Below are 72,089 nucleotides of genomic sequence, written 5' to 3'. Positions count from 1 at the left end.
TATTTTTCGCATGAGCATAAGCATGAGCTTATGCTTATGCTTATGCTTATGCATAAGCATAAGCTCATGCTTATGCTCATGCATGAGCATGAGCTTATGCTTAAGTTTCCGCATAAGCTTATGCTTATGCATGAGCTTATGCGGAAATAGAGAATGAGAGAAGCTCATGTGGATCTCATTCTCTATTTCCGCATAAGCTCATTCTCTATTTCCCACTCTATTTCCCTCTTCTCTCATTTCCCCCTCATCTCTTTCCCCCTTCTCTCATTTGCATAAACTTTCCCTCTTCTTTATTTCTCCATTTCCCACTCTATTTCCCTCTTCTCTCATTTCCCCCTCATCTCTTTCCCCGTTCTCAAATTCGCATAAGCTTTCCCCCTTCTTTATTTCTCTATTTCTGCACAAGCTTTCTCTTATGCATGAGCTTATGCAGAAATAAAGAATGAGAGAAGCTTCTCTCATTCTCTATTTCTGCATAAGCTCATTCTCTATTTCCACATAAGCTTATGCTTATGCATGAGCTTATGCGGAAATAGAGAATGAGAGAAGCATAACCATGAGCTCATGCATAAGCATGAGCTTATGCGGAAATAGAGGATGAGAGAAGCTTATGCGGAAACTCATTCTCTATTTCCGCATAAGCTCCTTCTCTATTTCCACATGAGCATGAGCTTATGCTTAAGTTTCCGCATAAGCTCATGCTTATGCATGAGCTTATGCGGAAATAGAGAATGAGAGAAGCTTACGCGGAAACTCGTTCTATTTCTGCATAAGCTCCTTCTCTATTTCTGCATGAGCATACGCATGAGCTTATGCGGGAACTCATTCTCTATTTTCCACTACAAGGCATAGGCCATTTTCCGACGGAAATACCGACGCTTTTTACATTAAATTTTTTTTTTTCACGGGCGCAAAGGTCGCTATAAAAGTCGTTAAAATCGTCGGAAAAGGAGCGTCGCTATAAACCGTCGCTATATACCGACGCTGATAATCGTCTCTATATAGCGACGATCTAAACGTCGCTATATAGCGACGATAAAAACGTCGCTATATAGCGACTCTGTTAATCGTCGCTATATAGCGACACTGGTAAACGTCGCTATATAGCGATGATTAACAGAAGTTAAAAGAAAGGGTTAGTGGGGCTAAACAGGGCTTCCTTTTGGCCCTGTTTAGCCCCACTAACCCTTTTTTTTTTTTTGTAATTACAAAAGAAAGTTTTTTATAACAAAATTTCCCTTGCTTGCAGGGTGATACAAAATTGTTCTTGTGAACGATGAGGAAGAAATGCATATACATATACAACTGTGTTTAAAACAAAATTACCCTGTGAAAGGGCGATACAAAATGGCTCTAACGAGCGGATATACAAAATGCTACAACCACTACTAATCCGAATCCGAATCCGAATCGTCTTGTTGGGCTGTTCCCTGGTCCTCGCCACCTGCATCTTCTCCCTCGTCCCCGACACCTGCGTCTTCTCCCTCGTCATTGGCACCTGCGTCCGATCCTTGCCCCTGTTGATCGCTCGTCTCTGATGATGGGACGCTTGAGCTTTGACCCTGAGAGTGAACCATATAAATCGAAAATTAGATTGGAACTTAAATTAAAAAGTGAGATTACAAGTAGGAGTAAACTTATACCGTGCGAGTAGCCACCTCAGCCCAATCGACTGTCGCTCCCATTGCCTCTTGCTCAATGAACCACGGCTTGATTCCTATCCGAAATGCGCGCCGCGTCTCTGCATCCGTAGGAAGACGACCCATCGCAGCTTGCTGTGGATCCAATTTACGAGAGTTAGAGTTAGCTAAAGTGCATGTAATATGTAAGTAAAACAAATAGAACAATACATTAAATGGAAAGAAGTAAACTTACCACGGTTGCCTCGAACGCATACCGTCCGCCTGCACCAAAGTGCGAAGTACCTACGACATCCAGCCGTCTCTTCGCAGCCCTCCTCTGACCCTCGAACATTTCAGGATGGTCCCTATGTTGCTTCTTGAAGTACTTCCAATCAGCTTTGTCTGCCCAGCTGGGTTTAGCCAACCCCTTTGTAATGGAAGTACGCATGGTTGATCTGTGATGCTTTAGGACCAAACCCATGCGCTCGAGCATATAACTGTTATTAAACTCCACATTTGGCGGATTAGGATATCTTTGTTTTAACTCATTGATCACCGCCTGCTTCTTTTGGCCATCTTGATACCGCCAATCGATATTTATGCCGCTCTTGAAGTGATGACTCATCAACCGCCTCATGGCGGCCATCACTGCTTTTCCCTTTTTGTCTTCTATTATCTCTCCGGCAGATGTGATTTGATAGGAGAGATCCCCTGATGAGTAAGGGGGACTGATGGTAGCAGAGTCTGAAGGAGTGGAAGCTGCGCGACCGCTTCCGGATCGAGGAGTAGCTGTGGGAGTAGGAGAGGGAAAGGGACCTGACTGATACTGTGTCTCCGGACCAAGTGGAGACCTAAAGGAGCGTGAGTGTGCTGACTCGTCTACATCTCCTGAGTCAGCACAACATGAGCCGCCCATCCTACTCTTCCTTCCCTTGCGGGAGGCATGCGCAGGTGATGATCCCGCGGTCGAAGGGGCACGAGGGGATGGCTGGGCTGTACGTCCACCCGTCAGTGTAGGGGAAGGAATTGCGGAGGTCCTCTGAGAGAGCAGAGAGAAGAATCTCGCTGCCTCCTCATCGCTCATCTACGCTACAAACTCGTCGGGAGTCCCAACAAAGCCATGCGCGGCTAGCAAAGGAGTCCCCTGAGGGGTAGTCGCAGTGCTACGTGGAAGAGGGGTCGGACCAGGGGTAGTCACAGTGCTAGGACCGAGAGGAGTCGGACCAGGGGTAGTCCTCGGGGTAGTCGCCTGAGAGGAATCAAAGTTCTCTGGAGCATATAGATCGTGAGCTCTCCTCTTGCGAGGCTGTCCGTACTCGTCCGATGAGCGACGTGATCCCATGTCTAACATAGACACAAACACGAAAACAGAAAACAAATAAACAAACATGAGCATTCTCATAGGCATAGGCATAGGCAAGAAGAAAGAAGAGGGAAAGGAAAGAAGAGGGAAAGGAAAGAGGGAAAGAAGAGGGAAAGATAAGAGGGAAAGAAGATGTAAAGGAAAGAAAAGAATGAGAATGAGGAAATAGAGAATGAGAGAAAGGGAAAGAGATGAGGGAAAATAGAGAATGAGAGAAGGGGGAAATGAGAGAAGTGCATATGGTCATGCGGAAAAAGAGAAGGAGCTTGTGCGGAAAAAGAGAATGAGAGAAGCATATGCTTCTCTCATTCTCTATTTCCGCATAAGCTCTTGCGGAAAAAGAGCTTATGCGAATGAGAGAAGGGGGAAATAGAGAAGGGGGAATGAGAGAAGCATAAGCATAAGAGAATAAGAGGGATGCGGAAATAGAGAATAAGGGGGAAAGGAAAGAGAGAAGGGAAAAGAGAGAGGGGGAAAGAGAGAAGGGGGAAAGAGAGAATAAGAGAAGAGGGAAAAAAGAGAAGGGGGAAAATGAGAAAAAGAGAAGGGGGAAGAGAGGGTTCCTACGCCCATCACTGCAGCTAGCGCTTAAGGCGCTAGCTGCAGGCCAATGCAAATAACAAAAAGCTTAAATGGAAAGAAGAGGAAGCACTTACCTGTAAAAGTATGTCCCGCTCGGTGTAGTGGACTGGGCCCACAAAAGAGAGACTATGTCCCACTCGGTGTAGTGGACTGGCCCTACAAAAGAGAGAAAACAACCCATTTTTTCAAATAAGATGTTAGTGGAAAGAGGAGATCACAAAAGCAACTTCTTGAAAGGAGACAAGGAAAGAGAAGATTGAGGAGACAAGGAAAGGAGGAGATTGAGGAGAAGAGAAGGAAGAGAAGGAAGAGAAATACAGGAAGAAGAGGTGAGTTTCTTTCTTTCTTTCTTGAAATTTCGTTTTTTGTTTGAATCCTTTCTAATCAAGCATGAAAACTAGTTTAAAACTTTAGCAATACAAGTAGAAACACTCACAAAACCAAAGCTAACAAACAAACAACCTACATTGTTGAAAGAAACTCACCTTTTGAAGAACTTTCTTTCTGGAAACCAAAGAGGGAAAAAGGAGAGAGAGGGTGCACAAGAGGTAGGAGAAGGGTGAGGAGTGGGAAATAGGGTAGGAGGTTGCTTGGAATAGATGGGAGGTCAGTGAAAATAGGTGGGAGGAGATTTTGGAGAGCTTACTTGAGAGATTAGGAAAGCTTTGAGCAAAACGCCGCGGGTTTCGGCGTTTCGGGTTTTAACCCATAGCGTCGCTATATAGCGATGCTTATTCGTCGCTATATAGCAACGTTTTTAATTTAAAACGTCGCTATATAGCGACGCTTTAAATTAAAATCGTCGCTATATAGCGACGGAACAAAGCGTCGTTATATAGTGACGCTTACTGTTTATTTTTTAATGAGGCCTCCTGTGAAGCTCAAACATGCTATGCCTATAATTGTCAATATCTCCTCTTACTACATAGCCTTACTATATAGGATTTTTTGTTTCAATCCTTACTATATAGCGATGTCATTCTTTTTATATAGCCTCAAGAGAAGCTCAAATTAAACATGCTATGCTCATAATTGTGTACATCTCCTCTTCATGCTTATGTTTTGGTTTTATAAGTGTAGATGGAAGGGACGAGTGGAAGCTCATCTGATGATGCGCCAACGCCCGGGAGCACGAAGTGGCTTACGGAGAGGTTATATTGTCATTGCACTCATTGCAAGCGAGAAGTACGACATCAACGTCGTATTATCATGCGCCACTTGCGGATGTATGGGGAGGAGCCGGAACCAGTACCCCCCGTTGGTGTTGCACATGTTGATGGATCATCGGTAAGTCAAAGCTATTTAAGTTCGCAATCTTATTGTATACCCGGAATTAGAAGATCTTCTATTTACACGAATGAGCTTATGACAGGATGACGAGGGTGACGAGGGTACACATATACCTTCTCACTTTAAACAAGACTATAGTCTCCCAGATGACGACGAGGGTATGGTCGACATGATGGATTCCATTTTTAGGGGCACTACATCCCACGTACACGTGATGTCAGAGTCTGAGGTGAAAATGCGAGAGTTGCAATCAACACAATTGTACGAGGGTGCCAGGATGTCTAAACTACATGCTTGTCTCTCAATCTTGAATCTACAAGTACAGTATGGGTGGTCGGATACAAGTGTCTCGGCCTTAATGAGGTTAGCCCTTGCATTAATTTGATTGACTCATTATTTGGATATTGTTTGTTTTGAGAATCATCATTTGGATAGTGTCTTTGTCATAGGTTGCTCCAAAAGATGTTGCCTGCACCAAATACCATGCCCGCATCAAGAGATGAAGCGAAAAAGATGCTAACAATGGTGGGTATGGATTATGATACCATCCATGCTTGCTGTAATGATTGTATTCTCTTTCGTCGTGAGCATGGAGATTTGGCTAGTTGTCCAAAGTGTGGGGAACAACGATATAGAGATGACTTGCAGGGTGAGAGGATACCGGTAAAGGTCTTAAGACACTTTCCCATCATTGCAAGAATACAACACATGTTTCGATGCAAATCCATAGCGGAGTTGATGACATGGCATGCATCTCATCAGTCCACTGATCACACATTGAGGATTCCCGCAGATTGTGCGGCTTGGAAGCACATAGATAATCAGTGGCCGGACTTTGCGAGAGAGCCACGCAACTTACATCTTGGGCTAGCCATGGATGGCGTGAATCCTTTCGGGTTACGCTCGACATCTTGGTCGACATGGCCCATAGTCGTGGTGAATTACAATATCCCACCATGGCTAACAATAAAAAAGGGACACCTCATGCTTGCACTACTTGTGCCAGGAAAGTACAGGGCAAGAAACATGGACGTGTACATGGCACCTTTGATAGAGGAGTTACAGATATTATGGAGAGGAGTGCAGGTCTTTGATATTTCCAGAGCTCCTAGGCATACCAATGATATTTCCGTCAGGGGTATCTTGATGTGGACCATGCATGACTACCCAGGATATGGAGAGTGTGCAGGTACGTGGTTATGTCTTTACATGTACAATGAGGGATTATGCTTTTTTTACTCTCTTTTGCACGCATGTCTTGTACTAACATATTCATGCACGCGTGCAGGGCTTGTTACAAGTGGGTACCATGCTTGTCCTGTTTGTGGACCCGCTCTAAAATCGCTTGCACGCTACTCCAAACACATGAGGAAAAATGTTTATGAAGGTCATGCTCGATACCTTCCGCTCGACCATCTCGCACGTGGAGGTCAGCTTGATCCACCACCATCATATTTGAAAGCAAGTGATTGGATTCAAGCTTGGAGGGAGAATGGAGAGGAACCTCCTCCTGGTATGAAGAGGCTATCGATCTTTCACGAGCTTCCTTATTGGGGTCAGTTACAAATCAATCATCTCTTGGATCCCATGCATATCTTTAAGAATGTCGGGGCTACCATTTGGGCACACTTGGTTGGTTCCAAGGACTCGAGAGGAGTGCGAGAAGACTTGCGTGCTATGAATAGGATGTCTCGTTTGTGGCCCCAAGTGCATGCTTCAGGAAAAGTTGTCCTCCCGAAAGCAACGTGGATCCTCTCTACGAGGGAGGAGGCAGCGATCAAGGCAGACATTGCCTCTTTTCAAACACCGACAGGGTACATGCGTTGTTTGAAAGGAGCATTTTCAAAGGACAATAAGCTTAGTGGCCTCAAGTCCCATGATTGGCACAAGGTCTTACAGGTATTCTAAGTAGAATTAGTGTACCGATAATAGTGATGCATTAGCGTAATTATTATTATGTTATATTGTTGACATGATTTCATTGTTGCTTTGATAGTTCATCCTTCTAATTACAATAAAATGGTGCTTACAAGAAGATGTTAGAAATGCTATATTCAAGATCTGTGGTATTGTGAGGTATGCTTACTATCAATTCGCATTATGTATTTTCTTCATGGACATGTGAAATAGGTGGATATCTCAAATATCTTACATATGCATGGACATGTGAAATAGGTGGATATCTCAAATAAAGATCTCTATATCGAGCATCAAGAAGGCTAGGGTGGAATCCATCGAAGCCGTATGCTTGCTTGAGAAGCACTTTCCCTCAAGCATTATGACAACTCAAGTCCACTTGCTTGTGCACATAGTTGATGAGGTGGCTATAGCAGGTACCGTTCATAATCGATGGATGTTTTTTCTCGAGCGGTTTATGAAAACTTTAAAGGGGTTTGTAAGACAAAGAGCAAGACCAGAAGCAAGCATGGCAGAGGGATGGCTTGTGCAAGAGTCATTAGTATATATCACAGAGTTTCTTGCATCCACGGATCCTGATATGCCGCAAGCTTGGCACAACAAGGATGATGATCGCATCATTGGCGAGGTCCCCCAAGGAAAAGGGATTGAAAGAAAGATGAGCGAAGAGCAAATGGAGAAATTCAATAAGTTTTGTATCCTCAATAGCCCTGAGATGCAGAAGTGGATTGAGAGATATGAAGTGGCCAAAGCAGAAAGAATAAATGCAAGGACGAGATTCAGAGTAATGTACAGGCGATCACAACCATATCCACGAGATCTGGCTCTTCTCCCTACTCACATGTCACTTGATTGGCTACAACTAGCTATACGTAAAGCCGAACGTGATGGAGAGACAATAAACGAGCGCGAGCGAGAGTTATCATCTGGATGTATGGTGCATGTAAGTTTCTTATCTCTTGATGTAATTAAGTAATTATTTGTGGCAATATATGCTATAAAATAGGTGCATCTTCATTGTTTTAATGATGCTCTTTTACAGTACAAAAAGTACAGTGCATTATGGTCATATGGACGACATTTTCGCATAGAACGCATCGATTCAAAGAGAGTCACGTATGATTGTGGAGTCATGGATAACTTCACACAAGATAGCCGAGCAAGTGCTTCGGATACCAATCTTCTCTCCTCACAGTTGGATTATTGTGGAACCATACGCGACGTCTATGAAATTGATTTCAAACGATTTACTATTTTCATTCTTGATGTAAAATGGTTTAGAACTACTTACAACGGTCCCCATGCAACTGTGAGAAAAGATGGTACGGTCTCTTTGCAATAGACTCCACCAAACATTGGACCGATGAAAGTGATACTTTTGTTCTTCCCGAGCACTGTGAGCAGGTGCATACTAATGATTTAATTAGTCGAAGCTTTCGTTTTTTAAGTCCATTGATATATATATAATTGACGACATTTGGCATGTGATTTTTCATCTTCAATATAGGTGGTTTTTCATCCGGATCGTTCTGATATAAGATGGTGGTACGTGATCCAAGTTGCACCACGAAGTAAGCAGATTTTTGAAGATCGAGATGTGGATATGGAGATGCCACTACCAAATCCGGATCCAATTGATGAATCTAGCGAAGAAGATGTAGATCACCATATGAGGCAAGAGGAAGATGCGCATAATGACATCGCACGGGAGGAGGATGGAGATCACGATATTGACGAGGAAGACAACAATCGTCAAGATCAATCACCACACTTAAGCTTAATTGAAGAAGATGATCAAATACTTTTAGGTGAACGTACGATGCTAGAGTACGATGATGATATAGGAGATCAACTCGGTATAGAGTTGGAGATAGACTTGCTTGGCGCCTTAGACTTGGCTCAAGATGAAACAGTTGATGTAAATGCTCTTATTTAATTTGATTTTTCTCATCTCAAACTTGGACATGAATATATGAGCTTCAAAGGCTTGATGTACATGCTCTCATTTTTTAATTCTCTATGAGCTCAAACATGTATGAAAATTTAAAAAATTTTGTCATTGGAAGAAAATAAATCTTAAGGCTAAAAAAAAAAAAAAACCTCTCTGTAAAACGTTGCTATAATTTAGTGTCTCAGTGTCGCTATATAGCGACCTTTAAAAGTCGCTATATAGCGACTTTTACTAACGTCGCTATATAGCGACTTTTAAAAGTCGCTATATAGCGACTTTTACTAACGTCGCTATATAGCGACGCTTATTAAAAGCCGCTATATAGCGACGATTTACGACACCCGATTTTTATACCGACGATTAACGCTAAGCGGGCGCTAATCGTCGGTACGTAAACGTCGCAATAGGATGCGTGTGTAGTAGTGCTATTATTGTAAACTTGTTCAAATTTTCCAAAAAGACAAATTAAAATACCCCTTTTGAATGCACGTGGTATACTAAAATTTTATGAGGTGAACCCCCCAAGGGTGAGATAGAAGACTAATCTCAAGAAACTGAAAACCTTGCAAGGAGCTAGAAGCTAGGTGATCATCAAGCTAGCAAAGTAGTATTTTTTGTTAAAATAGCAAAAAGAAGCGGCACAAGAGGACATCCGTGCCTCACGGAATGTTGCAAACATTACTCTACCTTGGGCAGTGGACTACAAGGCCTTTTTCTTGATGTCCATATATTCTGTCTCAATAATCTTTGGCATTTTAGCTCTTAGATCCTTTGTTGGTGTGGCATTTGCATCCATTGAAGCCAACCACTTTCTAGCCCATGTCTTATCAAGGAGTTGACCTAGGCTAAGTGCTTTCTTCTTATCCACATTAATTGACTTGCCAGCTAACTCATCATCAGATTTCAATAAAAACAATGGTGTTGAGAGAGCAGCCTCACTTTGAATCATTCGGGTGACCACTTCATCCAAGTTGCTATGCTTGATCTTCTTTCCAAAGAAGCAATCACCGCTTAGGATCTTCTTGCATACTTCTTCTGTTATTGCATCTGGAACAAACCTTAATGCTCTCCACCAAACAGTAGACATCGGTTTCATTATTTCTTTCCTATGAGTTGCAGTGTGCTCTAGTGCCTCAAAGGATATCTTTTTTGTTTCATATGCTTGGCAAACATCCACCATGCTCTGGAACACTGAGTCCTCATGGAAGACAATGCAAGTAACATCCATGTATCTTGTAATAGCGGTGTTTAGATCCTTTGCCTCAACCTTATTACTTGGTATGCCTTGCGTATTGCTTACAACACCTTTTAAGCATCTATAGAACCGAGCCCTCTTTGCCAAGTACTCATATGTAGGTCTCCTGCCCTTCACTCTTTGTGGCTTTCCACAGCCCACCCATAACTCCCTTGACTTTATCAGGATCTCAGAAAGAAAAGAGCTTTTTTTAAAGCCTAAATGGAGTAGAATTCAACCTTTTTGATTCTAGAATGTACGTGATGAGAGTGCTCTCAACGGAAGCAAGAACGGAAGAAGGAGAGAGAGAGACAAAGAGCCACACAAGTTTTGGTGGGTGCAGAACCACCCTAATCTTCTTTTTCATTCATTTATATATGTGTTTGAGTATTGTATATAACTGGGGTGAAGGCACAGTGACCTTTAAATCCCACAACCTCCCACTTAAAGGACAATGTGCCTTTAAGGGAGAACAACCAGTGAGCATACTATCCAATGCCCATCAATACACGACAATACTCAAACCGCTGACTAGGTAGACTCTTCGTCAGCATATCTGCAGGGTTATCATCTGTATGAACCTTGACAAGCTCTATGCGCTTGTCCTCAAGTACCTCCCTGATGAAATGGTACCTGACCTCAATGTGTTTGGTCTTTGCATGAAAGACCAGATTCCGTGCTAGCTGAATAGCACTCATGGAATCACTATGCAATGTCGGTACACCTGTATGAATCCCCAAATCTCCCACTAGCCGATCAAGCCATATAGCCTCCTTGCAACCCTCTGTGGCTGCAACATACTCAACCTCTGTGGTAGACAAAGCCACGCACTTCTGTGCACGAGACATCCACGACACTGCACCACCTGCAAAGGTGAACACATAACCAGAAGTGGATCTCCTACTATCCACATGCCCTGTATCCACATGCCCTGCATAGTCTGAATCTGTGTACCCAAGTACACGCATGTCTCCTTTACCAAAGAAGATGCACATCTCTTTGGTACCCTTCATGTACCTCATGATGCACTTAACTGCCTCCCAATGCCTCTTTCCTAGATTAGCCATATACCGGCTAACAACGCCCACTGCAAATGCAATTTCTAGTCTAGTAGCTATCATAGCATACATAAGACTCCCAACTGCTGATGCATAAGGAACCTTAGCCATCATGGCCCTTTCCTCATCTGATTTGGGACTATCTGTATGACTCAGTTTCACATATGGAGGCAATGGAGTACTCACTGCCTTCCCCCCCTCCATATTGAAACGTTGCAATACTTTTGTAACATACTCTTTTTGTGAAAGCCAAAGGAGTTTCCTACTCCGATCACACGTGATGCGCATACCAAGAATATGACCTGCAAATCCCAAATCCTTCATATCAAAGGCCTCATGCAACTTGGCCTTTAATGCATCTAGCTCATAAGTATTCTTGCTAGCCAATAGCATATCATCCACATATAGTGCCAGGATTATCAGGCTACTATCCTTAGCCCTTTTAGTGTAGAGGCAGTGATCAATTTCACTCCTTCTAAAACCTTGGGACTGAATGAAAGCATCAAACTTCTGATACCATTCTCTAGGCGCTTGCTTAAGACCATAGAGACTCTTCTTTAGCTTGCAAACTAAATGCTCTTTGCCCTTTTCTTCAAAGCCTTCCGGCTGCACCATGTAAATTTCCTCATGCAAATCCCCATGCAAGAAAGCTGTCTTGACATCCATTTGCATAAGCTCCATATCCTCTACTGCCACTAGTCCAAGCATGCATCTAAGTGTGGTCATCTTCACAACCGGAGAGAATGTCTCATCAAAGTCCACACCCTTCTCTTGCTTGAACCCTTTAGCAACCAAACGGGCCTTGTACCTAGGCACATCATCACCTGTGACCTTCATTTTGTAGACCCATTTACATGGCAATGCTTTCTTTCCATGTGGCAAAGAAACCAAGTCCCAAGTCTTATTCTTCATAAGTGAACTCATCTCTGATTGCATAGCATACTCCCACTTGCGCTGATCCTCACGCATCATAGCCTCTTTGTAGCAAGAAGGCTCCCCGCAATCAGTAAGCATCACATAGTCTACCCCTGGAACAAACCTATCAGGCGGTCTAGACACTCTAGATGATCTTCTCAAGGGCATTTCAGCTTGCTGTCCCACTTGCATATCAGCCACATTTGGCTCATCATTTCCACCAATAGATGATCCATCATCTACCCTTGATTGTATACCTGTGGGAGTACTTGGTTGTACCATTTCTTGCACATTTGGTGCATGGACAGCTTGCTGTCTATCAACATATGCAGGTGGATTCACATCCTGGAAAGTGATTCTCCTCATTTCCACATCCCTCATGGGTGCCTTATGCATCTTCTTCTCATTGAAGACCACATCATGGCTGCGTATGATCTTCTTTGCTTCTGGATCCTAGAGACGATAGCCCATCTCTCCACTTTCACCATAACCCAGAAAGATGCATTTCCTAGACTTAGGATCTAGCTTCTTTCGAAGCTCTTTTGGCACATGTGCATATGCCTCACACGCAAATATATGCAAATGAGAGTAAGAGGGCTTCTTGACACTCCATGCCTCTTCAAGAATACCACCATCCAAACTCTTACTAGGTGATCTATTGATCACATGCACTACAGTCTTCATTGCCTCAGCCCAAAAACCACCAGAAAGACTTGCATTGGAAAGCATGCATTGCAACCTTTCTTGAATGGTACGGTTCATCTTTTCTGCAACTGGATTTTGCTCTGGAGTACGAGGGGATGTGAGCTCCCTCTTAATCCCACGTGTATCACAGAAATGCTGAAAGTCATGAGAGAGATACTCTCCACCATTGTCAGTCCGTAGGGATTTAAGCATTCTACCTGACTGATTCTCAACCAAGGCCAGCCATTTTTGAAATACCTGGAACACATCACTCTTCCGAGCTATAGCATAAGCCCACACTTTCCTAGTTGCATCATCAATGAATGTCACATAGTATTCAGCCCCGCCTAATGACCGTGTAGGCATGGGACCACATACGTCTGAATGCACCAAATCAAGCATTTCAAACTCTTTCTTTCCCCTTCTTTTATGGGCTGATTTAGTTTGCTTCCCATAGAGACAATGCTCACAAAATTCAAAATCAGAGAAACTCAAATGCGGTACATAACCCAAACAACATAAGAGTTTCATTCCATTCTGGCTCATGTGCCCCAACATGCAATGCCACAAAGAAGTGCTTGGCTGCTCGGTTATTGCAACAACATGATCAAATACCCCTGATACATGTAAGGGATACAAAGTCCCACACTTGGCACCCCTAGCCAAAAGCATAGAGCCCTTCTGAATTTTCCAACTTTGAAAGCCAAAAGTGGTGTGAAAACCAGCATCATCTAGCTGACCCACTGAAATAAGACTCTTGGTCAGCTGAGGCACATGTCTCACATGTTTCAAAACAAATACAGACCCATTTGCAAAAGAAAACTTTATGTCACCTGCTCCCACTATGTCACATGCATAGTCATTTCCAAGATGCACACAACCTGTCTTTCCACTATCAAAAGTGGAGAACCATTCCCTATGGGGAGTAACATGGAATGAAGCACTAGAATCCAAAATCCAATCCTGGGAATATGCATCATCTGAAGTGGTAAGCAACTCTGCAGATAAAGTAGACATGAAGAGAACATCATTGTCACTATCATGTGTGACTGCATTGATCTCCTCGATCTTCACTTTTCCTTTGTCCTCCCTTGGACTCTCTTCCTTTTGATTTGCACCCCAATTTGTATTCTTTTTCTTATCCTTTTGCTCTCTTTTCAGCTTGTAGCAATCCTTTTTCATATGGCCCTTCTTGCCACAGTGGTAACACTCAATGTTCCGTGCCCTGGATTTGCTATGAGACTTCCCTCTTTCTTGGGACTTCCCCCTGAACTGTGATCTACCCCTTTGCACATTTAAGGCTGCATCCTGCTTGTTGCCATCCATAGACTTCCGTCTAATCTCCTCGGCCAACAAGCTACCCACAACATCATCAAATTTCAGCACTCCACCAGGTGCAGAGTTACTGACAGCTGTACGGAAGGTATCCCATGAGGATGGCAATGAACATAAGAGAAATATTGCCTTAGTCTCCGCATCAAAATTCATCTTCTGAGCCTGAAGCTGGCTGAAAATAATATTGAATTCATTCAAGTGAGAAGCAATGGAGACCCCTTCCTTCATCTGCAGCTCAAACAACCTCTTCATTGTTGAGATATCGAGCTCCACTCGAGATATGCCAGGGTGACCGTTGTGTACTTATGTCACCGACTTGTTAGCTGGAGATGCGGTTGGTACACCGCCCACGAATAATAGCTGGATGATAGCTATCCTTATCTACTCTAGTTTGTGGCTCAGTTAGTATGCCACCTTAGTTAGTTGAGTTTGGTTTGAGACCCACATATAGGGTTCTTCTATTTCTTTGTACAAGAGTTCTTTTGGTTTTCACAACTAAGAAGAGGAAAACTGTTTTCAGCCTCCACCTTTGTGTATATTCCCCCATTGTGATTGTGAGAAAGCCTCAAGTGAGACTCCTTCCCTCTCTCCCACAATCTTCACATTCATGAGGTAAACTTTATTAGAGGCAGTTTCCTTCTCATAAGTGGCACACAGTTTCTTCCACAAATCTTCAGTAGTCTGTTCATTTACTATTGTGAAATAAACTGACTCTGCAAGATGAAGTCTAATAGTAGACTTTGCTAATGCATCCAACTCATTCCAATCATCCTCAGACATATCCGCAGGCTTAGCTTCAATACCTGCCAAGGGTTTAATCTGCTTCTTTTGAATAAGCACATCCCTTATTTGTTCTTTCCACAAAGAAAAATTTGTCCCATCAAACTTTTTAATGCTGAAAAACTCCTTTTCAGACATGGAAGAGGATGCCATGATGCAAATAAAGCAAAATCCCAAATGCTAGTGCTTGCAAGAGAGAATCACACCAAATACCAGGTGCACCCAAATGTGTATGCCACAATAGAGTGAAATGTCACCAAAACTCAAAGCTCAAAGCACCAAAAGATGCATCTGACTCGTGTGCATATACTATGCATCCATATGAGCAAATCTGGCCCAAAAGAAAATGCCAATAAGTGCCAAATGACTCAAGCATAAACACTGTCCACTGGCATATGCATCAATAATATCTCATCCAAGAGGGCATAGCACTGTCAGTGCATCACCAGCAATGTGTTAAAGCTGTCCCTCAGCATAAAATAGCATCCATGTGCAAAGCGTCCATAAAAAATAGCATCCCACAAGGCAATTTGGGCCTATCAGCGCATCCAACAAGGACCGCAATGCATCCAAATGGCCTATAAATCATCCACTGCAACCCAATGCATACCACGAATGAGCGCACACTGCTCAAACTGCAACCAGAGTGATCTGCATAAGGTATGCTCAAGAAATCATAGTCCCACGGTAATGAGCGCTACTGAAAATAGAACTTGAGATGCCTCAAAACATGGGCGCCATTGCATAATCGGACTCAACAAGAAAATTTGCAAATATCTCTCTTATGCCAGAACTCCAAAATCCCAACCGATGAGTGAGAAATGGGAGTCAACACTTATCCACTGCCATGTGGCATAAATCTAAGGATTCAAAACCTTAGTATGAAAAAATGCATAACAGAGAGACGAAATCGAATACACAGAGATCTATAACTCTGAAAATCCTCCACCGAATCGTGCAAGAACTGACAGGTAGGGGTTTTTGGGCGTCCGAAACGCAATGGGACAGACGGTTTTGGAAACCGTGGCCTCAATCACTGGGTCCAACACACGGACTGACAAAAATTTTTGGAAACAGAGCTGTTTGTAAACTCCACCGGAGTGCGAATGATGAGCAACATAGAAGTTTTAGGACCTCTTGAGTCCACCGGAACTGACAGATCTGCAAATGGTTGCTCCAAACTTGACTTCCAACACCCGGGCAAAAAACGCAGGAACTGACACAGTGAGTCAGAAATCCACTGAAATGATCCCAGATTCAAGAATGAAGGTGTTTCCAAGCTCCTAAAGTAATGTGGACACCAAAAGCAAGCAATAGTTGCCTCTACAAGTCAATACGGAGTCTCTGTCATCGAACGGAATAGGGAAAAGCTCAAAAAACGACTTTTTCTTGGAAAGCACTTAACAGGCTCTCAAAACCACTTCGCAAAGCCAAAGTGACTTTTCCAAATGTTCCTCCAAGGTCTCTGCACACTCGGATGCAAGTAAAGTCACCCACAAAGCTTCCCACAAAGCTTCTCCTTCCTCCCACAAAGCTGCTAAGCTTCAAGCATTCACGCACGCTCATCTAGATCACCTGGGCTCTGATACCAGTTGAGAGTGCTCTCAACGGAAGCAAGAACGGAAGAAGGAGAGAGAGAGACAAAGAGCCACACAAGTTTTGGTGGGTGCAGAACCACCCTAATCTTCTTTTTCATTCATTTATATATGTGTTTGATCAAGTATTGTACATAACTGGGGTGAAGGCACAGTGACCTTTAACCCCCACATGTGAGTCATCGTTAAATATGCATACATGACAAATGACCTGTTGAAACTTTTCCATCCACTCAATCTATGACAAGTTTCCTTTTCTTCCCTTAGCAAGGGTATCTTGCAAGCTTCACAAAAGTGTTACCCATCAATGGGCTCAAACTTGCATCTTTCCAAGGATCTATTCTTTGCCAGCATGTATCTCTTCTCGATGTCAGTCCCATATCGGATTCGGTACAAAGACTCTCCACGAAAAAAGTCACTCCTTTTAAAGTTCTCAAAAGCATCAAGAAAGTCCACGCACTTTTGAAATGTGACATCAGGCAATGTAGGATCATCTTCTTGAAGTCTCTTAAATGCCATAGGACGAAGAGTGATATTAGTGGCAACTGGAGTTCTTGTTTTCCTCGTATCTTCATACAATTTGCGTGCAAATGTCTTATCTAACTTTCTTTGATTTGTGAACAACGAAGCTCGATCAATAAGCATTATGGCCACGCTGAATTGTGAAAATCCCCAAATGTACCCCTCATCTTTTGGAGAATGTAAGTCTGCCACACTTATAGAAAAGTCTGCGAGACTTGTATCTTCTTCTTGTGGATCCTTCTGATCATCACTATCCAAATTTTCACCTAGTTTTAAATAACCTACACTTGAACAATCTGCACGTGGAGTAGAAGTTATTTCTGGGAATAGCTGTGGAACTTGAATCTGCTCCATGATCACTCCTTGTTCCTGTAGTTGTAGCAGTCGATGGTGTAGGTACAGTTGGAGATACTATAGTTACTACTGTAGATATCGTAGTTACTCTTGCTGGAGATACTGTAGTTATCGCCACAGATATTGGTGGTACAACTTGAAGGTTACATGTTATAGATGGCGTACTTACTACCGCTAAAGGTACAACACCACCACTTGGAAATGCATTCCACATTTTCTTCAATGCTTCTAAGGCACTAAGTAATTCTTGGGATCCCTCAATTGAATTCGGTAAGGGCTTCAAGAAGTGCTTGTGCGCAACTCGTAACTTATAGACCACATCATCATTCTTCCCTTTGCACACAACTTCTATCAAATTGTTTTCTTTAATATTGATGGTTGAGATCATGCCACCATTTCTTACTGCCTCTGGAGAATATTTCATGCTTGACACATTCTCGGCAGTGATCGCCAAAAAATACTTTGATTTGCGCTCCATAAAATACCAAGCATGTTCAAGATATTTGAAAGACACCTTGGAACCAAAACTCGAAGCCATAGTTTTCTGCAAAGCAATCAAAAACAAAAAATGAGAATAACAATGATTTTCAAACTCAAAATATTAAAAAATTTGCTAATTAAATATTTAAATACTAGAACTTAATTGAAATTTTAAAAGTTTAAATATATTTTTAAAAATATTTTTTTATATTTCTAGATACTGTTTTTTAATCTAATATTTTTTAACATAACTACTTTATTTCAAAATATTTTTAAAACATAAATAAAAGAATTTAATTTAATTTTATTTAATTTTATTTAATTTTTAAAATTTTTTATTTTATTTATTTTAATTTATTTATTTATATATCTATATATTTAAATTTTAATTAATTTATTTAATTTTAATTTTTAAATTAAATTAAATTTATTAAATTTATTTTTTTATTTTTTTAATTATTTATTTAAATTTTTTTTCAATTTTTTTAAATTTAATTAATTAATTTATTTTTTATTTTTTTTATTTTTTAAAAATTAAATTAATTACATTTATTTTTTTAGTTTTTTAAAGTCCCGAAGGACCCCCACTTAAGGAGAGGAGGGGATTAACCCCCCAACCTATTGCGTGCGCAATAGGTTGGGGGGTTAATCCCCCCGCCCTTCCCTCCCCTCCTCTCCCATCTACCCACCCCTATCCTCTCTTCCTGCCTCTCCCCTCCCCTCCTGTCTCCCCTCCCATCTCCTCCCCGCCCCTCTTGCCTCTCCTCCCCTCTCCTCCCTGCCCCTCCCGTCCTCCCCCCGCCCCTCCCTCCCTCTCGCCTCCTCGCCCCGCCTCTCGCTCGCCCCTCACCTCCTCCTCCCACCTCTCGCATCCTTGCCCCTCCCTTGCCCCTTGCCTCCCCTCTCGCCTCCCCCCCCACCCCTCGCCCCCCCCACCTCTTCCTTCCCCCTTGCCTCCCCTCTCGCCTCCCCCCCACCCTACCCCTGCCTCTCACCTCCCCTCCCCGCCACCCCCTCTCGCCTCCCCTCCCCACCCCCCCTGCCCCTCGCACCTCCCCAACAGGTTGGGGTGGAGGGTTACTCCCCCCCCTCCCTACCTCTCCCCTCCCCGCCCCTCCCCTCTCACCCCCCCCTCCCCAGCCGTCCCACCGCCCCTCCCCTCCCCTCTCGCCTCTCTCGCCCTGTCCCTCCCCTCTCGCCCCTCCCCTCCCTGCCTCACCCCTTCGCCCCTTTCCTCCTGCCCTGCCCCTCCCCTCTCGCCTCCCCTCCCCACCCCTCCCCTCCCCACACCTCCCCCTCACCGCTTGGAGGGGGAACCTAGAGAAGAGGGGAGGGGAAGTGGGAGGCAAGGAGGGGAGGGGAGGGGAGGGTAGGGGAGGGGGAAGGGAGAGAAGAGGGGAGGGGAAGTGGGAGGAGAGGGGAAGGGAGGGGAGGGGAGGGAGGAAAGGAGGGGAGGCGAGGGGGAAGCAGGAGGAGAGGGGAAGGGAGGGGAGGGGGAAGTGGGATCGAGGAGAGGGGAAGGGAGGGGAAGGGCAAGTGGGAGGAGGGAGAGGATAGGGGAAAAGAGGAGGAGGGGAGGGGAAGGGAGGAGAGGGGAACGGGGAAGCGGAAGGAGGGAGGGGGGAAGGGAGAGAGGAAGCGGGAGGAGAGGGGATGGGAAGCGGGAGGAGGTGGGAAGGGAGGAGAGGGGATGGGAAGCGGGAGAAGAGGGGAAGGGAGGGGAGGGAGGAGAGGGGAAGGGAAGGGAGGGAGGGAGGGAGTACCTGGGTGGGGAGGTGGTGGAGGAGCTCCAGGAAAGTTATGAGAGAGAATAAGGAGAAGTAGAGTTTTATAGGAAATGGGTAGCTTTTAGGTAAAGTTAGCTTTTTTTAGTTTTTTAGGTTTTTTTAGTTCTTTTAAGTTCACTATAAGTAGAACGTTCTTCATTCTCTCTTTCATTCAAAGTTCATTCTTTCATACTCCATGCTTCTCTCCTCTCATCAACCTGTTGCAGGATTCTCAAAATTTTCAAACTGTTGCAAGAGGTGAGTTCATTTCTAACTTATTGCATATGCAAGAACTTTTAAGAATCAAGTTTTTATAAATTTGAATTTTTTATCAAATCTGATTCTTTTCTCAAAAACTCGTTGCATAGACAACAACTTCAAAACACCATCTTTTGCATTAAATCTTTTTTCCCACAAATTTTCCTCTTTACCTTAAACTCTCACAACCTATTGTCACAAATTTCTCTCAACCTCAAACTCTCTCAGCCTATTGGGCACGTAATAATTTTTCAAAAAAATATATTACAAATTTCTCTCTCAACATTAAAACCACTGAAACCTCTCTACCTATTGCATATGCAAGAACTTCAAAATAAAGTTTAGCCATAAATCTCTCCAAAAGCTCTTCTCATGACACTTTATTAATATAAGAAATCCATTTATAATATTTTTGCTCCATAATATAATAAATTTTTATTAACTAATATTAAAATATAATTTTGCTAAAAATATATATTGTTAATTTATAAATTAATATAAATATATATATATATACATTAATTTTAAAAAAATAACAATGAAGAATTAGTGAATGTATTTGTAAGGTAGTTCTTAATATGAAAAATCTCTATAATATTCTTCCTGCTATTAACTAGATATTAAATTTTAGTTTTAATAAAACTATACATTATTAACTTAAAGATTAATATAAATATAATGTAATTATTATATAAATTTAAATAAATATATAAATTATTAATATTATACATTAATAACATTTAAAATTGTGTATTATATACTAATAAACTTTAAATTTTAAAAAGGTATTTAATCAAAGAATTGAATTAATTTAAAAAATAAGAAAATATTACAATTTACATAAGTACTTTTAGCATGTAAGCTTTTCTTCCATGTGTATAGTACTTGTTAGTTGAAGAATGAAGAATTACATAATGTATTTGTAAGGTACATATTTAAAACCATAGAATTTGGAAGAGGTTTAGCATACTTTCTTATCTTTGTTACAATATGTAATACTTTGCAAAACTACAGTATCATTGAATCCATATCATTTTTCTACTTTAGTAACCACCAGATATCCATGGTATGAATCTATGATATGGAATACATATTTCTTCTGAATATTTCTTATCACATACTTCTTCATTTCTTCTGATACAACATGCAGCATGAATGTAAGAAAATATGAATCAGTGTGCTTTTAGCCTATGTGCTTGTCCCTAATAAGTAGGATACTTTAACTAGGTAGACTTATAATTACTTGAAGTAAAGCCTTTGCAAAGGATTGTACCTATATCCAACCTATTGCACAAATCAAGACTTTTCTTAATTTGTGATACAGATTGGATATACAGTTGGTTGGAGAAAGTTTAAACAATTAATACCAAAACATCTTAACCATCGTAAATCTTAAACTTTAAACATTTAATTCCTAAACCCTAAACTCCTAAATAATAAATCCTAAACCCTAAACCCTAACCTCTAAATCCTAAACCCTAAATCCTAAATCCTAAACCTTAAACCCTAAACACTAACCCTAAATGTTAACCTTAAATCCTAAACCCTAAACCCTAACCCTAAATCCTAAACCCTAAACGCTAAATTACGACCAAAATTTAATGAATTTTTTTATTTGTGCAATAGGTTGGACATATCCCCCAACCTGTTGCTCAAGCAATAGGTTGGGGGATATATCCAACCTCTTGCACAAATCAAAAACATTGCACAAATCAAGAATTTTCTTGATTTGTGCAACAGATTGGATATATGGTTGGGGGTGCACCCCCAACCTGTTGCTCAACCCCAACCTGTTGCTTGAGCAACAGGTTGGGGGAGATATCCAACCTGTTCCACAAGTCAAGAATTTTCTTAATTTGTGGAACAGGTTGGATTGAGCAACAAGTTGGGGGATATATCCAACCTATTGCACAAATCAAGAAAACTCCTTGATTTGTGCAACACTTTGGATATATATACCTCCCAACCTGTTGTAAGAGGTTGGGGGTGCACCCCTAACCTATTACTTGAGCAACAAGTTGGGGGATATCCAACCTGTTGCACAAATCAATAATTTTTCCCCAACCTGTTGCTTGAGGAACAGGTTGGGGGATATCCAACCTATTGCACAAATCAATAATTTTCTTTATTTGTGCAACAGATTGGATATATCCCACAAGTCAAGAATTTTCTTGATTTGTGCAATAGGTTGATGAGGTTGGGGGTGCACCCCCAACCTGTTGCTTGACCAACAGGCTGGGGGATATCCAACCTGTTGCACAAATCAATAATTTTCTTGATTTATGCAACAGATTGGATATATCCCCCAACTTGTTACTCAAGCAACAGGTTGGGGGATATATACAACTTGTTCTACAAGTCAAGAATTTTCTTGATTTGTGCAACAAGTTGATATACCCCCCAACTTGTTCCATAAGTCAAGAATTTTCTTGATTTGTGCAATAGGCTGGATATATCCCCCAACTTGTTGCTCAATCCAACCTGTTGCACAAATCAAGAAAATTCTTGACTTGTGGAATAGGTTGGATATATCTCCCAACCTGTTGCTCAAGCAACAAGTTGGGGGTGCACCCCCAACCATATATCCAACCTGTTGCACAAATCAAGAAAATTCCTGACTTGTTGAATAGGTTGGATATATCGCCCAACCTATTGCTTGAGCAACAGGTTGGGAGTGCACCCCCAACCGTATATCCAATCTATTACATTAATCAAGAAAATTCGCGATTTTTGTAATTTTCTTGATTTATGCAACAGGTTGGATATATCACCCCAACCTGTTGCTTGAGCAACAGGTTGGGGGATATATCCGTGTTGCACAAATAAAAAAAATTCATTAAATTTTGGTTGTATTTTAGGGTTAAGGTTTAGGGTTTAGGGTTTAGGGTTTAGGATCTTGGATTTAGGATTTAGGATTTAGGATTTAGGATTTAGAGTTTTAGGTTTTAGTGTTTAGGAGTTTAGGGTTTAGGGATTAAATGTTTAAAGTTTAGGATTTACAGTGGTTAAGATGTTTTGGTATTAATTGTTTAAAGTTTATGATGTAGGGTTCACGTTTAATGCCTTCTTTGCTAGTTTTAATATAAAAGTTATTAAGTAATAATAATCCCAATGATTATTTATTGTGTCTTTTTTTGAGTTGCTAATCTATTTTTGTACATAAAACAAGTATTCGCCCTAACAAAGGGTATGGATGTGGTGTTATATAAGAAGAATGAAGTGGTGGCTTTTGGACGAATTCATAGTCTTGATCCTATGAATGTATGTCATTTCCAACGTTGTGGTGGGAGAAGATGTGTAGTGAAAATCACCAACGTTGTGAATCCTAAAGTGCATTTAAAATATCTGCATGGAGACTTTGAAACATTGGGAGATATCTTACAATGTGACATATTTGATATGCAAGCACACAGAATGCTCTGGGACCAAGATGAAATTGTTTCAAAGACATACTTTCAAGATATCAAGAAAACTTATTTTGAGGGGGAAAAAGTAGAGATGTTATCTTGCTTCGGAGAAGTTTTAGCAATTGGAAAATTTAAGGGCTATGCTCAAAGTTTTCTCTGTATAGTAGAGATAATTAAGTTGACTAGTGCAAGTGTCATTCAAAATGCAATGGATAGTACTTCACATCTAGATGTCCATAATACTACGTCTCATCTACAAGTTCATACTACTTGTAAATGGGGGTTAGCTTTCTTGAAATCAAGTTTTCCCAAGATAGTTTCCTTCAATGCCATGGAAGACACAATGGAATATTATCAAAAGAAAAGGACTATAAGAAGCTATAGTAGTGATAGAGAGTATCATAGTGGCATGCTCACAGGTATTGAGGACATTATAGTAACAGATGTTGATGCAGAAAAGTTTTCTTGTGTTGCAAGTGACTCAAATATACTCACTGGTATAGAAGATTTGTCTTGTGTTGAAGTGACTGGAATAGGCTCACTAGTATGAAACTTGTCCTGTGTTGCAAGTTACTTGAGTAGGCTCACTGGTATAGAATACTTGTCCTGTGTTCAAGTGACTCGAACAGGCTCACTGGTATAGGAGACTTGTCCTGTGTTGCAAGTGACTCAAACATGCTTACTGATATAGAAGACTTGTCATGTGTTGAGAATAATAAGATGGGACCACAAAGAAAAAAACACTCAAAGATCGATGGGATAAGTGATGCAATATTAATAGGAATTGATGATATTAGTGACAATGATCATGATGTAACCACTCGAATGCAGGGCAAAGGGGGTAGAGAATTTGAGACTTGTCATGTTGTTCGTAATATTGTTGCTAGCATGCCAGAGAATATAGATGGGAGAATCTTGAGTTACAAAGGAGAAAGATTTCAACCACAAAATTCAAGAGGCATTGGAAACAAATTGACATCAATGAACATGTCTACCAGATTGCCATTTCCAATATATTATAAGGGATTAAAATAATTCTCAAGCCCACACAGCATTTGATTATAGAGATGAAGATTCAAGGGAAATGGATTCAAGGCTTGATGCTCTTACAGCTGGAAAACACAAGACACTATTTACAAAAAGAAAGTATGTGAGTCTGAAGAGGCGAAGAATCATGGCATCAATTCCAAAACGAAAGAGACATGTAATGTTATCAGAGGAGAATATGGAAAGGATGCTAATGTGAGTTTGTTGCAAGAGACTTTGCATTAGAAAAGTTGAGAAATATTATTATGTAGCCATATGCCTTGGTATTTAGAGTAAGACAGTGCCTAATAGACATAACTATCTTCTTCAAGAGTTTTCATGCTTTCTTCATCAAAGCACTGATCAAGATTTGAGCACAAGACACTGTAAACCTAGATTGAAACCCATGGTTAATGGGAAACCCATTTGCAATCAAGGATATCAATGGCTAACTGGACTATCACATGGCACATACTAGACCATCTGGGCAGAGGTGAAAGAAAAAGTGGTTCATACAATTCATGGAAATACCTACAAGCTTAAATGCCATGGAAGCACTATAAATGCAACCGCAACATTAAAGAAAGTTCTCGAAGACCATGCATCACCACACCCTCATCTTCAACAAACAATGCTAGATAGACGTGTTGAATGTCAACAACATCTTCCTTTGGGAATGACAAAGAAGGTCATCCTAGAAATTGTCAATAAAACTTTACAAGACAGAGACGAGAGCATGATTTCACAGTCAACCTTGTACAAAATTTGGCATAGAGATTTACATGTGAGCAGCAACAAGGAAGATATATTAAATGGCGATCAATCCATTTACCTCATGTGTAGGATGCAAAAGTTGTATGCTTCTTGGAGAGAGGAAGCTATTTCACATGTTGATAAGTCCATGTGCATCACCATTGATGGCATGACTAGAATACAACTTTGCCATGATATAGACGTATCCCACCGGCATTGGAGGGCAAATGTGGATTAAAGACACACTTGTGTGGAGTATTAGTACATGGATACCGAATCTTTTGTGATGTATGGATTGATAGTTTGCATGACCATGATAGTAACCAGGTTGTTACATCAATCATGAAAGCAATAAGAAAGGTTGAAGATGCTCGCCGATGTTTACCTGACACATTGTGAATACAAGCTGATAATTGTTGGAGAGAGAACAAGAATAAATATATATTTGCTTTATGCTCTATGCTGGTTGGTTTGAAAATATTTGAAGAAGTGGAAGTTGGCTTTCTTCTTGTCGGCCATACACATGAAGACATAGATCAAATCTTTAGTGTTATCTCTGGTGATTTGAAGTCAATGGATGTTTTGGCAATGGAGGATATGCTATTTCGAATTGGGAAAAAAATTAGAGGGTCTCGTAAGGAAGAATCAGAAGTGGCTATCTTAGAGAGGATGGTAGATTGGAGAGCATTCATAGAGCCACATTTACAAATAGGAGATGATGCCCTAATAGGACACATGAATAATTCCATTGGAGGAGACTAGATTTGTTCTTGCAAAAAACAAATCACTTGACATAGATGAACTGAAAGGCTTGAAAGCCTTCATTAAACATCTTCAAAGTATGATGCAAAATATCTAGAGTTCAACTAAGAATTTGGAGATAATTAAATCAACCGAACCACTTATCCAACCTTTAGAAAGACAAGAAAACTTAATGAGCATTGAATACTATGAATACTTTTGGCTGAAACAAGCTAGGTCATCAAGTCTTCCTTTGGATATAAATATGTTACTAGATATGGAGGAAGCAGAGGAATGCCTTTCACCTCGAAAATATTGTGGCAGGAAGGGAGACAAACCCTTACCAGAGTTTATACCATCTAATGAGATTGAAGAGGGTCTATTTGTTGCAGTTTGGGCATCTGATCCAGGTTCAGAGTTGGATGACCAAGGTGGCCCAATTGGGGTTGCAAAGGTTGCTAAGATAGAAAGGGATGACAAGGGAACTCCTATAACATTCACAGCTTTATGGTATGAACCAAAGCCATTGAAAAATCTCCCAAGAAGATATACAATAAAACAACTCTATGGGGGATGCTTGCAAAAGAAACGTGAATGGGTTCCAAATAATGAGGGATTAATAGACATGGAAGCCAGTAGCATTATTCATTCCTGGAAATCGAGGACACGAAGTTTTAAAAAGAAGCATGGATACAATGTTGAAAAATGTATCACAATCCTTGATACAAGTCGTGTCCATATTAAACATCATTTGGAAAGACTTGACCCATCAAGCGCAAATACATTACATGACTCTGATGACTCTGAATGAGATTCAGATGCATAAGATAATGTTTTGTATGCTTTTTTCCATACAAATGGTGTATCTATACACCACCAATAAGATAATGTATTGTATGCTTTGTTTTTCAAAAAAAGGGTGTATCCATACACCACTTATATATTGAATTCAACAAACTCTTTTTGTTTTTTTAATGGTGTATCTATACACCACTTATTTGTTGAATTCAGCAAACTCTTTTCATATGGTGTCATATTTTCACTTTATCAGTATAGTGGTAAAATTAAACTGGAGTTAGGAGACTACTGTTATTATTATTATAGTTATTGGATGGGGGCACCATGCACAAGTTTGGGAATTATAGCTTCATTGAGCCATATTTTTTTTTATTAGAGGTCACCACGTGACTTTTTAGCTTAATAAGGCCATATTTGTATATAAGTGACCCATTTAGTGCTCTAAAAAACCCATTTTTTCAGCTCACTAAGTGAAGTTGATTGGAGAGGATATGCTCCAAAAAAAATTCCAAACTAGGATCGAGAAAGTCCAAAATTTTTGAATAGTGTGTTCAATGTGGCACACAGTGCATGATGTCTTTTAGATGGCGGATTACATATGAATTTACTAAAAAACAACTATTCTCTTGTAAGGTGTCATCTATGTCTACATGATTGTCATTTGTCATTTTGTGGTTGGTAGAATCTGCCTCCAATCAGTGTTCTATTGATTGGAGCATGTATACTGATCAATGACTTTGATTACATCAATTTCAAATATGGGAAAAGCAGTAGGAAAATCTCCTCCTCATCTTCCTCAAATTCCGCTATCATGTTGATGCCCTCTGCTTGTAGTGGCTGAACTTGTCTTGGGAAACTTCTCTTTGAAGAGAGATTGATCTTAAACTTCTTTTTTCCTTTCTTGATGGTTATTCTTTTTTATTCCCACTCTTGTTTCACTTTGGCAGCTCTCAGCGATGGCCTACCCCATAACATGGAGTAGGCACAATCTCTTTCCTCCATTCTAACCACAAATGTGACTATAAAGGATAGTCCCATTATGCTAATTTCCTATCCTCTTAATATGCCAAGAGATTGTATTCTTCTTTGATCATCCATTCTGACACCTGAAATGAGGCTGGTGCAAGTTCATTGCAACAAAATTTCTTAAAAATGTCCTGAGAGAGGATGTTCACTCCTAATCCTCATCTACCAATACTTCTAGTATTATTTGCCTTTTATAATCCACATCTATAAGTGGGACTTGGTAATCCACAACTATGAGTGGGACTTGGTAATCCGCATCTTCAATGGTGGATGTGTAATGTCGGGTGTTCTATTTTCATCTTCACTCTAGGGACGATCTTTTGTTTGAGGAATGTCTTGAGAATGCAAACTCTGACATAAGGGTCTGTGTGATCTGAACTTTGGAGTCCAAAAGTTCTTTAAAGAAGAATGTAGGTTCTTCATTTTCATATTTTGCCTTTTGCGGCATCTGACTTTTGTTCTTTAATGCGTTGTATGTAATTGGATTGTGTTTGATTTCCATCATCTTGACCTGAGCACCTCTGTTTCCTACTCTACTTTTGACCAACAAATTAGTTTTGTCTTTGGGAATATATTTCAGGTTGGAATAAGCTTGTCCGGCTGTGTGTGTACTTGGAATTTTGTTAGGTTGTTGAATGTTGCTTTGCTACATTGTATTATCTATATTTTGATGTCGGATGTTGGAAGAATGTTGAACTGTGTGGACCCCAAGTTGTTTAACGTTGATCTTAGCCTTACCCTTGTTTTTAAGATGTGATGTTCTTGCATTCGTTGTTGCATGACTCTCAAGTACTTGTTGTAGAGCATTATTTTGGACTTGTGCTTGATTGGGCTAGCTCATTGGCTTTGTCGTCTCTCTTGGTGTATTACCAAGGCCAAGCATGGGCTTTGTACCCCTAGATCTTGTGACTGCTAGTGCCTATATGTTCCTCTAATTTCTTTGATTTTGTTGATTGTAATCCAAATTTGATAGGGGCCAAGTACACCATATAAACACTTAGTGGTGGTTGTTGCTGCTGCTGATTTTGGTTACCTCTTGCATTATAATTGACTATAGGTAATCCTCTTTCTCCTCTGTTTTTGCACCAAAGCTCACATTGAGGTCCTTGCTTGTGGCCTTCCATGCCACAATATGTGCATGCTTGATCTTGGTTTTGCCCTTATTGATTGCCCCAATTTTGTTGATTGGGTCTTCTTGGTGTTGCGTTGTTGAATCTTTATTGTCATTGTCTGCCTACTACAACCTGATTAGCTACCACGAATGGGGTTTTATTGTTTTAATTTTTAACATGAGTAGGAACTCTCCCCCTATAACTTGGATTGTACTAGCATCTCTCTTTCTGATGATTGTGCTTCCCACAAAATGCACATGAAACTTTACACGGGGGTGGGGGTGTCTTTAAAGTTTTCAATTGCTCTTTAATCATTTGCTCAAATTTCAAGAGCTTGTCTGTCTTCTTTTTGTCTTTTGATTTCAGAGAGAAAGCATATGCTTATGCTTATGCATAAGCATATGAGCATATGCTCATGCATAAGCATAAGCGTAGGCATAGGCATAGGCATAGGCATATGCTAATGAAAAGAAGAGAAAAAGAGAGGGAAAAAGAAGAGAAGGAAAGGAGAAGGAGAAGGAGACATATGCTCATGCATAAGCATAAGGATAAGAGAAGAAAAAACATATGCATAAGAGAAAAAGAGAGAAAGCATATGTTTGAAAGAGGGGAAAAGAGATTGAAAGCAGGGAAAAAGAAGAGGGGAAAAGAGCATAAGCATAAGAGAAGGAAGAGGGGGAAAGATATTGAAAGAGGGGAATAAGAGATTGAAAGAGGGGAAAAGAGATTGAAAGAGGGGAAAGGAGCATAAGCATAAGAGAAGGAAGAGGGAAAAGAGATTGCAAGAGGGGAAAAAGAAGAGGGATAAAGAAAAGGAAGAGGGGAAAAGAGATCGAAAGAGGGGAAAAAGAAGAGAGGAAAAGAGCATAAGCATAAGAGAAGGAAGAGGGAAAAAGAGCATAAGCATAAGAGAAAAAGAGAGAAAGCATAAGCTTGTGCTTATGCATGAGCATATGAGCATCTGCTCATGCATAAGCATAAGCATAGGCAAATACATATGCTTATGAAAAGAGGAGAAAATAAGAGGAAAAAAGAGTGGAAAGTAAGAGGAGGAAGAGGGGAAAAGAGGTTGAAAGAAGGGAAAAAGAAGAGGGGAAATGAGCATAAGCATAAGAGAAGGAAAAACATATGCATAAGAGAAAAAGGAGAAATATTATGCTTATGCTTATGCATGAGCATATGAGGGAAAGAGGGGAGGAAAGAGGGAGTAAAAGAGGAAAAGAGGGGAAGAAGATGGAATAAGAGAAGAGAGGGAAAGAGAGGGTTCCTACACCCATCACTGGTAGCTAATGCTTAAGGCATTAGTTACAGGTCAATGCAAATAACAAAAATAACAAAAGGGAAAAAGACGAAGCACTTTCTTACCTGGAAATGTCCCGAACCATGTTTCGTGCACTGGCCCTACAAAAAAGAGAAAACATTATTACCATTTTTTCAAATAACTGGTTAGAGGAAGGAGAAATTTGGAGAAGCAACTTTTCAAAGGGATTGGATTAGTTTGGAGAAGCCTCCAAACAAGGAGAAAGCATAAGCCTACAAGCAAGGAGAAAGAGGAGGAAGAGAAATACCAAAAAGAGAAGAGGTGAGTCTTCTTTCTTTCACCAAATCTCATTTTTTATCCTTAACCTCTGAAAATCAAGCATGAAAATAAGCACATAGCCTTAGCAATACAAGGAGAAACATGCTGCAATACTCACAAAATGAAATCTCATAAAAAATGAGCCTACAATGCTTAAAGAGACTCACCTTCTTGAAAAACTTCCTTTCACACAAGCAGAGAGGGAGAAGGGTGGAGAGGGAGCACAAGTGTTGGGAGAGGGGCTGGGTAGGGGTGAGGAGTGGGGAATAGAGACGAGGAAAGAGAGGTCATCGAATATAAGGTGGGAGGAGAGATTTTTGCTTTTCCTGCAATAGAGATGTGAAAGATGGCATTGCATGGGGTTTCGGGTTTAAGCCCCTAGCATCACCATATAGCGACACTGGTGGTCAGTCGCTATATAGCGATGTTTATATCCAAAAAGTGTCACTATATAGTGATGGAAGAGAGCAAAGTGTCACTATATAGCGATGGTGGTTCAGGGCACTTATTGTTAGAAGAGAGAAAAGGAGATCATGGGTGGCTATTTTTTGGATCTTAATAGATTTCCTTGCAGCTCATGTTGTGATTTTGGAAGTGTGCAGATGGAAGGGAGGAGTTGAAGCTCGTCAAATGATGCGCCAATGCTCGGGAGCACAAAGTGGCTTATGGAGAGGTTGTATTGTCATTGCACTCATTGGAAGCGAGAAGTATGACATCAATGTCGTATTGCCATGTGCCACTTGCGGATGTATGGGGAGGAGCCCACACTAGTACCCACCATTGGTGTTGCATGTGGTGATGAATCATCGGTAAGTCAATGCTGTTTGAGTTCATGATGATTAATATTGGATACCAGTTTGACACAAAACCTTGAGACAAGATCTTATATTTACATGAAATCTTGAGGCAGAATGAGGAGGGTGGCTAGGGTGCATATATACTTTCATTTTTGGGCAAGACTATAGTCTCTCAGATGTGCCAGATGATGACAAGGGTATGGTGGATTCTATTTTTAGGGGCACTACATCACATGTACACGTGATGTCAGAGTCTAAGGTCAATATGCAAGAGTTGCAATCAACACACTTGTACGAGGGTGCTAGGATGTCTAAACTATGGGCTTGTCTCTCAATCTTGAATTTGCAAACAAAGTATGGCTGGTCGGATACAAGTGTCTCGGCCTTAATGAGGTTAGCTCCTGCATTAATTTGACTCAGTATTTGGATATTGTTTGTTTTGAGAATCATCATGTATGTTTGAGAATCATCATTATTTGAAGCCTATGTATGTTTAAATTGTGATAGGTTGCTCCAGAAGATGTCTACACCAAATACCATACCAATGGTGGGTATGGATTATGATACCATCCATGCTTGCCGCCATAATGACTGTATTCTCTTTTGTCTCATGAGCATGGAGATTTGGCTAGTTGTTCAAAGTGTGGGGAACAATGATATAGAGATGACTTGCAGGGTGAGCAGATATCGATAAGTGTCTTGAGACACTTTCCCATCATTGCAAGAATACATCACATGTTCCGATGCAAATCCATAGCAGAGTTGATGACTTGCCATGCATCTCATTAGTCCATTGATGACACATTGAGGATTCCCACAGATTGTGCAGCTTGGAAGGACATAGACAATCAGTGGCTAGACTTTGCGAGGGAGCCACGCAACTTACATCTTGGGCTCGCCATGGATGGCGTGAATCCTTTCGGGTTACGTTCGACATCTTAGCCGACATGGCCCATAGTCTTGGTGAATTACAATATCACACCATGGCTAACAATCAAGAAGGGACACATCATGCTTGCACTACTTGTGCTAGGGAAGTACAAGGCCAAAAATATGGGCGTTTACATGGCATCTTTAACACAGGAGTTACAGATCTTATGGAGAGGAGTGCAGGTTTTTTATATTTCTAGGGCTCCTAGACATACCAATGATATTTTGGTCAAGGGTATCTTGATGTGGACCATGCATGACTACCCAGGATATGGAGAGTGAGCAGGTATGTGGTTGTGTCTTTACATGTATAATATAGGATTATGCTTTTATGACTCTCTTTTACACACATGTCTTATACTAACACATTCATGCACACATGCAAGACTTGTTACAAGTGGGTACCATGCTTGTCCTATTTGTGGACCAGGTTTGAAATCGCTTGCACAATACTCCAAACATATGAGAAAAAATGTCTACGAAGGTCATGCTCGATACCTTCCACTGGATCATCTTGCGCGTGGAGGTCAGCTTGATACACCACCAGCATATTTGTAGGCAAGTGACTCGATTCAAGCTTGGAGGGCAAATGGAGAGGAACCTCCTCGTGGTATGAAGAATCTATGATCTTTCACGAGCTTCCTTATTGGGGTCAGTTACAAATCAATCATCTCTTCAATCCCATGCATATCTTCAAGAATGTGGGGGCTACTATTTGGGCACACTTGGTTGGCTCCCTCCACCCATATGTGCCCTTCTCTATGACAGCTTACACGCCACCTTGCATGATTTTGTCTTGCATTTGATGAATGGTATATTCTTCTTCTACATTCAATGTTGACATCGCACAATGCATGGGATACTAAGGACTCTTTGAATGCTAGTGTTATAGCTGCTCTTATTTCAATACACTTGTACCCCAATTACAATAAAAGGGTGCTTACAAAAAGATGTTAGAAATGCTTTATTCAAGATCAATGGTATTGTGAGGTATGCTTACTATCAAATTGCATTGATTGCATTTTCTTCAATGTAAGTTGAATAATCTATAGATTGATTATGAATATATCTTACATGGGCATGTGAGATAGGTGGATATCTCAAAAAGAGATCTCCATAATATCGAGCATCGAGAAGGCTAGGGTGGAATCCATCGAAGCCATATGCTTGCTTGAGAAGCACTTTCCCTCGAGCATTATGACAACTCAAGTGCACTTGCTTGTGCACATAGTTGATGAGGTGGCCATTGCAGGTACCGTTCATAGTCGGTGGATGTTTTTTCTCGAGTAGTTTATGAAAACTTTGAAGGGATTTGTAAGGCAAAGAGCAAGACCAGAAGAAAGCATTGCAGAGGGATGGCTTGTGCAAGAGTCATTAGTATATATCACGGAGTTTCTTGCAACCACGGATCTCGATATGCTGCAAGCTTGGCATAACAAGGATGATGATCGCATTGTTGGTGAGGTTCCCCAAGGAAAAGGGATTGAAAGAAAGATGAGCGAAGAGAAAATGGAGAAATTCAATAAGTTTTGTATCCTCAATAGCAAGGAGATGCAGAAGTGGATTGAGAGATATGAAGTGGCCAAAGAAGAAAGAATAAAGGCAAGGATGAGATTCAGAGTAATGTACAGGCAATCACAACCATATCCATGCGATCTTGCCCTTCTCCCCACTCACATGTCACTTGATTGGCTACAACTGGCTCTATGTAAAGACAAATGCGATGGAGACACAATAAACGAGTGCGAGCAAGAGTTATCATTTGGATGTATGATGCATGTAAGTTTCTTACCTCTTGACATAAGTAATTATTTGGGGCAATATATGCTATAAAATAGATGCATCTTTATTGTTTTAATGATGCTCTTTTGCAGTACAAAAAGTACAGTGCATTATGGTCATATGGTCGATATTTTTGCGTGGAATGCATCGATTCAAAGAGAGTGACATATGATTGTGGAGTCATGGCTAACTTCACACAATATAGCCAAGCAAGTGCTTTGAATACCAATCTTGTCTTCTCACAGTTGGATTATTGTGGAACCATACTCAAAATCTACACCAAACTTTGGACAGATAAAAGTGATACTTTTGTTCTTCCCAAGCATTGTTGAGCAGATGCATACTAATGATTTAATTAATCGAAGCTTTCATTTTTAAAGATCCATTGATACATGTACTTAAGCATAATTTCATATATATAATTGATGGCATCTGGCACCCATCTTCAATATAGGTGGTTTATCATCTGGATCTCGTTCTGATCCAAGATGGTGGTACATGATCCAAGTTGCACCACAAAGTAAGCAAATTTTTGAAGATAGAGATTTGGATATCGAGATGCCACTACCAATGCTGGATCCAATTGATATAGATGGATCTAGTGAAGAAGATGAAGATCACAATATGAGCCAAGAGAAAGATGCACATGAAGACATCATACGGGAGGAAGATGGAGATCACGATATTGAGGAAGAAGATGATGATCATCAAGAATCACCACACTTTATTGAAGAAGATGATCAGGTCTTAGGTGAACATACGTTGCTAGAGTACGATGATGGTATCGGAGATCAACTCAGTATAGAGTTAGAGATAGACTTGTTTGGCATGTTAGACTTAAGCCGTTGATGTAAATGCTCTTCATTGATTTTTTTCATCTCAAACTTGGACATGAATATATAAGCTTCAAAGGATTGATGTACATGCTCTTGTGCTTTTATTCTCTCAAAGGGTCAAACATGTATGAAAAGGAAAAAAATTGTCATTGGGAAAAACTATCTTTTAAGGTCGGTATGGGAAAAAACACTCTCTGTAAAACATCGCTATAGGAAAATGTCTCGGTGTCACTATATAACAACCATTCACAAAGTGTAGTGCAGATAATGTAGTTTGGATAGCTCAGTATAGATAAATGCCCTAAGTGTAGAGTGCAAAGTCTGCATGCATCAAAATCAATATTTGCGAGTTCATCTTGTGTGAGATAGGACACAAGATGCAAATGTCACGTACAATATGCTTCATGAAAGATGAAGATGTTACAAATGCCATGCAAAATGTACACGTTGCAATCTTGAATAAATGCTTTCAAATGTTGCAATCCTTACAAAATATAAAAGGTTGTACATCCATAACATAAATGACATCTTTTTTTAATTGTAAATGCTTTTAAGGCCAATAATTTTGTTTTTGAACAAGAAGTTTAACAAACACATGGTGTCCCAACAATATTACAAGGTAAAAAATGTGGCTTATTTTGCAAGCCTAAGGACAAGAGACATCTCTTCCATAGGCCTCATAGCCAATTCTCCCTCACATTCCACTCTCTTTAAGATATTGTGACACTGAACTTGGGGGCTTAATTCTAGTCACTTCTTAGCATCAAACGAACAAGAGGGAAAGGAAAATAGATGAATCAAAGCAAGATAAAGATATAAACATCAAAGGTGAGATCATGGTTTAACATGGGAAAAAGGAAAGGTTGAGGGGAAGCATTGATTTTTGCCAAGCATTCGGTGCCAAACGTAAGAGCAAGCCTCTGTTGGAAGAAAATTTTCTACTAAGAACTACATGGATGCAAGTGAAGGGGCTGAATTGATAGGGCACATTCTGATGTATGGGGTTGTTGGTTCGCATCATCTTGATAAAGCTCAACATGAACCCACAATTATTGGAAATAAAAATATAGCTATGATAGCGTGGAAATAGCTCTTCCTTTGACCCTCGAAACCCAAAACAAAGAACACATGCTTGTAGGGTTTGAAAAGACAATAATGTTGACATATAGTTTATGAAAAATGGAACAAGAGATGAAAAGTTAGGACCAATATTTAGTAATAGACTCCAAAATTGTCCCAAATCCAAGTCTACTCTGTTCTGCACACTGTAACATTTTCTCAGCAAATCAGAACATGGAAGTTAAGACATAAATGGATAGAGCTCAAAGAGACAAAGATTTTGATATAGTTTCGACCAAAACGGAGTAAGGAGCAAGAAGTTATGGCTGTTTTACGATCGGTTACCAAAACAATCCATGAGTGACTTGAGCAATAGGAAAAGGCAATGATTTCTCTTATTGAAGGGGTTGCTTCCACAGTACATATTGGAATGAGGTCGCTTTAAAGGGTAGAGAATCCCGTCAAAACAGATCCCAAATAAGCCATACATGAGCACAAATGGAGCTCCTGAGCGAAGAGGGAAAAAATATGGGAAAATGGGAAAAGAAGGGAAGATCTTGGTTTTGGAAGCCAAGAAAGCTTCCCCATGGGAGAGAACTATAAAGAAGAGAGGATACAAGGCAACGGCAAGGCTATAAGGAGAAAATGAGATGCTTGAGAGAGAGGGGAGGGACTTCTTTTATAGTGCATTAATTCTCACCTTCCTTCACCCTGTTACATTTGCTGGCAGTAGATTCTTTCACCCCTCTATGACATAAGGGCATGGGTCACCATCAATTGTCCTTTTAGGAGGATTTTGACAAGTGTCCCATCACAAGATGCTTCTTTATCCTTGAGTAGAAAATTCAATAGTCCTCTCACATGGAGCCCAAGAGGACCCTCCTCTTTTCCACATGTCAACATCCTCCACATTCCACATAAGAATTCTATAAGGATTCCTTTTGACTCCACACTCCTCCACACTTTTCCACATGCCCTCCACATGCTCTCCATGTGCACTCCCTATTATTTTAGTACATTATTGAGTCCATGTAGGCTTTTGGCCCACTCTAAATATATGACTCATTTCTATTTCCCAATTACAAAGCAAATAATATATCTCCCAAACCATTATGTCCTTATACCAAGGTATTTATAATTCATACCCATGGTATTTACAATGATGCACTCCATTTTCATGATTACATTTGCAATCATTTTCACTAATTATTCTAATTAGTATCAAACCCACATTAATGATTACATGAAATAAAGTAGTTGACATCAAATGATTGACAAGCCTCAACGAGAGTAGCCGCAAAGAGCCGTCTCCTGCCACCAACTTCTACATCACGCTTCTTGGTTCTTTGTCTCCATGGCTAGCTTTTGTCACCTTGTGGACCCCACAAATCCTCCCACGGGTTTCAAAACAAAATATCATTTTTTGTTGTCACATCTTTCCCCCCCAATAGATCCCTGTGCTTGGCATGGGGTTTGCTGGCCATGGTATCTGCGGATAAAACACTTTCAACCGATACTCATTGGCACTTCCAGGGACCTCTTGACCATTTGCATCTTCCAAAAGATAAGTGTTATTTTTGAACTTTTTCTTCACCCTGAAGGGACCTTCCTAGTGCCAAAGGATTTTCTTGTCTAGCCGCTTCTCCACACGACCATTAACTTTCATGACCAAGCTTCCTTCTTTGAGTTCCATCTTCTTCTTCTTCTTGGTAAGAGCATCATACCTTGCTTTGCGACATTGTTGTGCTGCCTCCAAATGTTGAAGTGCTTGAAGCTACTTCTCATCCAAGGTCTCTAGCTATACTAGAGGTTGGGCATGTGTCTCTTCTTCGTTGCATAATCGAGAAAAAGACGTGCGAAGGCTTGAGATTTCCAATTCTATTGGGAAGATGGCCTCCACTCCATAAACTAGTTAAAAAGGTGTGAAACCAGGGAGAGCTTATGAGTGGTTCTATAAGCCCACAAAACCTCTAGTATATGCACATCCCACTTCCTTTTCATAGTGTCCACTAGCTTAGACAAGGACCCACAAAGCAAACCATGAGTTTTTTCCACAAGACCATTGCATTGGGGATAGTATGGAATTGATATGACATGATTTATTTTCAATTTGTGCACCAAAGATTCAATCAAGTCATTCCTAAAAGGCCTTCCTCCATCTGTAAGGATTTCCAAAGGGCAACCAAAATGAGCACATATAAACTCCTTGAGAAATGATGCCACCAATGTTGCTTTATTGTTGACAATAGCTTTTGCTTCTACCCATTTGGTTGCATAATCAGTTACAACTAATATATAATAATTCCCTTGTGAAGAATGAGGAAGGGGGCCAACAAAATCCAAACCCCATCTCTCAAATGGACCATATGCTGAAATGGGATTCAAGGGCCCAGGACCAATTGCTTGTATCCATATGCTTGGCATACCTCACAACTTCGGCACCACTCATGGACGTCTTTGTTGAGTCGAGGCCGATAATACTGTGTGTTAAGGATCTTTCGAGTAGTGTTAGCTAAAGCAAAGTGACCTGAACATTCATGACATAGCTCCATAATCCTTTTAGATTCTTCCAAGCTTACTACCCTCCTAAGAACCTTATCTTTACCCTACTTGTATAGAACATCCCCAAGGATTGTATAAGGACGAGCCTTCCTTGTCAGCCTCTGCTTTTGTTGAGGGGTCAATCCATTAGGAAAATGTCCTTTATCCAAGTAATATTGAACATCTTGGAGCTCTGGCCAGCCTGTATCTATCAATGCAAGAGTAACTTCAGTGAAAAAAGCCATAGCTTTAGTAGCCATCTCATCAGCTTGATGATTATCTTTTCTTTGAATATGCATAAACTTGCAAAACTCAAAAGCTTCCTTTAACTTCTTCGCTCTTTTATAAAGATCTTGTAGATTAGGACTCTGTGCCTTATAAACACCTTTCATTTGCCTTAGAAGCTATCCTCAAGCTCTCCCCACCAACAACCAAATGTCAGGTACACTCATTTGTTAATCTAACAAGATACTATCGCCACTTTATTGATCAATATACTGCTTTGATGCGACCCATGACTATGCTATTAAAAGATGGAGTTGATTTCTCTTGGGATGAGGATTGTGATCATGGTTTTGTACAAATCAAGAGTGCTCTAGCTTCAAAACCCATTCTATGCAATCTTGATTGGTCAAAGACTTTCTATATCAATCCTAGGTTTGGTGAACACACTTTGGCAGGAATTCTTCTCTGGCAAGGGGAGGATCGGTTCATGTATCCCATTCAATTTGCTTCTCGACTATTGCTCAAAACTGAATGATGCTACTCTGAAGCTGACAAGCATGCCTTGCCTTTGATGTTCTACATTGAAAAATTTAAGCATTAGGTGGCTGGAAAGTCCATTATAATCTCTAGCAATGGTCTTGCAAAGCAGGTTCTTCGATCACCAAATCCCATGGGCCGGTTGGCCAAATGGTTCGCAGTTCTACAAGAATATGATTTTGCATTCAAAATTTTAAAGGGGGGTTGTCCCAGCTTGAAGAATGCTTTGATTGATCTAGAGGAGTGCCTCGATGTAACCCTTGTAGCGGCCATAGAAGTTGGGGATCCATGGTATGGTGGTATCTATAGATTTCTGACCGCTTTCTCCTTTCCTTCAGAAAGTACTAGCTATGAAAGAAAGAAGATCCGTAGAGATAGTAGGCGCTACACTCTCTTTGATGGGGTGTTGTACCGTTAAGGCATGAATGGGGTACTAAGACGGGCCATTGATGCAGATGAAGTACCTAAGGTATTGAAGAATTATCATGATGGAATTTGTGGAGGCCACTATGCCGGTGACTATACAGCTAAGAAGATTTTACATGCTAGGTACTATTGGCCGACCTTGTTCAAGGATGTCACTGTGTATTGCAAAACTTGTGAACCATGCCAATTCTTTGGTAGGAAGGATTTGCATCCCGGGTAACATCACCCAGTGATGTCCATCCATCCGTTTCAGAAGTGGGGAATAGATTTTGTTGGGTCCCTGCCCATGACTGCCTGCAAAAAGAAGTATCTTCTAGTAGCCACTCAGTATGTCACTAAGTGGGCTGAAGCGATCGCCCTCCCCACTGCAAATGGTAAGGCAGTTTCAAATTTCATATTTGAACATATCTGCACAAGGTTTGGGACACCCATGGAAATAGTACCTGACCATGGGAGTTTATTCTTAAATGAAGCAGTGGAGTTGCTCATGGATCGCATGGGTATTGATCATCGCACTTCGAGAATCTATCATCCAGTGTCCATGGGACAAACGGAGCGGAGCAATGGATTCCTTTGTAAAACCATGGGGAAAATGGCCACGGGGAACAAGGGCCAGTGGGATCAGAAGGTCATTGAAGCCGTGTGGGCTTACAACATCACGCATAAAACGTCTACAAGTCACACTCCTTTTGAGTTGGTGTACAGTACTGAGGCAGTTTTACCACTAGAGATAGAAATTTTGGCCTTGAGAGAGCCTTGAGATTGGCATGAGAACAGAGGATGACATAAGATGAACATGTAGAGGCTAGGTTGGTACAACTTGAGAAGCTAGATGAAATCGGATGCCTTGCACTCCATCAAATAAAGATAAAAAAGAACCGACAAAAGGCCCACATGGATGCTAAGATTCGCAAGGGATGGGAAAAACACTTTGCTGAGGGGGATGTTGTGCTATGCTCTGATAATAGATTGGACCACCAGATGGATAAAAAGTTCCTTCCAGTGTGGACTAGTCCATACAACGTCATCAAGGAACATAGCAATGGGTTTGTACAAGTACAGAAGCTGCATGAGCCATATGGCAAGTAGGTGATCAATAAGCGTTATCTCAAGCCGTTCTTTGTTCGTGATGGTCCTAGGCATGGAAATGCTATGCATTTCCTGCCTGGGGGCGGGAACTGTTATGGATAAATTTGACCAAGGTAAAAGGCATAAATATACGTGTGTGCTTGTATGTGTGGCAGTAGTGTAATAAAATATGGTGTGCATAGGGCCCAAGGTTGACGTGGCAGGGCATGACCATATGCCACCCTTCCACGTAAGAGGACCCATAAGGTGTGTTGTACATAATCCATGGTAGTTATATTATAAAATGGTAAGGTGGCATGGTTCCTCCATGTGCCACTCCAACACCTAGGCAGCGGTCCCATGCCTGCATTTAGTGAGACATGGACCAAGGACCATCCTAGAAGTAATAAAAAATAGGTGGAGATGGATATTATATTGGAGTATTCCCTCCATGTAGGATAGGCCAATGTGGAGGGGGTGTAGATAGCCAAAGTATGCAAGTTAAAAAATGGGGAAAGTAGGATGAGGTGGCAAGACTCCTTGTGCCAACCCTCCACTTGTCCTCCTAGATGTTTGAACGTATTATAAAATTGGGGAGAGACCAAGGGAGTATCTTAGACTTGGGATATGGGGTTTGATTTATGTGGAAAAATGAGGCAAAGGGTTGTCACACACAATTGAGAGTGCGTACCCACCTAGCCCACATGGGAGACTTTTCCACACACACCATGAATGTGAGAGGATGCATTTATTGGGAGAGACCCTCTCTCTTGGCTATAAAAGGAGGGGGCTATTCCTTGATGTAAGATGCTCATTCTTGTAAAGCCACCTAGCTAGTACTTTGATTTCCCCCCCGATGAATCATGGCACCAATTCAGAACCCAAGAGGCATGTAATGCTATCCGAACAAAATATACAAGAAACTATAATGAAATTTGCCTTAGAAGAATTACAAAGGAAGATTCTAAAGCTATGCGTGTAGGTATTTGGAGCAAGATAGGGCGAAATAGACATAATCATCTTCTTCAAGAGTTTTCTTTCTCCCTTTGACAACGTGAAGGCGTCTTAAAGACAATGCTATGCAAACCTCGATTGATGCCAATGGGGTTAATGGATTAGTCATATGTAATCGAGAATACCAATTGTTAAGTGGATTATCACATGGTACCTACTAGGGCATATGGGCAGAGGTCAAAGATAAGGTGATTCATAGAGTTCATGGAAATAAGTGCAAGTTAAAAGGACAAAGAAGCACCTTGAATGCAGCTACAACTTTAAAGAAAATCCTTGAAGACAATGCATTGCCACAACCTCATCTCTTCCACAAACAATGCGAGATGGAAGTATCATGTGCCAACACCATCTTTCTCTAGGAATGACAAAGAAGGTGGTGCCAGAGTCTGTTGATAGAACATTACAAGACAGAGAAGAGAGAAATTTCTAGAGCTACTTTTTATAAAATTTGGCATGGGAAATTTTGCAATGTGAAGACTCCGTCAAAGCAAAGAATGTCAAAATGCAAGACATGTGATGAATTGAAAAATGCCATTGAGCACAGTAAATGTGAGAAACATCGAGGAAAATATATAAGATGGAGAGATATCCATTTACATCATGTGCAAGATGCTAGAATGGTGTATGCTTCTTGAGGGAGGAAGCTATTTTAGATGTCAGGAAGTCTATGTGCATCACCATTGATGGCATGTATTAGAATACAACAACTTTGCCTACATTCAAACACACCTTGGCTCCATTGGAGGGTAAATGTGGACTTAAAACAAACTTGTGTGGAGGGTTAGTACATGGATTCTAACTCTTTTGTGATCTATGGATTGATTGCTTGCATGGACATAATAGTAACAAAGTAGGAACATTCATCATGAAAGCAATACAAAAGGTCAAGGATGCACGTGGATGTTTACCTCGCATCTTGTGTATACAGGCTAATAATTACTGGAGAGAAAATAAGAATAGACACATTTTTGCTTTGTGCTCTATGCTAGTTGGTTTGAAAATATTTGAACAAGTGGTGTCTATCTTGGAGAGGATGGTAGAGTGGAGAGCATTCATAGAGCCACATTTGAGACGAGGAGATGATGCACTATGTGGACACATGGGGATGGGCAAGAAGCAAGTTTTTCAAGCGAGTTTTGAAGTGAGGTTTTTTTGGCAACCACCACATTTTGTTCCACCTATTCCACTTTTGACACACCTCTGTGTGTGTATGTGTGTGTGTGTGTGTGTGTGTATGTGTGTGTGCATAACCCCTCTCTGTAAGATGTCTCTCTCTCTCTCTCTGTGCATAACCCCTCTCTCTATGACGTGTGTGTGTGTGCACATAACCCCCCCCCCTCTCTCTCTCTCTGTCTCTCTGTGCATAACCCCTCTCTCTATGACTTGTGTGTGTGTGTGCGCATAACCCCTCTCTCTATGACCTCTCTCTCTCTCTCTCTCTCTCTCTCTCTCTCTCTCTCTCTCTCTCTCTCTCTCTCTCTCTCTCTCTCTCTCTCTCTTTCTATGTCACGAATGTAGATGAATAAATCACGTGAAAGCACTGGACATAATTCCATGCTACTTGCTTTTAAACCAAAAATCTAGTACTTTGAGTCTAAAACAATAATAATTTTACTAACATTTCAAAGTAGCATTACAAATCTATTTATTCTTCCATGGGCAACACATGGAAGGGGTTTTTGGACACAAAATCCTCAATTGTCCTAGCATGGTTTGCCAATCGGTGTAGATAGGGCAAGAGACTTGAGTGGAGAATCGTATCCATGCAATCCCCCATAAAAATGGGTGGGACAATGTACGTGTTTGCCAGGTTTTGATCCATCTTCTCCGTATTGTCATCCACAAACAACATTGCCAAAGGGTCAAAGTGTTGCAACTTGCCAATCAATGTCGGCCAAGCGCTTCCCAAACTTGGGCTTTGCATGCCCCTCTCCTCTTCCTATATCTGTGGCCTATGTGGTACATTTATCTTGGCTATACTCAAACACAAAGAAGGGTGTGGCCAGTGGCTTGGCGACATTCTCCCCTTAGCAAGCCCAACAATCTCTACAGATTTTTCTATTGTACCAAGCTCCAAATAGCCACATCAAACTGCCTCCCCACCTCATGTAGGAACTTGGCCACATCAGGTCTTAACAGGACCTAGTGGCTCCGCAGCTCTAACACCTTAGCCGGAAAGGCACCCTAAGTCTTTAGCCTCCTATAGATGCAGCAACAACCTGTTCAAATAAAAAATCACCAACTCCCTTGAAGCTCGAGGAAACTATTCATAGCCACAAGCTTGATGAGATTACAAAAGTGTAATATTGCATAAAGGAAAAACCAAATTGTACGTAGTTGAATTTCAACAAACATTCATGTAGATGTCAAACTTGAATCCATACTCTGTGTCTTAGAAATCGTGCTTCCCTTACCTCAGTGGTGAGGCATAGGACTCTCCGCCCCTCTTGCACTACGGGTTCTGCCAAATCTTCACACCCTACATTGCAATCGAGGAGCGTGCCTCCATGTTTTGAGAAGTCCTGCATTAACCTCATCCAAAATATTGGTTTGCGTTGTATGCCACCTACCATAACATTAAAAGTCAATGCAAGCCCAGCTTGTGTTTTGAACTTTGCCAAAGCTATTACACAATTGCTAAGCAGAACCTCGCATGGGGATATCATTTGCATCGTGCACCCATTCTGCGGTGCTGATATCATCCTCCATGAAGTCATCCAACGAGGTGGTAGTGCACGCACACCATTACATGCATCACGTGGACCTACATATAAGCATACATGAATAAATCATAATATGTGTAACATATGCATCAGTCTTGGAAAACTCTTTCATAATTATAGTACTTACCTCTCTCTTTCCCTGCACACATATTGTGGTTTCTGAGTGCACCACCTGCGAGCAAAAAAACATCCACTTTTGGCATCCTATTTCTTCACGTAGATGCCTATACTCCTCGATCTTTATGATAAGGGCCTCCAATCCTTTCATTGTCCATATGAATATAAGGACACCATTGTTTGCAAGCACTCAATCTGCAAGATCAAATGCATTGCAAGCATTCTATCCAACACCGTTCCACCACTGAATGACATCCCCTAGCCCAAATATTAGTGATGCATCACGGAGAAAAACCACCATGATTTTGCATGAACTATTTGTGCTCTGACCATCTACCTTGAAACACTTCCCGTGGTTGACCTCCTCCAAAGACTCCAATAACCAGTTGAAGTTCTTGTAATTCCACTCATTCTGCAAACTTCATGCTTGGAATAGATTGCATATAATAACCCACCATTTTGGTCGAATGTGCTCGGTGTTTGTCTCCATGTGCATAGACATCTCATATGCAACATCAAGATGCCTCTCTCCCACCTCGTTGCCCTTAGCTGTGGTGTTCAAGAAACTCACAGTACAAGCTCCTCAACAATGGATTATTGATTTGCATGGATCTTGTTGCTTCTAGACCCTAATTACAAGACGATTGTTTGCACTCTCTTGGCAAGTCCTCCTCATTCTCTTAGCATCCACCTGATGCTTGTATGTTTGCAGTTGTGGCCACATCAATTGTGGCTGTAGTAGCTAATAAAAATTATGTTCTAGAATGATGTTTAGGACACTAATTAAAAAACAAAGGAGCATGCTACTTGCATGTTTGGGTTGGCTGTGTGGATGTAGTTGTACCCCCACCTGCATTGGTGGATTAAGGGCCAACTAGCAATGGTCCCACTTGACTGCTTTGTGTCGATAATTCGTCAAGTGCCTGCCTTGCCGCATCTAGGAATTCTGCCACATGAAGATCCTCCTTGCCTTGATCTCCGCATTGAGATTTTCCCCTGCAGCTCCTGTTTGGGTGCTTCCAACTTGTGTAACTAGTGGCTCCGTTTTTGCACAAGCTAATACATTGCCGATTATTTGAGGCCCTTTAAAAAACTAAACAAACAAGCAACGTCCTTGTGACTCTTAATCCAACTCGATTTTTGTCACAATCTTGTCTCATACGTTTAGGTGCGGGACTGCCCAAGTCTATCGGGTTTATTTAGCCTCCCGATCTTTTTTTCTACACCCTTGTTCTTTTACGTGCTTTCTTGCCCACTCTAGTAGATGCAGGCGCCCCCACCTTGCTTGCTTCACTTTCTTGTAGCATAGAGTCCTTTGTAAGTACATAAAATAACCTAGAGAAATCTTTTGGGGGACACTTGAGTTTGTACAATATGCCATTGTAGGCTTTTGTGGTTCTTTGGGCCACCTTAGTCTGTTGTACGTCATGTACATTTCTTTCTCCTCTCGTGGGTGCTCCCCTTGAGGATAATCCAAGAATAGTGGGCACTTCTTGTACACTTCCTTCAGCCACTTTTGATCCAATTGGAACTCCTCATAGATTGATGTGTCTGGATCATTTATTGTGGCCCAATCCTCACACTATCTCGGCCAATGGCTGATGGCTCGGTTTCCACTTTTGTAGACATGAAACTAGTACATCCAAAAGGCCGAGCCCGCTAGGTTAGTCTCTTCGCGATGAAACACAAATATATCTTACAAAAAAACATGTGTCATGAAAGCACACCGATACACATGCATCTAGCTTTAGTGAGCTTTGTGCCTTCCTAGGCTGTCAAGGCAATACCGAGCTTGAAATTTTTGTGGATGTGCATGAAGAGGCACTCCTTGGGTTTGCGCTTGATTTCTTGCGTGTGTCTGAAGAACTTATTCTCATCGCACTCAATTGAGTAGAAATTTCTCCAGTGGCATAAAATGTGCAGTCCAGCTTCATGCATTTTGGACCACATTGTCTCCCATCTCAGCCAGGTCCTGAAATCACACTTCCATCTGCAAAAAAGCGCCCAAAACAAGTGCTCATCAATTGAGCAATGACAACATGATTTAAAAGCAAAGTAGCCTATTCATCATGGGTTTAGGGTCTGCTGAAGCATACGCTCAGTTTAACCCATCATGACATACATCCCCTTGCCAAAGCTTCCATAGACCTTACTTTATTGTCCTCGATCAACCCCGACATTGTGAGGCTATATAGCCTCTCCTTGTTGATTGCCCCTAAGGGCTTCATCCCCCAGTCTAGAGTGGTGACAGTCCTGCAAACCAAAAGTGGTTTCAATAAACAATCACTTCGTACACAAGCTTGTCATCTAATCATTGTCATTCCACATGTAATACACACAATTCACTTGTACCATCTTGCCCCTAGTCCAGGGTCAACGAACTTCAGGAGTCTATGCGTACACTTTAAGATCTCGTCATTCACACTATAGTACACTTCACTCCATTTCTTTTGAAAGTCAGCATCTGACAACTCACTATGACTGGATGCAAGTGTTTGTCATACATGTCCTACATTCGTTGCCTTGTCATCAAACATATTACGAAAACTACAGAAGGAAAGGAAAAAGTGTCCCATTATTGATCCTTACCTTGCACATCACTTGTGCGATGACTCGACGAGGGTTTTTGTACCAATGCACTTTCGTAGTAGCTGCCTTCTTCCTGTGGGTGTCCAACCACTGTTTCTACTCACTTGACAATCTTCGGTGGATTGCCACATCTGATATAGCACCCAATACTCTGGCCTCACAAATGGGGTCTGGAAAAGTGGTGGTGACAACCCCCTTTTGTGTTAGCCTGGAGTCAAAAGCAACATATTAAATGATCCTTTAGCAAGGACGAGGAAGTTAAAGACACAGTGCGTTCATCAGGAATCATTGAACTCACCTGTTCATCCTTGATGATGCAAACAACTCTCCTTCATCTTCCAAGGGCACCTCCACTAAACGGCATTGGACGCGTATATCCCAATGCTTGTCATTAGGAAAGGTGGGCACTCAAAAGAAAAAAAAGAATTCACAAGTTGAAAACAAATGATTCAACATGGCTACTAATGTCGAATCACCCAAATCAATGGACTACAATACTTACATGTCCTTATCTCGGTCATCCACCCTGTGTGACGATGGTTTCCATCCCAAATGCAAAATAAGGAATTCGACAAGAATTCCCACTTTATGTTCTTAATTTCTTCCTCAAATTCTTTGTGCTTATGGAGCCAGTGCACATTCCACTTCCTTTTCACATCCTCGTCCACGTCTCTCTTTTGCATCTTTGGTATGGTGGTGGACTTGATGAAGACACCAAAACCCGGCAAGTACCCACTTGAGAAGAATGTTTCCGGCATCTCTTGGGTGTGGGATGGGATTTGGCGGATAGTGGGCATTGGGAGCAATCGACACGAGGGCAGAGGGATATGTGGCTTGGCTTGCCACAATAGTAACATGCACAAGGTTCTCTTTTTGAATGTATGGTAGCACCCTTTATCCTTCATAGCATATGAAACATCACCAGAAAAAAGATTCTCCTCTTACTTTTCTTTCACCATAAGCAAGCCCACACAGTCGATAAAGTTGGCTTCATCATCCAACCAAAAGTCTCAAAGTACCTGAAGGGGGAGACTCTTCAATAGAATCACCTTTTGCTCTAAATCCTCAATCTTTGACCCAAGATCTTGTAGTTGTTTCTAAAGCGCTTGCATATTTTAGTTAGGAAGTTATGAGAAATTTGCTGGAAGGATATAAAAATTATCATAAAAACAAACTATCATAAAAACAAACTATCAAACATAGAGTCTTATAACTCTTGTTTTTCTATTTGATGCAAGATCTAAATACATATAAATATGCAACTTGAAGAGAGATTTACATTGATATAATTTTTGTCAAAATCAAACTATCGAACAGAACGCTATGAGTAAAATACTGATAGGGGGTCAAGCAGTCATGAAAACTACACCCTTTTTCTATTGATGTTGACTTGGGAGATTACTCCCTTAGTCAAAAAAATATTTAGTAATAGAAAAGGATTAGTAGTAAAAATTAATTAATAATTAAGAAATTAATAAAAATGAATAATTACAAAATTAATTAAAAATTTAAAAATAATTAAAAATTAGCTAGTAATAGAAGGCTCAAGCATTAGGTGGGAATGTAAGGATGAAGCCCTATGTGGCCACATATTAAGGGGTGTGTCACATGTCTCCCCTAACATTCTCTTTCCCACTCACTATACCTACACCTTTCTTTAAAAGATCATAATTTACAGAGATAGATATATATATAGTCTTGCAAAACCACCCTTTTTTGAGTCTACTAGGTCAATATCAAATGGAGGTGATTGGTTTGGGAAAGAAGTCCAAAACAAAAGAAAAAGTCCAAATATAATGTTTCCCCTATTCATGGCCCACAATATAAATCCTTCCCTACCTTTTCGATGAAAGATTACCTATGCTCCCTTGCATTTCCCCTTTTTTTACGTTTTCTATGAAAAGGAGGGTAATGACAACTTTCTCTTTCTCTTTATACAGTCATCAATCCCATCCACCAACACTAAGGAGTTCACGAGCAAACTTGAAATTTGAAAGGTAATATTCATTCATGGTATCAATTCTAATGCTTTGATAGGTATTGTTCATTTATTTCTTTTTGCCAAAATTTGTACCAAGAAATGGGAAGTTGGAAAATATATATTTGGGATTGCTAAATTTTTATTTTGATGTGGTAATTCAATCATGAATATGGAGAGGGATAGCTAAATGAGAAAAAGCTACACCTAGATTTTTGCTAGGAAAAGCTACAATGAGAAGAGCCTCCCACTCAATTGTGTCGGTTTCTACCACTAGTGCTTGGGGTGTTCACCTCCTAGAAATTTAGTGTACCAGATGCATTCAAAAGGAGTGGTATTTTAATTCCACTTTTGAAAACATTTTAACAGATTACAATAAGAAGGGTTTTTAAATTCAACTCTAGTAAAAAATCCATTAGTTCATAAGTAAAGAGGGGTGATTTTATTCGAGGAGAAATTTTAGTTGAGGAGTTTTTTAAATACCCCTTGAACACACGTGATACCTAGAGTTTCTTATTAGAACACCCCTTGAGCACTAATGCCTGGGAAATCTTACTCTAGGTGTCCTTTGGTCTGTTTCTTGACACCTGCTATTGATGCAACCAAAGAAGTCACTTTACACATGATTGTCCCTCCCACTTGCAGAAGGAATGTGCCTAAATTCTCTTTGGGGACATCATGCTAACCCCCTTGATACAAAACCTCCCTCTCATGTTGTGTTTGAGTTCCACTGCATTTTGACTTTCATTCATTCTGATCGTCAGACTCAACACATTGATCCTAGTTTAGGCTCAAACATCCATCAATGAACTTTTCAGGTCACCACCTAAGTCGGTGGTGATAAGCATGGTAAGTGTAACTAGAGTTAGCTGGCTATGCATGGCCCATAATGTGTGGCATATGCTAGTAAGCACGTGACAACATCCCATGCTAACTCTATGCCATCTTCTGAGATACTAAGCCTAAGTCCCTCAGAGCCATCAAAGGCACCATGAGAAGGAAAGCCTCATTCACCAACCAAGCTCGACTCACTCTAATTCACAGAGAAGAAGAGCTCTAGGATTGCAAAGACAAGCTTGAAGACATGAAACAATCTTTGGCAGTACGTGCCTTCAGCATTGCCGAGCTTACAAGGGAATGCAAAATCTTAAAGGACCAACTTGCTACCGCTCAAGGGGCCAGCACTTCACAAAGCACAAGTCTTGGACCAATGGTCCAATACCACTAAAGACATTCCTCAACACGCAAAGTGCACCTTGCAAATGACAAAGCTTAAGGAGGCCTATACAACCATCTACCAGCAATACAAAGAAAAAATGAATGAGATGTACTCCCAAAAGATAATCATCTCCAAGCTTGAACTCCAATTGCTAATGCACAACAATGAGGCATTGGAAGACAACACCAATGGAGCCCCACTACAATGCACAACGGTGGTGTACCAAGAGCTTGTGGCTGCTCTACAAGTGGAAGATCACCTCAACACACGCGTGCTTATCCAATGGAAGCAACTCCAAATCAGGATCATATCTGCTCATGCAACAATCAAATGGGAATGTTCCATAGGGACCAAAACCCTACGCATAATTTGTCAAGACTTGTCCAAAGATGAGAAAAATATCTTCTGCCTGTCTACACATGCCAGGTTTATAGCACTCAGAATGAATGCTTTCATTGCATATTATGTATGCTTCATGGGTAGTCCTCCCCTCAGGGTTATTGTAGGTTTGTTGCCATTGCTACAAAGGCCATCACTATTATTTGCAAGGCACAACATAACCAACATCCCACCCATGCAGGTGATGATCCCATCGCACCAGCAAAAAGAAGTGTCAGAAGATGAGAGGGCCTATCTCACATCTAACTTCCCAATATATCTAACCACTCTTTCTGCCAACGTCATAACCTCACTTACCCTTGCTGCTACCACCCTCTTAATCTTCCTCGAGCTCCATCCTAACATCTATTCTCTCCATCGTCTCTTTGCTCATGCCTCTCACCATTTTCAACTAACCCAACAGTCACAAACTTACGAGCCCCTCACACCTAGCTTCTTCCCCTCCCTTGCTAATCCTACCCTTGAGGATTACCAAGCTGCTCAAACCATTTGCCCGGTTCTTCCCCCCCTCCCCTTTGCTCCCCCTTCCGAAACTAACACTATTCCATATTTCTCCCCCATGTCCCTAGATTCTCTCCTTGCCCCATCATCACCTCCGACACTACTTGTGCTTCCATCAGCAGAAAATGACACACTATTTGATTTTGAATATTAGGATCCGAATCATCCAATTCGTACTCCCATGCCAAGTTCCAATGATGGGTATGATTTTGATAAGATACCACTTCCTAGTAACCCCATCAAGGAATTTTGGAGCAAATATCCTAATATAAAAACTCGAGGTGGATGGACTTTGGACAACTTTCCTACCAACCTTCGTCAATGTCAAATTAGTGAAGGTTGGATTAGCAAGTTGGATCCAGTTGCCCCATCATCACCTCCGACACTACTTGTGCTTCCATCAGCAGAAAATGACACAGTATTTGATTTTGAATATTAGGATCCGGATCATCCAATTCGTACTCCCATGCCAAGTTTTAATGATGGGTATGATTTTGATGAGATACCACTTCGTAGTAACCCTCGAGGTGGTCAGTCATCATATGTAACCGATCACATGAGTTCAACAAAAGGATATTTTTAATATCTATAATTTACAAAAAATTACTTACATAAGGGAGTTTTTAAATGGATTTTGGAAAAAAATTACAGATTTGTATAGAAAAAGGGTACATTTTATTAATGGAAAAATGACAGATAAGGTATTTTACAAATAGGCCTTGAACGCACGTGATATAGAGGGTATATAGTGACTCCCCCGAGTAGTAACCCCATCAAGGAATTTTGGAGCAAATATCCTGATATAAAAACTCGAGATGGATGGACTTTGGACAACTTTCCTACCAACCTTCGTCAGTGTCAAATTAGTGAAGGTTGGATTAGCAAGTTGGATCCACAACCTGATTGGCGCCGCCCCAAGCTCTTTGATGTAATCTTCTTGAAGGAGTACCTACATGCACCTCCATTTCTCAGAACCCATTCCAAGTTCTATGCAGTTCCACAGCGTAAAAAATGGGAAGCCAACATACACACTTTGGATGAAGATCGAACCATTAATTGGCCAATGATCGAACCATACTCTGATGTAGAATGGAATATCCAAGGCACAATGATTCAAGCACTTCAGCAGCATGAGCAAATAATGCATGGAAACATTGATCGCTTCCTTCGCCTAAGTGCTATATTCTATAAAACATTGGAATTCATTCCGGAGGTCCCATTTTACCTCGATACCCATTTGCTTCCACTCAATTTCAATCCCAATGAATGGGTCGATGCTCAGATTATTACAAGCCGACTCTATCAAAGAGTGATCTTCTTAGAAGCACGCCACATATCTCTGTTCGAGAACTCGCATGTAGGACTCGCATGTACGAGTTGCATGTAGAACTCGCATGTAGGAATTGTATGTAGAACTTGGATGTAGAACATTCAAGTTGGATGTATGAGAGGGATTGTTTCTAGCCTTATGCAAGTACAAGCGGAGCTTTGCCGCTACTCTACACACACATTCTGTTCTACCTAAGTCCATGTTGGCACAGAGACAACATACTCCACAATCTAGTTTAGTACATGTCCTCGTGTTATGGCTTATTGCGAGCACATACCTAGATCGCCATGCCTTTAGTCTAGTGGCTGTGAAACTTGTGTCGTGCGAGTTGATCCTGTTGTAAAGGCTTGGCACCATACAATTTTTGCTCAGTTTCTAGGTAGCCTGTATCCACCATTCAAAGTGTGAAGGTCATCCTGTCTCAAGGTTTTGTGTAAATATAAGATCTTGTCTCAGGATTTTGTGTCGTGTACACATGCAATATTAATCACAAACATTGAATTTTTGATGATCTATCACCACGTGCACCACCTACGGTGGGTACTGGTTTGGGCTCCTCCCCATACATCCTCAAGTGGCACATGACAATATGGCATTGATGTCGTACTTCTCGCTTGCAATGAGTACAATGACAATACAACCTCTCCATAAGACACTCTGCGCTCCCGAGCATTGGTGCTTCTGTGCTACATTTTAACATCGTTAGTTTGATTGCTTTCGTCGTTTCTTTATCTCCTTTTTTGATGTATGAGGTGCAAAATGCTTGAGCACGAATTAGATGTAAATGTTTGCACCCCATAGCGTCGCCAGTACTAGGTTGAAGTTATATGTAGATGTCTTTTGGCAACCAATGGAGAATGATAGATGTTTGTGGGACTGTTTTTCGCAATGCGGTGATGTATTCATCCTTGACTAGCCCTACCTCATGAAAGAATCCATCAAACATCACGGTCACACCAGTGAAATTCTCTTGCAAGAGTCCCTTTGCTATTTGACGAATGTTGTGTTGGTCAAAAACTAAGTGTTCCCATCCCCTCTCCATTGGGTAGACGAGCATTACATGCGCATGGGCGGGCGAGAGAATCCAAAATGGTAGTCTATTCATTTCTTTCGATATGTGTTCCTATGCTTGTCTAGGGGGTTTGAGCTTGTCTAGGTCAGAGGTAATGAATCCAAGGCATATACTCTACCACATTCACTCTTCCTTGGCATCAAAAGTACATTTGAGGTGTAGCACCTCATCCCAAAAACGACAAACACTGATGGTAGCAGAACAATGAGCATACTTGCAATAGTAAGTGCAGAGCTTGTCATTGGAAAAGAAAATGCCTACATAGATTCCGCCTCCTGGATTGGAAACAGGTGGTAAAACAAACACAAATGCAATAGAGCTTGTAGCTTACCCTCGGCATATGCTTCCTTTGCCTGCGACCTATAAAGCTTTTCCTAGTGTCATTTTTGAGACCTTAGAAATGCCACTTCTTTTGGCAAGGCTACCTTCTTTGCAATGCTACTTTGATACTTCTCCAATGTAAGGCACATATTTTGTTACATACACCGCTGGGGTGAATTTCACACCACAACCCTTCAATTTCACACCATCGTACATAGTTGGGGGTGAACACTCAGAGGAAGGTGAACACTCAGAGGAAGGTTCAGGGTTATCAGCAGTAGCTGCTCGCATTGGTATGGTTGCACCAGCTGTTTCATTAGCCTTGACCTCCACCAAAGAAGTCTCTTCACATACATATACAGGACACCCAAATCTAGTAAAATCAAAGGACTCACAATTTTCTATGCCCAAAGTTCAAAGAAAACTATGCGCCTATAATACTAACCCATTTAGCACACGCAAAGACGACAATATCTTAGACTCACATAAAATCATGGAAACATGAGCGCTAAAAGACTAATGCTTCTCTCCTTTATTGCCACCCGGTAGGCTATGGCGGAGTGTTCCAAATCTGCCAACTTGCCCATTGCTCGAAGCCGTCGCATATGAGACCCGGAAGATCCATAAAGCCTTCATTGATGCAAAGAACACTCTAATATCTAGATCCTTGACGTTTACGATAAGGCAAATCTATTTCCAGCGTGTCAAGTTCGGGTATGGAAGATCTCAAAGACATCCAACAAGGGCGGAGAGAATTCTATACGGCAATTGTTGGGATTGTGGCAAGTAAAATGTTTCTGCAAGATTAGATGTGGCCGTCGAAAGAAGGACAAAGGTATGGGTTCTACAGCGACACACCCGAAGGCAGATTGTATGGAGGTAGATAAACTAATGCCATCTCCCTCTCTTTTCGAATCTCTTTCTGATTCATTGCGCAAGATAGCTCGAAGCAGAGGATTTATGTCGTCTGTCTCACTTGCCAAATTGTGTTCTGCTTCATTGCGCAAAGTAGTAGATCGGCACCATCATGAGAAGAGACAACACGAGATAGAGACACGTAGAGGAGGAGCGAGAATTCGCCTTACCACCTTCCAACGGCGACTTGACCCAACAAGCACCGACAAAAACTAACACAAATGTACCTTTGAATTCGGGGTTGACGTCCTTCTTGAAGTAGTAGAAGTCCTTAGAGCAAGTTAGTGGGCACCAACTCTATGGAGAACATGAACGTCAAAAAGATAAAGATAAATGAAAGAAGCGAACATCGGAAGGAAGGAAGCTACACTAACATGGGGAAGGCATGAGCATCACCTCTCTTGAAGGTGGAGCTCTCTGGGGTCCATGAAGTCCTAAGATCCACCCATGTCGAAAAACATCGATGAACAGGGAACAACAATACTAGATTTCGCTATTCTGATGCTCTTGGTATCGCTCGACCCTTGTTTATACAACACTTGCGGTATGGCACCACAGGGAGCCCATGTCTGTTTGTGTCCGAAATAGTTACAGACGCACGCTTCCTCCACGCCGGGCGAGTTGAGCCGTAGACATACTAAGAAAAACGATTTGTTTGCCTTGCCTGCAACCATGCCTTTCTAACAATGCAACCATGCCTTTCTAACAATGCAATCATGGCTTTCCAATTGCAATGGCGGTCCCGTAGGAAGACCCCATGCCTCCGTATCCACTCCTCACGGTCTAAAGGGCACGCAAGTCAACACAAAGCAGACATGGTGATGCAAACTACCAGAACCACCCAAGCGTAAGCTGCCACCAGTACCCAGCCAATCATGAAAAAACGCACGAAAATCGCAAGCCAATTTGAATTTTCATTTTCGATCTGTTTCCGATATGCTCCTGCACCCATTACTATAGCCTACCAAGGGCAGGCCAAAAATGGGGCAAGGCGTCAAAAAACTCCACAAAATCAGCTAAATTATGCTCAAAACTCAATGCCTTCACTAATTAGAACTACCCTAACTTCAATGGAAATGGACTGATTCCGGAGAATTAGGCCATACCGACCGCTTAAGGGTAATTGGGCCGACCGCTAAGAGTAATTGGGGGAGTCGGCGGCCGACTGCTAAGGTCGATTGGCTACCTCCAACTATAAGAAAAACTTCCTTCAACAGACACAGCAACAACGTCCTCCTCCTCCTCCTCCTCCTCGTCGATTAATCTCATCGCCTCCTCCTCCAAGCAAGCATGGCGTCCCCCCTCCTCCGCCTTTTCCTTCTCCTCCTCTCCTTGGCGTTTATTGCCGCTGCAGCTGCCATACCAGGCAGTTGGTGCGTTGCCAACCCTGTAGTCTCCACCGGCACCTTGCAGAGTGTCCTCGACTTCGCGTGTGGGCAGGATCCTTCCTCTTGCCTGCCCATCCAGCCCAACCAAGCCTGTTTCGAGCCCAATACTCTGCTTGCACATGCCTCCTATGCCATGAACAGTTACTATCAACGGGTCGGAGGTTCTTGCTTTTTCGGCACAGCTGGACTCTTGGTTGCAGTCGATCCCAGTGAGTCCCACTCTCCACATCATTGTTTTCTCTTTTAAGATCACAACTTTCTTTTGTCTTACTCTGCCATGTGTGTTTTGTGTTGCGCTTACAGGTTATGGCGACTGTGTCTATCCTTCTGGTTGACGTTCACTCTCGCTGATAACGTCGGACAGCACTTTTGAAACGCTTTTTTGTTCGAGTTGCCGGCGGGTCTGCGGTTGCTTTTAGTTTCTGGAGAGCAGACTCTTATGGATATTTCCGTAATCGTCATTCGTAAAGCTTTTGTTCTTCGCAAGGAGCTTCGACTCTCCTTTTCGATGGTATTCTGTTGTCTCGCTCATGGTATACTTCTATGTCTTTAATACAATGACTTAGCTACGTGAATCTATCCTCATCATATAAAAAGGTCGAACTTTCACTTCAGATAACCCCTTCGAGCTCATTCTATGCGATTTATGATGGGTAATGCCTAGCAACTTCACATCAAGGGTGTGCATATGCATGGACCGCTAATTGTTAACACGTTTCACATATAATAGGATCTTTCATTTAACTCCGCTTCTCAATTCGTGCTGTTGTCAAGGCGATGCGACGCCAACAGTACAATTCAATGAGTTGTATTGTATTCATTTTTCTTAAAACATATGACCAAGTCACAAGTCACGGTTTGTAAATTGAATTTATAAGTTTTATTGCTCTAAAACGTCTAACAAGACCACATTTCAAAAGTTGACCAAACTCCTCGCATTGACAATATAGGCCTACACAACGACTAGATGTTGGATTTTCACCATTCAACTTTATACTTTCCAAAAAGTCCATATATTTGGAATTCTATCACTCTATGAATGCTCGTGAGACTTCCGAATTTGAGTTGGACAATAAGCTATCTAAAGTACCATTGTTGGATATTAAGATTTTGCTTCCACTTTTATCAATGGTCCATGAATGTAGTGGATGGATGATTTACCTAGTGAATGTCTCGAGACAAGATCCTATAGTTGATATGTATGGTAACTCTTAGTGACAAGCATGGTGTTCACAATGATGATATGCATGTTGTCCAAATTATCATCGTTGGATATGAAGATTTTTCTTTCACTTTATCGATGGTCCATGAATGTAACACATTTATATAGATGCACCGAGACAAGGTCATATATTTGATATGAAGTCTTAGCGACTATTGTGAACTTCATATGCATGTTTGTGACATAACATGACTCACTTAATGGTTGTAATTAACACTTAATTCATTAATTTTGGACTTGTCAGTGTATAAATTCATTTTTACATACACTTTTAAACTAGTTTTTGGATCCAATTTAAGAAAAAACCCACTTTTCAAAGCACAGATGAAAATAAAAACAAGCAATTTTTTAGAGATTTTTAAAGGAGATGAATTCAAAATGATAAAATTTAATGTGACACAGATAAGTTACACCAAAAGATAAGATTCAACATTTGAAAACTCTCGTAATATTTACAATGGTGTGTTAACGAACACCTTCAAAAGTTACAATATTAAGCAAACTCTCACAATATTTATAATGGTGTTAACAGACACCAAAAGTTACAATAAACCTCTCACTAGTAGGCATTGATATTTGCAATTGATATCCTAGATTCAAACCATTCAAGAGCTAAGACCATCTCAATATGGTCGGTGTAGTTAAAACTATAGAACAGAACTAAGGAATTATAAATTTTATCTTGTATAACACTTTCTTGATTCCGTATGGCTTGCGCTTCCTGGGGTGGAAATCTCTCATAACGAGCCACACGCAAAGTAACCTCACTTAGATAGTCTGTGAGCTCTCTCTGATATGCGAGTAATCTATCTATTTCACTAGTAGATGTACTTATTTTCCCTCTCTCCTCCTTCTCTAGGTGCTTTTGAGCAGCAAACTCGTCCTTTTCGTGGGTTAACGGAGCTCGCTGTCACTTTCTCTGCTCTTTGTTTGCTCGTTCTGGGCGATCCAATTTTTGTTGGTGCTAATGGCTTCCTCCACGGAATTGATGACTTCAAAGAGATCCATGAAGCTTTAAGCTACGAGAATATGGACCATAGGAACAAGAGATAGTGAAGGAGTAAGGCGAGATGGAAGAAGAATTTGAGAGCAAGGCTATGAGATGAGTGCAAGAATGATAATAGAAGTAGACTCAAGTTCCGGAGTAAGACTGCGGGTCAGATGGAAGGAGTAAGCTTGAGCAGAGGAGGAAGGTAATGAGAGCAAAGTGGAAGAAGTGTTTGGCTATAAGGCTGCGGGCAAGATGGAAGGAGTAATCTTGAGGAGAGGAGGAAGGTAATGAGAGCAAAGTGAAAGAAGTGTTTAGCTATAAGGCTGCGGGCAACATGTAGAAAACGAATGACTAGAGGGATTTATAGAACTTCAGACTCAAAATGTGAGATGAAATATTTGGAATAAAGATTTGCGAGAGGCTCAGATGTCACTAACATGATGGTTGGAGAACGCTAGACTACTAGATTGAGTGAAGTAACAAATGCAAGACCGTAATGCGAGACATGTGAGGCGATGGATTTTGAGTACATTGAAATCTATAAAATAAAGTGATGGAACACCAGAATGATATAACTATTAGATTCTCATCATGAGATATTTACTGTATATAATAAGTTAGACTTGCAAATGCAAGACCGTAATGCGAGACATGTGAGACGATAGATTTTGAGTACATTGAAATCTATAAAATAAAGTGATGGAACACACAAATCATATAATTATTAGATTCTCATCATGAGATATTTATTATAAATAATAAGTTATACTTTAAATAAAGTGAAATCAATTAAATAAATTTATAGAGGTGAGTTGTCGATTGAGTGAAGTAAAAGATGCAAGACCGTAATGTGAGAGACATACGAGAGGATAGATTTTGAATACATTTAAAGCTATGAAATAAAGTGATTGAATACAAGAATAATCTCAGAATAATATAATTATCACAATCCTATCATGAGATATTTATTATATCATCAAACATTTAATATCTATCCATGATAAATGTCCCTTCTGTATACATGAGTAAAATTTAATGCCCCTTATGTATTCACATATTTAATAAAATCAACCAAATTAACATTGTGAGCCAAGGAAAACAAGTCACACATATGATATGTATCCATGATAAATGAAGTATTACATTTAAACAATATAGGCCTACACAACGACTAGATGTTGGATTTTCACCATTCAACTTTAAATACATACTTTCCCAAAAGTCCATATATTTGTAATTCTATCACTCTATGAATGCTCGTGAGCATGGGTGATTTTTTAAAGTTAGTTTCCTTAAGGAGCTAAACTTTTATATTGGCCTTGAAATTTTGTATGCTTTAATAAAAGTAAATTTTTGTAACATTCGCTAGGATTTGAAACTTTTATGCCAAAAAAATTAAAGTTTCGTCAGGATTTGCACTTATTCATTCAAATTTTAAAATAAAATATATAAAAAAGTACTACATTATACCATAATTGTGAAACTAAAAAAATGAGTTGGAAAACTTTCGCCAAGATTTTATATTCATATATAAGCATAGCTTCGATAGAAACATCCCTGCTCATGAGACTATGCCGAATTTGAGTTGGACAATAAGCTATCTAAAGTACCATTGTTGGATGTTAAGATTTGCTTCCTCTTTTATCAATGGTCCATGAATGTATTGGATGAATGCTTCACCTAGTGAATCCCTCGAGACAAGATCCTATAGGTGATATGTACGGTAACTCTTAAAGATGACAAGCATGGCGTTCACAGTGATGATATGCATGTTGTCTAAATTATCATTGTTGGATAGTTATATTTTTCTTCCACTTTATCAATGGTCCATGAATGTAACACACATTTATATAGTACGTGCAGTGAGACAAGGTCCTATAGTTGATATGAAGTCTTGGCGACAAGCATGAGCTTCTTCATATGCAGGTTTGCATCATAACATGACTCACTTAATGGTTGTAATTCAAATGTGCAAAGATAACATCCGTTCATAATTATATTGTACTCCAATTCTACAATGAGCGGTTCATAGCTTTCTCACATTATAAACAATGGCATCTATGTTCTTTCCAAAAGAGTGCACTACCCATTTTTGTTTCCTTATTCTACTTGGCCCAATGCCTCTGAGAAAACCTTGACTGATTCTAGCAAGAAGATCAAAGAGGCAAACTCTATGACAAACCTCCGAACCTTGTGCTTCAAGAATAAATGGCCAAGGTCACTTATGATCCTAATATACATCCTTGGGGGGGTCATTGAGAAATAATTCACCCTTTAACACACATGATGGTGGATTTGTTTCTATAGCTAACCCCTCGTGCTTTAGCAGGTAGAGTTATAAAAATAATAAGATGAAGATAATGTTAAGGTAATGTAGATCAGTTGGAATAACGAGCTTCCATGATAGTAGACATACATACATGTTGAAACTAGAGATGCAAAAGGGAGAATTAACAAATAGATGAGGTAACTCAACAAATTGCAGAGTGGCTATTCAACAATATAATTTTGTAAGAGAGGATGGATGCACTAAGTTTAGTGGGGCTGATATCCATAATATGGTAGATGATGAAAGATTAGACATAGATGGAATAATAATAGTATTAAGGAGCTTTTAGAAATGTAGAGAAACTTGAGTACCTATATGTAGGAGATGTGGCAAAAAGCTTAAAAGCAAGATTGTAGGAAGCCACACCAAACCTTTGGAAACCTATCATAAAGATGAGATAACTATATTGTAGAATAGAGTTCAATTGTTATGAAAATGATTTAGAACTAGGTGATATTAATTTAAAGGCTCCTATGTTTAAACCAAACCTAGCAATCAAAACATAAGAGGAAAGGGGTTGCTATCCAAGATACCACATTGGATCCATTCCCTAAAAAACAAATGTTGATTCACAATGTTGATCAATCTAATATGTTTGCATGTTTATTTTCCAAAATAGGTAACGAGATTATAGATGCAAAAGTGAAAGAGCCAAATGTAGTAAACTATTGTTGTAGTGGGTGAATCAAAAACTAAAAAGTTTGCATACTATTCAATGAAGATGAGTCGCTACATATTAGAAAATAAAAATAAGTTTGATGTATACCAAACCATAAGTCATAGAGAGTATATTCTAGTAAGAGGATTTTTGGCTATTTCAAAGTTAGTCAATTATGACACATCTGAAAAAACTTCACTAGAGGAAACTACCACAAGCACATATGTGAGAAGCAATTATTAATCTGAAAGAGAGGCAATCGGATCCACCAAATCAATAAGATATGAGTAAAGAAAATAACATTCCTATAGAGCAACATCCATATCCACTAAAGGAATTAGATATTGAACACGACAACATGGGGGATGCTTTGCAGGCACAAGCATGAAAATCAATGATACAATTGGTGGGCAATTTAGTTGTCGATGTAAACAATTGTGTGGGGGGACGAGCATTTTCTAAGCGAAATCTTCCGAGCCATTGATATTGTCATCGGTATATATTGACGGCTATACAAAAAATAATAACGACTCCCACACCATTGTTTATATCAACTTTGGTAAAAAAATTCCATACTGACGGAATTACATAGCTTCAATTCCAAGAAGACCAAAAATATTTTTTTGCTACAAGTTTGGCCATTTGAAAGATTAAAAATACAAAAACCTTATATATTCATGGTGAACTTAACATAGAATGTACAAAATGCCACTATAAAAATGAGAGGGCCAAAGATAGGAAGCCTCGTCAATGGAAAAATAATCACAATCAGTAGCATATTTTTATTCTTCATGTGAAATGGTCTAAGACTATCTACAATGGTCCCAATGCTATAGTCGGGAGAGAAAACAATTCTTTCTTTGCCATTGACTCCACCAGACCCTAGAGTGATGAACCATTTACTTTTGTTCTTCTTGGCGGGCATTGTGAAAAGGTACATACAAATGAATTGATTAAAATCCACTACGAAAGAATTATTAGTAGATGTTCATAAAGAATAGATTAATATAATTGATGGAATTTAATTTGCATCTTGAACATAGGTGGTCTATCATCCAAATCGTTTTGACCCAAGATGGTGTTACATTGCCCAAGTTGCTCCTTCAAGCAAATAGATTTTTAAAGATAGGATGCGGACACGGAGATGCTGCCAATAGATCCAACTAATGCTGATGGATCTAGGGAAGCACATGAAGAGGATGATATGGGCCAAGAAGAAGGTGGAAATAATAATATTGTAATGATGGAAGAAAGAGATTATGACATTTGGGATGAAGAGGGAGAATTAGGGGGTAAACTAAAGGATCAAGTCGTAGGTTGACATACAATAGACAATGATGATATAGGTAATCAACTCAAGGGGTGCACTACTAAGAAACTCTATATATCACATGCATTCAAAGGGTATTTAAAAAACCCCTCAGCTAAAATTTCTCCCACAATAAAAATACTCATCTTTACTTATGAACTAAGCAAATTTTTTTAACAAATTATTTAACTCTATTAAATTTTTCCAAAAACTTGGATTAAAATACCCCTCCTTTTGAATGCACGTGGTACACTAAATTGTTTTAGAGGTGAACCCCGCGACTTGATCAAATAGCGAGCCACATGCTTGGAACATCAAGGATGATGATCTTGTGGTTGCCAAGGTTCCCCAAGGTAAAGGGATAGAAACAAAGATGATAAAAGAGCAATGGGGGAAATTCAAAAAGTCTTGTATCCTCAATAGTCCCAAGATGCACAAATGGATTGAGAGATATGAAGAGGCCAAAGTAGAACAAATAAATGAGAGGGTGAGATTTAGAGTTCATGTGTAGACAAAGGCACCCATATCCAAGGGATCTTTCTCTTCTCCCTGGACACATGTCATGTGATTGGCTACAAGAAGCTCTTTGTAAACCTAAAGATGATGGAGAAGACGTAACCAAAGAGAGAGGGAGCTTGCAGTTAGATGTATGCCACATGTAGGTTTCTTAAATTTCTAGTTAATTTGGGTATTTATGTTCACAAATGCTACAAAAAGCATTCTCTTTGTTTTAATCATGTTCTTTTGTAGTACAAAAATTACAGTGCATTATGGTCAGATGGACAACATTTCCATGTGAAATGCATAGACTCAAGGAGAGTCACTTATGATTGTGCAATCATGGCTAACTTCATACAAGCACTACTACACACAGGCCTTATTCCGATGGTTAAGCACCGATGTTTAAATAGCATGCATGGGGCGCTAATCATCAGTATGCAAAGTGGGCTTAAAAAATGTCACTATATAGCAACACTTTTATAAACGTCACTATATAGTGACGTTTATAGAAGTGTCGCTATATAGCGACACTTGCCAGACTTGTATAAGGTCGTTATATAGCGATGTTTTATAGAGAGTGTTTTTTCCCATACCGACCTTTAAAGATAGTTTCACCCAATGACAAAAAATTTCTTTTCATACATGTTTGATCCTTTGAAAGAATAAAAGTACAAGAGCATGTACATCAAGTTTGAAGCTCATATATTCATGTCCATGTTTGAGATGAAAAAAATCCATGAAGAGCATTTACATCAACAGCTTCATCGTGAGCCAAGTCTAGTGCACCAAACAAGTCTATCTCCCACTCTATACCGAGTTGATCTCCCATATCATCATCGTACTCTGGCATCGTATATTCACCATAGACTTGATCATCTTCTTTAATAAACTCGGGTGATTCTTGATCGTCGTCATCTTCTTCCTCAATATCGTGATCTCCATCTTCCTCCCATATGATGTCATTATGCACATCTTCCTCTTGGCTCATATTGTGATCTTCATCTTCTTCACTAAGTCCATCTAGATCAATTGGATCCGGCATTGTAGTGGGATCTCCATATCCACATCTCTATCTTCAAAAATTTGCTTACTTCATGGTGCAACTTGGATCACGTACCACCATCTTGGATTAGAACAATCCAAATGAAAAACCACCTATATTGAAGATGGGTGCCAAATGCCATCAATTATGTGAAACTATGCTTAAGTACATGTACCAATTGATTAAGTAAATCATTAGTATGCACTTGCTCACACAATGCTCGGGAAGAACAAAGCCCGCCGTCGTAAATAGTTTTAAACCGTTTTACATCAAGAATGAAAATACTAAATCGCCTGAAATCAAATTCATAGATTTTGCATATGGTCCCACAATAATCCAACTGCGAGGAGAGAAGATTGGTATCCGGAGCACTTGCTCAGCTAGCTTGTGTGAAGTTAGCCATGACTCCACAATCATACGTGACTCTCTTTCAATCTATGTGTTTCACACAAAAATGTCATTGGTATGTCCAAGAGCTTTGGAAATATCAAAGACCCGCACTCCTGTCCATAAGATCTGTAACTCCTCAATCAAAGGTACCATGTACATGGCCTTAGACTCAGACATCACGTGCATTGCCCCTAAAAATAGAATCCATCATGTCCACCATACCCTTGTCATCATCTGGCACATCTGAGAGACTATACTCCTTGTCAAAGTGTGAAGGTATACACACCACCCTTGCCACCCTACTCATCCTGTCTCAAGGTTTCATGTAAATATAAGATCTTGTCTCAAGATTTCATGCCATGTACGGATGCAATATTAATCACAAACTTCAATAGCATTGACTTTTCGATGATCCATCACCACGTGCACCACCAACGGTGGGTACTAGTTTTGGCTCCTCCCCATACATCCTCAAGTGGCGCATGATAATATGATGTTGATGTTGTACTTCTCGCTTGTAATGAGTGCAATGACAATACAACCTCTCCGTAAGCCACTCTACGCTCTGGAGCATTGGCGCATCATCTGACAAGCTTCCACTCCCTTCCATTGGCATACCTCTAAAATCACAACACAAAAATGCAAGGAAATCCATTAAGATCCAAAAAATAACCACCCATGAGCTCCTTCCCTCTCTTCTTAGATCAAGTGCCCTAAACCGTCGCTATATAGTGATGCTTTCCCCTATTTTGTGTAAACTTAGCCATGACTCCACAATCATACGTGACTCTCTTTCAATCAATGTGTTCCACACAAAAATGTCATTGGTATGTCTAGAAGCTCTAGAAATATCAAAGATCCGCACTCCTGTCCATAAGATTTGTAACTCCTCTATTAAAGGTACCATGTAAACGGCCTCAGACTCAGACATCACGTGCATTGCCCCTAACAAAAAAATCCATAATGTCCACCATACCCTCGTCTCATCATCTGGCACATTCGGGAGACTATACTCCTTCTGAAAGTGTGAAGGTATACACACACCACCCTCGCTACCCTGCTCATCCTATCTCAAGGTTTCGTGTAAATATAAGATCTTATCTCAAGATTTCGTGTCATGTATGCATGCAATATTAATCACGAACTCAAATAGCATTGACTTTTCGATGATCCATCACCACGTGCACCACCAACAATGGGTGCTAGTTTGGGCTCCTCCCCATACATCCTCAAGTGGCACATGACAATACAGCATTGATGTCGTACTTCTCGCTTGCAATGAGTGCAATGACAATACAACCTCTCCGTAAGCCACTATGTGCTCCCGAGCATTGGTGCATCATCTGACAAGCTTCCACTTGTCCCTTTTATTTGCACACCTCCAAAATCGCAACACAAAATGCAAAGAAATCCATTAAGATCCAAAAAATAGCCACCCATGAGTTCCTTACCTCTCTTCTTAGATCAAGTGCCCTAAATCGTCACTATATATTGGCGCTTCTTGTTGGGATATCTCAAGGTGTATGCCTCAGGCACACCTTGGTTTCTATGTGTGAGTGCTAGAGGCACAGTTAGGTGCCCATAAGCACAATTAGGTGGTGGAGAGCCACATAGGATGATTGAGAGAATCTAGGAGCAGATTGAGGAGATGATTGTGGAGCTCTGAAATCATCAGTGATGTCAGTGAGCATGTATGAGGTGCCTACTTAAGGACCTCACTCTTCTTCATTCCATAATGTAAGTAATGCAAGTATTCTGAGTTTGTGTCCACTCTTTGCTTTCCTTTCAGCCTATCCAACATGGTATCAAATCCCTTTGATCCCCCTTGAGCCCATTTCTGCCACATCATCATCTTCTTCTTCTCCATTTTCCTCTTTCTTCCCAAAATCTTTGAGAGCTTGGTTCTCCACCTACAAACGACCATTGCCCAAACCCTCTGAGCTGGAAACTCCTCTAGTATGGGCAAACTTCCACCTGCAAACAATTGAAGAAAAAACGTCTGTGTTGGCTGCCATTCCCCAAAAAATGCATTTTTTGCCATTTCTTCTATTGCTCAATACTCCCTGCCTGCTCCGCCATTGCCTGAGCCCTCTTAGGAGTAGATGGGAGACCTCAAGACAAAGATTTTGAGCCATTTTTCAGCTCATTTGGTTTAGTAACGAGGGAGAAATCGTCAAAACTTAGGTTCAGCCTGTAGCAACTCCCTCGGGCAAAAGTGTGCACCATTTCGTCCAACCTCTATGCTGGACCCTCTCTGGTATATGAGCTTTCTTTTGCTTCAGAAAGCCCTCTTTTCCTTGCTTTGAAGAGTGAAATACAAGCCCTCCAAATTCAGCCTTTTGGTTTTGACAGTTTTGGACAAGTTTTTGAAGATGATGCTACATAAAATGCTACTCTAGCATTTCTGGTTTTTTTGAAACTTTCAATAACTTTAGTACAAGTGTGGCTTCAGTTTTGTTTTGAATTGCTAGACCTGGTTTTGATTGGAAAGTATTCATTTTAGCCACCTCTATGAAGCATGTAAGAAGAAGCATCATTGTTTGAAATTTGGTCACAAGACTTTGCTACATTAAATGCTTATATTTTGAAGCATTTCAGTTGTTATTCTAAGCCCTGTAAGAGAGAAGACACTGCCCAATACCTGGGTTAGACCCTCTCATGGCTTGCTTATGCAAAATATGTGAAAAGCCAAAACATAAAGCAATGTCTTGTTATGCTACAAAGGATGAAAATGTCAACTTGACTTCCTTGTTGAAGATTGCCAAAACAATGGTTGCCAAAAAGGAAGAAACTACAAAGCCAGAGATCTACCCTCTCATGGCACTTTTATTTGACTCCAAGTACAAGAAAAAGATGAAGGTCAAATACCTAAGATATGCTTCTCTACACAACTATGGAGATGACAAGATAATTATTCTCTTGAAGGATATGATTTTCAGATCCACTTGTTCTATCATAGTACCATCTTATAAGGCACTAGACACTGCCCATGTGGTAAGACCTTGCCTTGACATGGATATTCTGCCTCCACAAGATGAGGCATCCCATGAAGATTATGCATTTTAAATCATCTCTATGTATGCTCCAGATCTCTCTTTTTATGTCAAGGTACTCAGCCTGGATAGTCCTCCAAAATGAATGAAATAAACTATTGTGTTTTTGTGTGTTTTGTAAACACCTCTGGTCACCTTATGATGTAGGCCATGTGTATGTTTTGCTCCATGGTACCTCCTAGCATGTACATGCAGGGGAGATAACCATTGGAAGGTATTTTTGTATCCCTTTTTGTTTACCTTACACCCAAGGGAAACCTTGCTAGCATGAGAACCTAGCCATAGATTAATCCTTGACCACCATGAGATGGCATGAGAAACTATGAGACTAGATGTATCCTTGACATAGCCTGAGGCATTCCCTTGAGGGAGGGTTTGTTGGGATATCTCAAGGTGTATGCCTCAGGCACACCTTGGTTTCTATGTGTGAGTGCTAGAGGCACAGTTAGGTGCCCATAAGCACAGTTAGGTGGTGGAGAGCCACATAGGATGATTGAGAGAATCTAGGAGCAAATTGAGGAGATGATTGTGGAGCTCTGAAATCATCAGTGATGTCAGTGAGCATGTATGAGGTGCCTACTTAAGGACCTCACTCTTCTTCATTCCATAATGTAAGTAATGCAAGTATTCTGAGTTTGTGTTCACTCTTTGCTTTCCTTTCAGCCTATCCAACACTTCTAGGGTATAAGTATATAGCGACACATTTAGCATACAAGTGTCGCTATATAGTGACACTTAGGGTATAAGTGTCGCTATATAGTGACACTTTTTTTCGAAGCTCTTTTGGCACATGTACATATGCCTCACACCCAAATATGTGCAAATGAGAGTAAGAGGGCTTCTTGCCACTCCATGCCTCTTCAACCACCATCCAAACTCTTATTAGGTGATCTATTGATCACATGCACTGTAGTCTTCATTGCCTCAGCTCAAAAACCACCAGAAAGACTTGCATTGGAAAGCATGCATTGCAACCTTTCTTGAATGGTATGGTTCATCTTTTCTGCAACTGGATTTTGCTCTAGAGTACGAGGGGATGTGAGCTCCCTCTTAATCCCATGTGTATCACGGAAATGCTGAAAATCATGAGAGAGATACTCTCCACCATTGTCAGTCATTTAAGCGTTCTACCTGACTGATTCTCAACCAAGGCCAGCCATTTCTGAAATACCTAGAACACATCACTCTTCCGAGCTATAGCATAAGCCCACACTTTCCTAGTTGCATCATCAATGAATGTCACATAGTATTCAGCCCCGCCTAATGACCGTGTAGGCATGGGACCACATACGTCTGAATGCACCAAATCAAGCATTTCAAACTCTTTCTTCCCCCTTATTTTATGGGCTGATTTAGTCTGCTTCCCATAGAGACAATGCTCACAAAATTCAAAATCAGAGAAACTCAAATGCGGTACATAACCCAAATGGCATAAGAGTTTCATTCCATTCTGGCTCATGTGCCCCAACCTGCAATGCCACAAAGAAGTGCTTGGTTGCTCGGTTATTGCAACAACATGATCAAATACCCCTGATACATGTAAGGGATACAAAGTCCCACACTTGGCACCCCTAGCCAAAAGCATAGAGCCCTTCTGAATTTTCCAACTCTGAAAGCCAAAAGTGGTGTGAAAACCAGCATCATCTAGCTGACCCACTGAAAGAAGACTCTTGGTCAGCTTAGGCACATGTCTCACATGTTTCAAAACAAATGCAGACCCATTTGCAAAAGAAAACTTTATGTCACCTGCTCCCACTATGTCACATGCATAGTCATTTCCAAGATGCACACAACCTGTCTTTCCACTATCATAAGTGGAGAACCATTCCCTATGGGGAGTAACATGGAATGAAGCACCAGAATCCAAAATCCAATCTTGGGAATATGCATCATCTAAAGTGGTAAGCAACTCTGTAGATAAACTAGACATGAAGAGAACGTCATTGTCACTATCATGTGTGACTGCATTGATCTCCTCGATCTTCACTTTTCCTTTGTCCTCCCTTGGACTCTCTTCCTTTTGATTTGCACCCCCATTTGCATTCTTTTTCTTATCCTTTTGCTCTCTTTCCAGCTTGTAGCAATCCTGTTTCATATGGCCCTTCTTGCCACAATGGTAACACTCAATGTTCCGTGCCCTGGATTTGCTACGAGACTTTCCTCTTTCTTGGGACTTCCCCCTGAACTGTGATCTACCCCTTTGCACATTTAAGGCTGCATCCTGCTTGTTGCCATCCATAGACTTCCGTCTAATCTCCTCGGCCAACAAGCTACCCACAACATCATCAAATTTCAGTACTCCACCAGGTGCAGAGTTACTGACAGCTGTACGGAAGGTATCCCATGAGGATGGCAATGAACATAAGAGAAATATTGCCTTAGTCTCCGCATCAAAATTCATTTTTTGAGCCTGAAGCTGGCTGAAAATAATATTGAATTCATTCAAGTGAGAAGCAATGGAGACCCCTTCCTTCATCTGCAGCTCAAACAACCTCTCCATGAGGTAAATTTTATTAGAGGCAGTTTCCTTCTCATAAGTGGCACACAGTTTCTTCCACAAATCTTCCATAGTTTGCTCATTTACTACTATGAAATAAACTGACTCTGCAAGATGAAGTCTAATAGTAGACTTTGCTAATGCATCCAACTCATTCCAATCATCTTCAAACATATTTGCAGGCTTAGCTTCAATCCCTGCCAAGGGTTTAATCTCCTTCTTTTCAATATCCACATCCCTTATTTGTTCTTTCCACAAAGAAAAGTTTGTCCCATCAAACCTTTTAATGCTGAAAAACTCCTTTTCAGACATGGAAGAGAATGCCATGATGTAAATGAAACAAAATCCCAAATGCTAGTACCTACAAGAGAGAATCACACCAAATACTAGGTGCACCCAAATGTGTATGCCACAATAGACTGAAATATCACCAAAAAACTCAAAGCTCAAAGCATCAAAAGATGCATCTGACTCATGTGCATATACTATGCATCCATATGAGCAAATCTAGCCCAAAAGAAAATGCCAACTACAATGGCAATCCAAAATGCCAATAAGTGCTAAATGACTCAAACATAAACGCTGTCCACTGGCATATGCATCAATAATATCTCATCCAAGAGAGCATAGCACTATCAGTGCATCACCTGCAATGTGTCAAAGCTGTCCCTCAACATAAAATAGCATCCATGTGCAAAGCGTCCATAAAAAATAGCATCCCACAAGGCAATTTGGGCCTATCAACGCATCCAATAAGGACCGCAATGCATCCAAATGGCCTATAAATCATCCACTGCAACCCAATGCATACCACAAATGAGCGCACACTACTCAAACTGCAACCAGAGTGATCTACATAAGGTATGCTCAAGAAATCATAGTTCCACAGTAATGACCGCTACTGAAAATAGAGCTTGAGATGCCTCAAAACATGGGCGCCATTGCATAATCCGAATCAGCAAGAAAATCTACAAATATCTCTCTTCTGCCAGAACTCCAAAATCCCAACCGATGAGTGAGAAATGGGAGTCAATACTTATCCACTGCCATGTAGCATAAATCTAAGATTTCAAAACCTTAGAATGAAAAATGCATAACAGAGAGACGAAATCAAATATACAGAGATCTATAACTCTGAAAATCCTCCACCGAATCGCACAAGAACTGGGTAGGGGTTTTTGGGCCTCCGGAACGCAATGGGGTAGACGGTTTTGGAAACCGTGGTCTCAATCACTGGGTCCAACACACGGACTGAAAAACGTTTTTGGAGACAGAGCTGTTTGTAAACTCCACCGGAGTGCGCGAATGATGAGCAACATAGAGGTTTTAGGACTTCTTGAGTCCACCGGAACTGACAGATTTGCAAATGGTTGCTCCAAACTTGAGTTCCAACACCCGGGCAAAAAACGCAAAAACTGAGACAGTGAGTTAGAAATCCAATGAAATGATCCCAGATTCAAGAATGAAGGTGTTTCCAAGCTCTTGAAGTAATTTGGATACCAAAAGCAAGCAATAGTTGCCTCTACAAGTCAATACGGAGTCTCTGTCATCGAATGGAATAGGGAAAAGCTCAAAAAACGACTTTTTCTTTGAAATCTCTTAACAAGCTCTCAAAACCACTTCGCAAAGCCAAAGTGACTTTTCCAAAGGTTCCTCCAAGGTCTCTGCACACTCGGATGCAAGTAAAGCCACCCACAAAGCTTCCCACAGAGCTTCTCCTTCTTCCCACAGAGCTACCGAGCTTCAAGCATTCACGCACGCTCAGCTAGATCACCCGAGCTATGATACCAGTTGAGAGTGCTCTCAACGGAAGCAAGAATGGAAGAGGGAGAGAGAGAAACAGAGACCCACACAAGTTTTGGTGGGTGCAGAACCACCCTAATCTTCTTTTTCATTCGTTTATATATGTGTTTGAGTATTGTACATAACCGGGGTAAAGGCACAGTGACCTTTAACCCCCACACATGGCATCGATGGGTGGTTCTAGTGATGATGTATCTTCAGGCTTTGGTGCCGATCTTTCCTGGTGTCGATCTTGCCTCGGCTCTGGTTTTTGCTGTTGTTAGAGATATATTGGTTGCAGTTGTGCACCCAACTATAGCATCTCGTGGGGTAGTTCCTCAATCCCGACCTCCAGAATAGGTATTTCTTCTAAGGCATCTGCACTTATCAATGTGATAGT

At 40.7% G+C, this 72,089-nt stretch overlaps 1 protein-coding gene across 1 annotated transcript; it reads left to right on the top strand.

Moving 5' to 3' along the window:
- Positions 1-55,817: 55,817 nt before the first annotated feature.
- LOC147889380 (major pollen allergen Ole e 10-like) lies at positions 55,818-56,383 on the top strand. Its single transcript, XM_087391244.1, has 2 exons — positions 55,818-56,124; positions 56,280-56,383. Exons 1-2 carry the CDS (start codon positions 55,818-55,820, stop codon positions 56,381-56,383), a joined length of 411 nt encoding a protein of 136 aa, XP_087247370.1.
- The last annotated feature ends 15,706 nt before the right edge of the window (positions 56,384-72,089 follow it).

This window comes from Dipteris shenzhenensis, chromosome 20 (genome assembly GCF_047967505.1).
Source record: "Dipteris shenzhenensis isolate YYH24624 ecotype China chromosome 20, Dip_SZ_1.0, whole genome shotgun sequence".
In the NCBI taxonomy this organism is placed as follows: domain Eukaryota; kingdom Viridiplantae; phylum Streptophyta; class Polypodiopsida; order Gleicheniales; family Dipteridaceae; genus Dipteris; species Dipteris shenzhenensis.
The sequence above is the reverse complement of the archived record's forward strand: the minus strand, read 5'-3'. Positions and strand labels throughout refer to the sequence as shown.

Bases quoted from the DNA above. Each gene is read 5' to 3' on its own strand.
- LOC147889380 (XM_087391244.1), top strand. From the start codon at position 55,818: ATGGCGTCCCCCCTCCTCCGCCTTTTCCTTCTCCTCCTCTCCTTGGCG. The intron at 56,125-56,279 runs GTGAGTCCCACT...AACGTCGGACAG, and splicing joins CTTGGTTGCAGTCGATCCCA to CACTTTTGAAACGCTTTTTT.